The 72089-nt window shown below is 39.2% G+C and overlaps 1 protein-coding gene across 1 annotated transcript; it reads left to right on the top strand.

The window, feature by feature from the left end:
• The first annotated feature begins 16682 nt into the window (after window positions 1-16682).
• LOC149266612 (65-kDa microtubule-associated protein 1-like) lies at window positions 16683-63446 on the top strand. Its single transcript, XM_089397083.1, has 11 exons — window positions 16683-16971; window positions 17152-17355; window positions 18694-18951; window positions 19336-19551; window positions 61082-61237; window positions 61609-61768; window positions 61860-62011; window positions 62139-62226; window positions 62310-62383; window positions 62555-62629; window positions 62717-63446. The coding sequence occupies exons 1-11, from the start codon at window positions 16900-16902 to the stop codon at window positions 63029-63031; spliced, it is 1770 nt and encodes a 589-aa protein (XP_089253209.1). The 5' UTR covers window positions 16683-16899; the 3' UTR covers window positions 63032-63446.
• Window positions 63447-72089: the final 8643 nt, after the last annotated feature.

The raw sequence follows: 72089 nt of genomic DNA, 5'->3' as shown, positions 1-72089 counted from the left end.
GCGGAGTAGTTCACATGAATGTGATGGTTGTTGAGAGCATAACACAAAGATGGTCTGTTGAATATCCCGCAAAGTAGTCCACAAGGACGTCGCAACAATGATAACTAGTAAAGGTGGTCTGTCTACTATCCCACGGAGTAGTCCACAGGGATGAGACATCGGTAATAACTAGTACAACACATTCCCAATAATGTAAGTACTAAAACAACCAAAATAGTTAAACTATATTAGTACAGGTGAGACAAACATGCATTACAAATGTCGAAAGAATAGTCTTACAAACATCTACAAAACATGCATGAAAACATGTTGGCCTTAACAGGCTTCTGTATTAAGCAAAAGTCCCAAGACACATTTGTACACCATACATCACTAGTCCCAGTAATGGGACATTGGAGCCACTCCTCGCTCCTCGAAGAACTGACTGTCTACTCCCAAGGCTATGTGAGAGTAGCCAAGGTGAAAAGTCCTTGCTCATACAATGGGAGGGGTATATATAGCCAAGGGTGATGCTTGACCCTTGTGACTCTTGGACTACCCTCATGATCATTGAACTTCCTATGACTTTTCAACTGACATGACTCTTCAACTTCTTGTGTGCATCCATTGGAATTCCACTTTTACATTACATTTAGTTACAACAGATATGGCCCATGGTGGTGATGTGGCTTTGACAACTCATGACACAACTTGACACGACATTGCTGACATGTATTGGCTGGTTGTGGTGTCCATGTCAAGCTATTGCACTGCTAAGTGATGGATGTACTCTCGGGTGTACTTTTTCATCACCTCCGCATGGCTTGGTGCTGCGGGGTCTTCGATGGTCTTGGTCTTGTAAGATGGTTCCATGCATATGTTCCTTTTGCTTGCTGCTTGGTGTGCTTTGTTCGTTCGTCCAACTGCAAGTAAGTCTTCTAGCATGTGCACTCCTTCTTCATCTCGTTCATCATCTCACCATGATCTATCAATGTACCTGTTCCTGCAATTCACTCATGACGGGACGACATCAAATCCAAAACCTCCTAGTCTAGCATGATGCATTCTTTTCTGTGCTTTGGGCCCGAGACAGATGACAGGGTGGGAGAGGGCCCAACAATTTGCGTAGTGTGTAGTCCCAGGAGTCAGGGAGGGATGAATGGTCATTGAGACAGTGTAGAGCGCAGCTTAGGCTTGGACAAGGAACTCTGGGGCACAGTCTTCACTATCTGGGAAAATTGTGTAAAGGCCACTGGGAGGTAGAATTGCGTAGTCGAGGACACTAGTGGTAGCTGCAAGGTTGGACCCTGAGGGACACCTCTGTGCAATTTCTAGGAGGAAGACAAGGGAGGAAAATAGAAGGACTAGAGGATAGGTATGCATAGTTTTTAAGAGCAGTGAGTCTGGACTAAAGGAGGTCACTGGGAGGACATTTTTGCGCAAATTCTAGGAGCAGTGTAGGCTCAGGTCTCTGCACAATGCGGGGTTCCAACAAGCAAGAGGGAGGCTTGATGACTGATCTTGCGAAGTGCATAGTCCAGATAGGTAATGAGGCAGTTTCTCCGTAGTTCTGGGAAGGGAGACAGGCTGCTCACTTTTGAGATTATGTAGTGCAACTGACCCGGAGGGCAACCTCAAGAACTGCGCAGTTCCAGGAGACAGAGCAACACCACTAAGGGGCGAGACTGCGTAATGCAACCCAGTCGAGGTCCTATGAAGTGGATTTGGTTCGTCAAGAGATTTTCAGGAAAATGGCTAAGTGTGAGAAGAGTGTGAACTCATGAAGACTCGACATTGTGATCACACACTTAGCATACTTCGACAATATGACAACACTAACCATCGGGACAACATCACAAAGCATGTCCCTCTGTGGGACTGTCTAGAGCTGAAAGCGACAAGTGTGACATTTGGGATAAACCTTTGGACAACCATGATGACACTTGCGCGACAATGCTTACAACTTTGTGCAACTTTGTGTGAGAGTGTGATGGGTGTTCACATAACTAAGACAACCCAAACACACAAAGACACACCTTCGAAATGACCAGAACAAGATCACAAGCATGACAAAGCAATCAAATTTCCAAAAGATGACAGTTGGTTAAGCAAGAAAAAGGGCGAAAAGACTTTGACAGAGCTCAAGGAACAAGCTCAAGTGTTTTCAACCATCAAAGGAAAAGCCAAGGAAGGCTCTGAAATTTGAGTGCAAGCCAAAATTTTGGAGGGTGTTGCAACCGCTACAACACTTGGCGACACATTGGTTGAATACCAGCTTCTCTGTTTTGGTTATTTTGCAGTGCAAGGCCTTGGTCCTTCGGGGAGTATTGATTCATCATGCACATCATTTAGGCTTCCCCACTTACCCCATAGACATACATGGTTCACCTTGAACCAACTCAGTTAAACTAAACATAAGATTCAGCCAGATCATAGTGTTTTGAATTGGGAATGGTAGTTTAGCTCGCGAGCTTAATATTTTCAGAGTATAAGTTTTCATCTCTAGTGCTGCTACGCTGCCAGCAGGCCTAGATAGTACCTCAGCGAAGTCACGCAAGAACACAAGAATTGCTCCACTGCCAACGAGCCTTGACAGTACCTCAGTGGAGTTTCCTGCTTCACCTCTCTGCGCAAGAAACCTTTCTCTTCTTTCGCTTTTCTTATTTTTTAAAGAGAATTGTGCATAGGCACTTATTTATTTTTGGGGCGGAAGAGGGATCCCGACTTATTGAGAGCAGGAGAGGTTGTTCCTTCAGAGAAGCATGTAAAGACCTCTGATTTAGGTTTGCTTGTTTAGATTTCTCCTTCTTCATTTCTACTAGTTGGATAAGCTTGAACACACCAAAGCAGAAGATTGAGTACAAGCATGAGGTTTCCCAGGCTGGACGCAAGTTTGAGGTTTGAACAAAACTCTCCTTATAGAAGGATAGTATTTTCTGTCAAGACTTCATTAGCTAGAAGTTACAACCAAACAAAAGGAAGACAAACACAGAACTAACAAAGTGTTGCAATGTCACAAGACTCTTTGAATTTCAGCCACATACACATTCAGAAGCCAGAACGTAGTGCGACACGACACTTATTTACAAAAACAAAATAGCATATCAATAAAGCAAAGCAAACAACAAACCAAACAACTGAGCAAGCAATGAAAAGACTATGTATAGAGCGTGGGACGCGGCCCCAGATCATTGAAAATAACATTTTAAGTCTTATCCATTGACAGGGAGAGTGTCAATCCTCTCGTCAAGTGATTGAAGACGGTATGTGTGTTAGCCAAGCTTCTCGTGGATGGTGAATGGATCAATCCATAGGGATTAAAACTTCGTGTGTTTGCCTTTGTCCTCGTGGGGTTTTTCCCACTTCAAGACTAAGTCACCCACACTGAAGCTAGTACTTCCTATAGACTTTTTGTTGAACCATCTCTTGATACGGTTATCGTGGAGTGTAAATTTTTCTTTTGCTTTCATACTTTCTTCCTGTAGTTTGTGCAGTGTGTCCATCCTACGCTGAACTAATAGACACGACTTTCCTTGGGATTCTTGGGACAACTGGAGAGAAGGCAAGTAGATGTTCAGCGGGAGGATGGCTGATCTAGGTGGATATTGGTGGCCACCTGCCAAGTCCACATGGACCCCCACCATTTTCTTTCTCAACATTAAATAGGCCTTCAAGCCTCATTGTAACACAGTTCAGAGGCATGTAGCCATCACATCTCTTCTCAGAGATAAGCTACCATCGCCCTAGCTGGTTTATTTCCATTTCTGGTTGTAAGCATATTTCAGTATTTTCCATTAATGAAATGAAGTATTATTTCGCTGCATCTTTGTGTATATGGTTATCTCTGTAATTTGTTGCGTTCCTGTTTAAATCCGGATCAGTGGTATCGGAGCCGTCTGCTTTTTCTCTGTTTTTGTTTGCATGTCCCCAACAAGGTCGGGATATAAGGAGTTAGGGCTTGAACTGGTTGAACCTTTGCAAGACCAGCCTCACAAATCCCGACGGCCTCCCATGGCGGACGAGAAGAAAGACGAGGGGGCAGGAGATCCCATCAAAATCTTGCTCGAAGAAGCCCTCGAGTGACAACGGAACGCGATGATGGACAGCTTTGCCCAGATCCTTCAGCGGCTACCCAGAAGCGATGCATCGGCTTCCAGCAGCTACTCTGGAAACGCCAAACCCTTTAAGGTACAAGTTAATTTTGAAATCCCCATATTCGAGGGTCAGATAGACGCAGATGCCGTAGATAAATGGTTAAATCTGCTAGAGGGTTATTTTTCTGTTCATGAATTTTCGAGTCGGGAAAAGATTGTTTTTGCTCTTCTCAAAGCAGCCCCCCACGTCAAGGACTGGTGGGAAACCTACTGCGAGCAGAAGGATGAAAGTACTGGTTCACTATTTTCAGCTGCACCCACCTAGGATTCGTTCCGGGATGCCATCAAGGAGCAGTACTACCCTGTTGGAAGCTATGAGGATGAATACATAAAGTGGACCACGCTGCGGCAGGGAAGGGACCAAGACGTGCCGGAGTTCACCAATCTTTTCCATACCCTTCACACAAAGTTGGGTATCAAGGATTCAGAGCAACATTTGATACTCAAATACCGTGGTTGCCTGCACAAGTACATCCAGGAAGAAATACAATTCCTAAACATCCCCTCGCTCGGCGCATCATACCGATATGCCGTCAAGGTCGAGCAGAAGTTTAAACAAAAGAAGCGAGACTTTGGATCTGCGAATCCAAAGCAGGGGAAAGGTGCCCCTAAACCACAGAACAAAGGACGAAGCCAAGGCAGGACAGCCCAAGACAACCAGTCGAAGCTGCAAGCAAAGAACAGCGCCGCGAAGCTGAGAAAGGACACTGGAAAATGGTGCGAGTTCCATAAAAGCTCCACTCACAACACAAGTGAGTGTCGGGCCAAGCAGTCACTGGTGGCTGAGCTAAAGGTTTCAGAATCAGACGCATGTTCCGACTCTGAGTCAGAACCTGATAAGGGGTATGAAAAAGGGAAGCAGATCATTGATGCGGATCCCAGCGCCACTGTTGCTACCGCAAAGATCCAGAAAAATGAACCCAAAGATCCAGAGGAGGAGGAGCGTATCTTCCACTCCCAGATGTGGGTAAAGGTCTCCCCGATACAGTTCATTGTTGATAGCGGGAGTCAAAAGAACCTCATTTCGGTAGAGGTCATGAAGCGGTTGGGCTTACCGACCACAGCACATCCACAACCATACACCATTGGGTGGCTTCACCAAGGATGAGATCTTCGCGTGAGCCAGCAGTGTCGCCTTCCATACAACATCAAGCCCTTCACGGATGAGGTATTGTGTGACATTGCTCCCCTTGAAGTTTGTGATGTATTACTAGGACAACCATACTTGTGGAAGCGACATGTTGTGTATGAATCAAGGCCCCGTGCTGTTATTATTACATTGGGAAATAAGTTGTTCAGGATACCAGAGGTAGCACCACCTGCCGCCATCTCTTTGATTACTGCAAAACAATGCAGTAAGATCATTTCCAAAACCAGGAAATTTGTTTTCCTGATGATACGCCCTCAAGGAAAGAAGAAGACAGTGGCCGCGGCCTCCAGACGGGGTCCCTCTGCACGACAACTACAGATGGACAAGATTGTGGAGGAGTACGAGGACATCTTCACCTCCCCGGCAGGGGTTCCTCTGCACTGTCAAGTCAAGCACTCCATCGATCTGACCCCAGGTGCGCCGCTACCCAATGGACCAATTTATTGGCGCTCCGTTCTGGAGAACAATGAAATCAAGAGGCAGATTCAGGAGCTCCTGCAGAAAGGTCACATCCGTCCGAGTTCATCGCCCTGTGGGAGCCCGATCGTGTTGGTACAGAAGAAGGATGGGACGTGGAGACTCTGTATTGACTATCGGGCGCTAAACAAGATCACTGTCCGTAATAGGTACCCGATCCCGCGGATTGATGACCTCCTAGACCAACTAAAGGGGGCGAAATATTTCAGCAAGATCGATCTGAAGTCAGGATATCACCAGGTACCAATCGAACCCTCTGATGTGTGGAAGACTGCCTTCAAATCCAAGGAAGGCCTCTTCGAATGGTTGGTCATGCCTTTCGGATTGACGAATGCTCCTGCAACCTTTATGAGGCTAATGGATGACATCTTGTGGCCATTCACCAACTCCTTTGTAGTAGTATACTTGGATGACATTCTGATCTTCAACCAGAGTTGGGAAGAGCACCTCCACCACATCTGAAAGGTTCTCCAAACACTGCGGCAACACAAGCTATGTGCCAATTTGGAGAAATGCACTTTTGGCATGACCCAGGTTCAGTATCTGGGATACATCATTGATGAACAGGGGGTGCATGTCGATCCAGCCAAGATCCAAGTCATTCGGGATTGGCCCTCTCCAACCACTCTAACAGAGCTCCGCAGCTTTCTAGGTCTTGCCAACTTCTACCGCAGGTTTGTGTTGGGGTTTTCTCATATTTCTTGGCCCTTGAGTCAAGTCACCAAGGGAGGGGCTAAAGCAAAGTTCTTTTGGTCTGAATCTCAACAGAAGGCATTCATGGAGTTGAAGGATTGCCTCTGCACGGCACCAGTGCTCGCGTTACCAGATTTACAACAACCATTTGAGGTCGAGACAGATGCCTCTGACTATGCTATTGGGGCAGTCCTTACTCAACATGGACATCCAGTGGCATATCACAGTGAAACACTTTCAGACACAGTCCGGAAGTACCCCACTTATGATAAAGAGATGTATTCCATTGTACAGGCCTGCCGACAATGGAAGCATTACATTTTGGGGAAGGAAACGGTCATCCACACAGACCACCGACCCCTGCAGTTCATACAGACCCAAGGGAAATTGCAGAATGATCGCCATCAGAAGTGGTCTACATACCTGCAACAGTTCCATTTGAATATCAAGTATAAGAAGGGCAGCACCAATAATGTTACAGATTGCCTCAGTCGACCACCGATCATGGCGTTAACCACCGTGCTCAACTCTTGTGGGCACGAGACTTCTGATTGGCCACTTCTCTACAAAAGCGACCCAGAATTCGGCCACACATACCAGACACTCTTGGAGGGTCGGCATGTTGCAGATTTTCACCTCCAGGATGCCCTATTATGCCACCTCGGTCACCTTTGTGTTCCTTCAAGCGAGCGTGCCAAGAAGATTTGGGAAGCACACTACAGTCAGGCTGCTGGGCATTTCGGGGTCGAGAAAACAGTGGCAGTACTGCAAAATTATTTCTATTGGCCGAATCTTCGACAGGATGTTGGGAAGTACATCAGATCATGTACTGCCTGTGCCATTGCCAAACCGACCACTAAGAAGCACGGCCTCTACACCCCGTTGCCTACCCCTAGTCGACCTTGGGAATCCATCTCCATGGATTACATGTCAGGCCTCCCTACCACTAAGCATGGAAATGACTGTGTTTTTGTGGTCGTCGACAGGTTCTCGAAGATGGCCATTATGATGGCCTGCAAGAAGAACATCACAGCAGAAGCCACTGCTAAACTCTTCTTTGAACGAGTGTGGGTGCACTTTGGGATCCCACAGTATATCATCTCAGATCGGGACAGTCGGTTTCTCAGCACATTTTGGTCCAGTCTCTGGTCAATGCTGGACACCAAACTCACGAAGTCCACAGCCTTCCATCCTCAAACTGATGGCCAGATAGAGGTTGTCAATAGGATGATTGTGCACATTCTGCGCATGTATAACTCAAAGCATCCACGCACATGGGATGAGAGCCTCCCCTATGTTCGGCACAACTACAACCGAGCTCTTCACAGCTCCACTGGCCATAGCCCTTTTCAGGTGGGTTTGGGATTCCAGCCACTATGCCCCATTGATGTGGCCATGCCACTTGCAGCTACTCACATGAATTCAGCTCATGTCCAGTCTGAAACAGATAAGGCCACCAGCTTCATTGAGCGCATCCAACATATTCGCCAGCAGGTCCATGACATTCTTGAGAAATCAAATGCCAAGTACAAGCAACGACATGATCAACACCGGGTGCCACACAAGTTTCAGGTGGGCGACAAAGTCTGGTTGCATTTGCAAAAGGAACGCCTTACTGGAGCCTATCGGAAATTGAGACCACTCCGATATGGTCCTTACACCATTACTAAGGCTATGGGAGACAATGCATTTGAGCTCAGCATTCCCCCATTCCTTGGCCTGCACCCAGTGTTCAATGTGGACCGCCTTCGACCATACTTTCCACCATTGCTAGACACATCCGACATTGCAGAACAGCTCAAACCCACAGAATTAAATCCAGATTGCATGGAACAAGCTGCAACTGATCGGATCATGGACACACAGATCAAGAACACTCGCCAACAGAATATCCAACTGTATCGAGTCGTCAAAGCAGGCCAACTCCTTCAGCAGGGCAAGTGGCTCACCAGGGAACAAGTTCAGCAAAAGTTTCCTCATCTCATGGAGGAGCTCAACGCAATGGGGACCATTGCTTCCTAAGGGGGGAGGAATGATCCAAGTGGATATTGGTGGCCACCTGCCAAGTCCACATGGACCCCCACCATTGTCTTTCTCAGCATTTTCAGTTTCCTTAATTGTAGCACAACTTACTATTTTTAGCAGTTTTTCAGGTCCTGAACTTCCAGAGCCGTTTTGAGGCCCTAAACGACGTTTTTGGGGAATCCGTGGGCAACATGGGTCCATCGAATGGACCGATGTTGCCCTTTCCAACAATGGTAGTACTCGGATAGATCTTTCTAACGAGCTATTGTATGCGTCAAACGGAGATCATATGCCAAAGTTACGACCCCGGGAAATTGATGTACCAATTTACCCCAAACGGGGCCCACAGTTTGGCGTTTCATCTCCTAGGGTTAGGTTTTGGAATGTTAAGGGTTTTCCATTGTTTCTCAACTATAAATAGGCCTTCGAGCCTCATTGTAACACAGTTCAGAGGCATGTAGCCATCACATCTCTTCTCAGAGATAAGCTACCATCGCCCTAGCTGGTTTATTTCCATTTCTGGTTGTAAGCATATTTCAGTATTTTCCATTAATGAAATGAAGTATTATTTCCACTGCATCTTTGTGTATATGGTTATCTCTGTAATTTGTTGCGTTCCTGTTTAAATCTGGATCAATGGCTTCTTTTCCATATACCAGGAAGTAGGGGGAGGTATTCAAAGAAGGCTTAGGTGTGACTCGGTCATCCCATAAAGCATTCACCAGAGTGGAGTGCAAGTTTCACCGTTCAGAGTAAATGGTCTTTTCGATAATGCGGATGAGGTTGTTGTTTGTAGATTCAGCAAGACCATTTCCTTGGGGGTAGTAGTTAGCAGAATGTTTCAACACAATACCATTTTTCAATGCAAACTCATAAAGCTTCAACGAATAAAAGTACGTTGCATTGTCAAAAACAAGTGATACAGGAACGCCAAACCTGTAAATGATGTTCTATTGTAGGAAGCTAATGACTTCCTGGTCATTCACTTGTTTCAACGGAATTGCTTCTGTCCATCATGTGAAGTAATTTGTAGCAGTTAGAATATAGTGGTGTTTCTTTGATGAATGTGGGAAAATCTCCCCAATGATATCCAAGCCCCATTGTTGGAATGGTTCTTCCACTGCAACAGGCTGCAGCAGGGATGCTGACCTTCGGTTTATGTCGGTGCATCTCTAAGAGACTAGACACTTGCATGCATAAGCATGTGCATCCTTGAACAATGTAGGCCAGTAAAAACCAACCCACATGACCTTGTGCGCTATTATGTTACCCACGAAATGTCCCACAACTGGTCCGTCAAGGAGATCACATAACACCCTTTCTGAATCCTGTGCCTCCAGGCACCTAAGAAAGACACCATTGTGATGCTTTCTGTAAAGCACCCCATGTACCAACTGGTAAGATAGAGCTTTGAGTCATAGTGCCCTCTTCTGTCGCATAGAAAAATGAGAGGGCACAGTGCCATGCTCAAGGTACTAGCGCACTTTTACATTTTAAGAGTCTCCATGTGAAGAGGGTGAGGCTCGCTCAACATTGTACATTTCTATTTCTTGCTCCCAGCCTGCGAGCTCTTCTTCTTCCTCTCACGCATGTACTGCTTTCGAAGCTAGTCTGCACAAACCATGACCCTTAATGGTGTGAACTGGCTTGATGTCAAGATCATACTCTTGCATTCTTGTCATCCAATTCACCCTCCTTTCACCCAACTCTTGCTGAACAAGAAATGCTCTGACTGCTGGGTGCGACACAAAGACAATGCAATGGTTCTTTAGGAGGTAGGGTCTAAAATGCTTTATCGCCTTGTACACTACGTATGCTTGTTTTTCCATGGCGGGATAGTTGAGTTCAGGTCCTTGCAGGCTCATGCTTATGAAGGATATGGGTCGTTCATTGTTCAACTCGTCCTTCTGAGTGAGCATAACAACGAGTGAAGTGTCAGAAGAAAAAGTGTAGAGCAAGAAATATTTGTTGAAGTTTGGGTTGTACAGTGTGGGCACTTCTGCTATAGCTTGCTTGATATGGGCAAATGCATCCTTTTCCTTCTTTTCCCAATTGTAGACTGTGTCCTTCTTGATCATCTCTTGGATGGGTTTGACAATCTGTGCATAATCAAAGATGAAATTTCTGAGGAAGTTGATCTTCCCCAGGAAAGACTACATGGCTTTCTTATTCACGGGGTGATGAATCTGCGTGATGGTCTGAACTCTGTCAGGATCTACCTTGATCCCAATCTTGGCAATGATGTGTCCAAGCAAGTTTCCCTCGGACACTGCAAAGATGCTCTTCTTGGGATTCAAGGATATCCCATATTTTCGACATCGCTCAAAGATTTTCTTAAGATGGCATAGGTGGTATGACCATTGTCTTGAGAAAATTATCACGTCATCGAGGTAGACCACTACGCTTTGTCTGATGAGCCCACAGAAGGTGATGTCCACTGTGCGTTGAAAATTTGTGCCTGCGTTCACCAGCCCAAACGACATCCTTCGGAAAGCGAATGTACCCCACTTGGTACGGAAAGGTAGTTTTGAGTCTGTAAGGCTCTGCTACCAAAACCTGATTGTATCCTAAAAAACCGTAAAGCAAAGAAAACATCTCTACTCTAGATACTGTCTATAGTATATGCTCCATGGACAGCACTGGGTAGTTGTCTTTGACCGAGGCACAGTTGAGGTTATGGAAATCTACGCACAGGCAGATCTCCCCATACTTCTTTCTAACATGGACTAAATTGGAAACCCACGTGGAATGTTGAACTTTGTAAATGATCTGAGCATCCAACAACTTGGTCAATTCTTTTTGTATGAGGGGCTCAAGCGAAGGATGAACTTTCCTTAGCTTCTGTTGAAAAGGCTTGGCCCCTTCCTTGATTGGTATGACGTGCTAGATTATTCGCGTGTCATATGTCTTGAGGTCGTTGTACGTCCACACGAATACATCTCGGTACTACTTGAAGAGGCGGATGAAAGCTTTCTGCTCTTGAGGTGTGCAACACGTACTGAGATTCACAAACTTTGGATCCTTATCTGTTCCCAGATTAATTTGTTCGTGCAACAATGTAGAGCTGTGGGTTTTGGCATTGATAGGTCCCTGAAAGCGGTTCTGCAAGTCATACAACTTCTCAAGTGATACCACACCCTTGGGGATGAGGTTGCCTTTGTTTACATCGGCCGCGTCTTGCAGAGATTGTTCGTGCTCGTCCTCATCTATTGTTGCGTCCTTGAAGACATCAACATTAGCCATGAAATGTAGTATCTATTGATCATCATAAAAAACACGTAAATTAGTGATGTTGTCCAGGACAGATGGCTTATATAAAATTTCAACAGAAAATCTATCCCTTAATGGTGTCATCCTAGCAGTTGCATTTTCCAAGGCATCTGCAGCTGCATTACGCATTCTTGGTACAAAAATAATATTGAAAGCTTGGAATTGAGAGATAAGTCGCCATACCTCTTGTTGATAATTTTTAAGATGGGGTGACACACAGTGTATGGTGTTACATACCTGACGCACCACGATCTTTGAGTCACCTACCACTTTTAGCACAACAACGTTGAAGCTAATGGCTTTTTGTAAGCCCAAGATGAGTGCTTCATACTTGGTGGTGTTGTTCGTGCACTTGAACTCCAAATGGATAGAGATTAAGTGTTTCCTGTACAGCGGGTCTATTAAGACACAATTGTCTCGAGAGCCCTCCTGCGTCTTGGAACCATCAAAGTACTTGGTCCACATGTCATCTGTACAAGGGCTGCTTTGCGCACTAGCACTACTATCACTACTACTACTACTGTTACAAAGTACTATACAAGTTTCATTTTCGCCAGTTGGGCATGGAAGGAAGACCAACTGTGTGTCTAGTGGGGTCAGGGATGGTTGTGCAAGATAGCACCCCAACTATGTCTCCAGAAAACAATTGCCGAACATAAGTTTTGCGAAAGCCAACAATTCATTTTCTCTATTCAAGGGGGTCACATTGTGCTTCATGTATCTCTCTTACAACACCTGGATCTGGTTGTTTCTGCCCTGGTGCAGAAGCCATAAGTGTGATCAGTCAGTGGAAAAGTATCCTTGCAGCTTGCTTGACCAATCTCTGCTGAGCAATACACCATATGATTTCAGGATGTCCACAATTACAATGTTGATGCATTGATGAACTCATCCGTTAGACAATAACCGGATGATCACATCCTGGAGTTCACCAATTGTCGGCACACATGTTCTGTCAAGTTGGATGATCTGCACAATTGTCTTGCTCCATTGGGCATTGATCTTCTTCGCGATGGAGAGTGGCATGACATTGACTGATGTGCCAGAATCAACCAAACAATTGTGGACATTGAAATTGAAGATTTCAAATGATAACAGGAAAGGTGGGCAGAGTGATTTTGCCTCCTCCATACAAAGCGCGTTGAGCACGGATGTGAGTGTGTCAGGAGACTTACTTGTTCCCTTGCTGGAAGAGGTAGCATCACCTGTAGAGGTTTGCCCAAGTGCGTGCAAAAGAAGGTCTCACTGACTCGTGATCTTGGTTAACTCATACAGAGATATGTTTGCATGAGTCTTCTTCATGTCTTCTATGATGTTGTAATCCAAAGCAGGGAGACTCACTGAGGTGTTTGGGGGTAGACTTGTGTTTGTGGTGTCTAGTGGGCTGCTCTTTTCTTTGCTTCTCACAGATGTACTCTTTGTTGTAGTTGTCTTCCCGAACTTTCTCTGAGTTTTCTGTGTTGAGTTGACCAACAGATCTACTATCCTTAGTATGTCTTTTCTTATTTTGTCTCTCGGTATCTCAATCACAATGGAGACCCATTGACTTCTCAAGCTGTATCAATTGTTCTGCTTTGGGGTCGAACCATCACTCAAAGGATCCTTCTTGGTGGTGGTGTTTTGGGATGTGCGCGAACACTAATACATGTTTACTGTATGCCTAGTACTTAGGGCTTCATCAGATGCAACATCTTCTTCATCTTCAACGTTGGGCTCAACCTGTTCATTGACCATGACGCCTTCGGAAAAAATGTGTGGCCATTCTGCTCATCATACAGTTCCAATCCAAGCATGTTCTTTCAGAATGGCGTTCATTGTGGAATGAGCAGTATGAGTTTATTGCGAGCTTGTCAAGGTTCAACACCAGGTTGGAGCTCTGCGCAGATTTGGCTGGTTGGCTGCTGCCTGAAGCCACATTCTTCTTCGGCGGGTACCTGGGAGGCCTGTTACTCACGGTTGTCTCGCTTGTCCGTTGTTTGAGTTCAACAACTTCGGTAGTCAGGGACTTGAGGAGACGAGTAAGGCTCTCAATGTCACTTGCTTCCTTTTCCTTAGCCTTACTCACAGAGGCCTGAGACCTCTTGCCCATGTCCTTGGAGTCCTTAGTGGATTCATCATCTGCAATGACTCCAATAACGTGCAGGTCTTTCTCCACGGCTATAGCCTCTTCATAATTTTCTGTTAGAGTTGGTCTCGCAGCTCGCTTGACGAACTGCGCAATGCTGGTCGGTGTCCATTTCAAGTTGTTGCGCTACTAAGTGATGGATGTACTCTTGGGTGTACTTTGTCTTCTCCTCCACATGGCTTATTGCTGTGGGGTCTCCGATGGTATTGGTCTTGTAAGATGGTTCCATGCATGTGTTCCTTTCGCTTGCTGCTTGGTGTGCTTTGTTCGTCCATCTAGCTGCAAGTAAGTCTTCTAGCATGTGCGCTCCTTCTTCATTCCGTTCGTCATCTTTCCATGATCTATCAGTGTACATGTTCTTACAATTCACTCATGATTGGATGCCATCAAATCCAAAACCTCCTAGTCTAGCATGATGCATTGTTTTTTGTGCTTCGGGCTCGGGACAAATGACAAGTTGGGAGAGGGCCCAACAACTACACACTGAGGGAGGACTGGTCACTAAGAATGCGCAGAGCGCAGCTCAGGCTTGGACAAGGAACTCCGGGGCACAGTCTTCACTGTTCGGGAAAACTACACAGAGGCCACTAGGAGGCAGAATTGCGCAGTTAAGGACACCAGTGGTAACTGTAAGGTGGGACCATGAGGGACACCTTTGAGCATTTTCCAGGAGGAAGACAAGGCAGTACAATGGAGGGACTAGAGGAAAGGTCTGCACAGTTTTTGGGAGCAGTGAGTCCCGACTGAGGGAGGTCACTGGGAGGACATTTATACGCAATTTCTAGGAGCAGTGCAGGCTCAGCTCTCTGCACAATGTGGGGTTCCGACAGGCAAGAGGGAGGCTTGATCATTGATTTTGCGTAGTGCGTAGTTTAGATAGGTAGTGAGGCAGTTTCTGCGCAATTTTGGGAAGGGAGACATGCTGCTCACTTTTGGGATTGCGCAGTGCAACTGACCCAGAGGACAGCCTTAAGCACTGCACAGTTCCAGGAGACAGAGTAGCACCACTGAGGGCTGAGACTGCGCAGTGCAGCCCAGTCGGGGTCCGGTGAAGTGGAGTTGGTCCATCAAGAGATTTTTAGGAAAATGGCTACGTGTGAGAAGTATGTGAACTCGTGAGGACTCGACATTGTGATCACACACTTATCATACTTCGACAACATGATGACACTAACCATCGAGACAACATCGCAAAGCATGACCCTCCGTGGGACTGTCTAGAGCTAAAAGCGACAAGTGCGACATCTAGGACTGTAATGACACTTGCGCGACAATACTTACAACTTTGTGCGAGAGTGCGACGGGTGTTCACATAGCTAAGACAACCCAAACAGACAAAGATAAACTTTCGAAATGACCAGAACAAGATCACAAGCATGACAAAGCAATCAACATGCCAAAATATGACAGTTGGTTAAGCAAGCAAAAGGGTGAAAAGACTCTGACAGAGCTCGAGTGTTTGCAACCATCAAAGGAAAAACCAAGAAAGGTTCCGAAATTTGAGTGGAAGCCAAAACTTTGGAGGGCGTTGCAGCCGCTACAAGAAGTCCCAAATGATGGGTGGTGAGACCACTCGAAACATAAGACATCATTAAACCTACACAACATTAATCCATAAACTTATCAACATAATTACAAACTGTGGAAATATACATGCACAGATCCTATTATAATCAAGACTGTGGAAATATACATACACAAATCCTATTATAATCAAGTGTACGAAATATTTGATTCCTTTGAATTTAAAGACTTTAATTCTTTATACAATATCTCATATTTCTATTATTATTTATTTTTCCCTCGAAAAAACTATAATTTCATTTCTAATTATAAACAAAATTATATTTATATATACACCACCAAATATATATTCTAGAAAATTTGCCTAAATACTCTTGATAGTCAACTATTCAAAAATTACATGTCCCAACGTTATAAAACAAAAAAGCTATCTGAAATACAACCTATACAATGCTATATATATCAAAACTAACCCAATATATAAAAGTCACAAAACATATGACTAAATGTTATGTCAACATCTTAATTGAGTTAGTGTAATTTATCTATTCCCAAACAAAATGTTATTTATTGATCTTTGGGATTCAACAAAAATTAATTTAGTTTTATTATAATTTATCTATTCCCAAACAAAAAGTTATTTATTGATCTTTGGATTCAACAATAACAACTATCTGAGATACAACCTATACAATGGTATATATCAAAACTAACCCAATATATAAAAAGTCACCAAAACATATGACTAAATATTATCTCAACATCTTAATTCAGTTATTATAATTTATCTATTCCCAAACAAAATGTTATTTATTGATCTTTGGGATTCAACAATAATTAATTTAGTTTTATTATAATTTATCTATTCCCAAACAAAAAGTTATTTATTGATCTTTGGATTCAACCATAACTCTCTCACACGCTATTCCATACCTGCCACCTTTAGAAGAATAATTAAATTTAAATTATATATATGTAAACTACAAAACCTTTGAAAAAGAACAAAACGTAATTGGAGGAAATTAAAAAAAAGAAGATGATGTCATTCACAAACAAAAAGGACCTTTTACGTGTGATGATGAAAGTATGGAAACACCAAAACCCCACCCCTGCAAAACAAAACAAAATACAAAATGCTTACGGGAAAGCGATGTAACATCAAAACCCATTTAGAAAAAATCGTGATTACATCATCAATTCAAAAGGGCAGCCTGGAGGGAAAACAATGAGTGTCGAATTATTTGTGTTTGCTTCAAATGAAAGACAATTGGACATTAATAAATGAAAGCCCTGGTTAATTTGTCATAGTCAGAATTCACTTCCAATGCAAGCATACTCGAATACAATTCAAATGCAGCACATTACACAATGGTCGCCTCACCAACCTTTCAATTCTACCATCATGGATCAGATCCCGGATGGGTTTTCCAGGCTTTCCTGTAAACATTGAGCCATTGGGTATAGTTTTCCCAGTTTCCGCAGGTTAATTTTTGATCTCCTTCATGGCGACGAAGAAGTTGCAGAGCCCCATGTTCTCTGATACGAACTGTGGTTCCTTGTTGCAAGATCTAGAGGTACCTGTAACGTCAATTTGTTTCTGAGATTTCAGCTACGATTGATTTTATTCTTTGAACTGTGTTGTAATTCTGATGTCGACGGGTCATGTCCTTTTGTTTCTTGAGATTTCAGCCATGATTGATTTTATTCTTTTGAAATGCATTGTAATTCTGATGTCGATGAGAATGTGAATGCAGTTGATATGGGATGAAGTGGGTGCGAGTGATGGTGAAAGGGAGAAGATGTTGCTGCAATTAGAGCAAGAATGCTTAGAGGTCTACAGAAGGAAGGTGGATCAGGCTAATCTCTCGAGGGCTCGCTTGCATCAGTTACTTGCTGATTCTGAAGTCGAGCTAGAACATCTCATCTCTGCTCTTGGTGAAAGATCTTTCGTAGGCCGGGTGAGTTCTTTGTTTTCTGGATGATGGATGTCTTGAATTTTGTTGTTTGTTTTTCATCACGTTGTGTGATAGTGGCATCGGAATGCTATGGCTGTCAATTTGGAATCCTGACCCAATAGCTGACAATCGGTTCCCATCACGAACAATGCTAAACCCTCTTGAGCAGTATTGGACTTCTAATTGAGCTAATCCCAGAGCTCATAGGAGTTCCAGTAATCGATACGTTGGGCATCTGTGTGAGCTCGGGCTATTCATCCTCAGCTTCACAACGTGGAGATGCATATAAGACTCTGGTTTAGATGGGTTTGTGTTAGTGTCCATACTCTGCACTCAATACACCGTGTAGATTCAATGTACTGTTACACGTACAAAGATTTGATTGATGACCTCCCACCCGGGCTGTAGAACGCACCTTGCTTTTCTCACTGCAGTAATATATAAATAATGTCTGGACCAGGATTCCTAGATGTTAATATTCCATTCCAATTTTTGCATGACCATTCATTTTTGGCATAGTTGTCTGTGATTTATGTAAAAGGAAAGTTACTCTCTGGGACTTGAACTCTTGACCACTGGTTGGCAATGCCCCCACACTGATCGAAATGGGTTTCCCTAGAAATCCCAAAAGGTGACAGCATTGCAGGTTTATTATGGGTATATTTACTTTTGTCCTATTGACATATGGCCTATACCGCCTCTGTCAATGAATGACTATGCAATTGGAATAAGGATCATTTGGTGGCAATTGCCTCCCGCTAACCATTGGTCCATGACAACATGGCCATCATCATCATCAATATTACTTTCTTGATTGATCTCAGCATTCCTGGCAACAGATCTGATTGAGATCTGTTTAAATTTACCCTGATTCTAGATGGGGAGTGGAAACTTATGATGCATAGGTGTGCCTAGGTGTGGGTATGGGTACCGGTACAACAAGGGCAAAAAGCTTTCAAACAATGGGAATGGGGGTTTGTTGATTTTCCTTTACAGAGGAGGTCATCATGATGCAGGTACAACTAGTGTGGATACAGAGTGGGGGAATAGAGGTACCCATGCAACTATGATCGAAATCTATTTTCTGCTTTGTCTAATGCATCAATATATCCAGCAAGGATCTATTCATTTTGATTTTGAGTTGGTGAGGCTCAGGGTAAAGCGCATGCCCTGCAGAATGTAAGTAAGCACACACACAATCGGAATGTCCATGGTGTTTGAAATCTTGATAACCATATGGCAATTGTCGTCCACTAAGCAGTAGTTTAAACTTTCTGTTGTCATCTAAAATTTCAACGAGACATTCTAATTTGGAATCTTTTTTGTATGTTCTCTTTCCAGCCAGAGAAGCAAACAGGTACGTTGAAGGAACAACTAGCTGCGATTGCGCCAGGTTTGGGTGATCTAAGGAAGAAAAAGGAGGAGAGGGTCAAGAAGTTTATGGACGTTCAAGGGCAGATTCAGAGTATCTGTGCAGAAATTGCAGGAATTTTGAATGTGAATGATTTATGTACAACTCCAAAAGTGGATGAGCATGATCTATCTCTAAAGAAACTTGATGAATTCCATGCTCAACTTCAAGAGCTTCATAGAGAAAAGGTGGATGAACTGGATTGAATTGAATTTTTTTAATTGCCGCCAAGATTATATATATCCATGGAATTATATCACATATAAGTGCTTATAAAATAGACTGTTTATCTTCAGAGGCTTTGTTTAATATACCTTTTCAACTTTCTTGGTATTCAAACCTTTTTGTAAGTGTTTAAACCACCGTCGTATTAGCTGCAAAGTTCCTTCAATCGTTATTAGCTATTTCAAGTGGAATGAAAAGCTAGCCGTTTAAAGCTTTCTGTTTTCTGATAGTAGTATTTCTAGAAATGGTAAATCCTACTATACGTTCAATCTTCTATATGTTACATCAAATCTCCTAGGTTGCCCGTTTTATGATATTCTCTAATAAATGTATGATTTTCTTGGCAGAATGATAGACTTCAGAAAGTTTTTGACTATGTTAACACTGTGCATGCTCTTTCGGCTGTCATGGGGCTCGACTTCTCTAAGATTGTTTCTGAAGTTCATCCAAGCTTGGATGATTCTGCAGGCAATCAGTCAAAAAGCATAAGTAATGACACCCTTGTCAAGTTGGCCAAAACGGTTGAATCTCTAAAAGAAGAGAAGCAGCAGCGGTTGCAAAAGGTATTGTTAATCTCAGTTTATTTAAAAAAAAATAGAAAGAATGTCCCTTTTGTTCTTCTGCTACCGAAAGTCCATTTGAAAGTGACTTATTGCAGTTTCAATCTTGTGAGTTTTTGGGTTTACTTTTTGACATTTGTCTGGAAACAAGGAAATTTAATTTAAAATACAAATTGATTATAAAAATAGCTTCTAGTGAAATTTCGTAACAGTTTTGAATATTTGATTGTTGGCCTGTCCTTATTAATTAGTTGCTGAATCTTTGTTGTGTACTTCTGGCATTGTTACGCTCAACCCATTTTTAGAAGAGTTTTGTCCTGAAAAGTTTTACTCGTTTACGAAAATGAGTTATACAATCTGACCCACAGATTTGAAAAGAAATTAGAAATAAAAATACATATGAACATTAGCTAGCATGCTGTCTGTTATCCAATGAGTTTGAAACCAACAACCTGCTAGGAAAAATTCAAGACCATATAGCAAAGTCAACCTTGGAATATAAACAGGTAGAAATATGTTGAACTTCTTGCTTTGTTGAGAAAGTCTAAAAAGTCACCTTCATAGCATCATATTCTGCTGGAAGGTGAGAAAAACTGGACACGGACAATGGTGAAAGAGCTGAGAGCATTGTCTTCATGGTTTTTGTCTAACTTTCTTTGGTGCTCTTTCGTTTAAATTAAGAAGCTTTTGTGGCCAGTTAGGCCTTGTCTGCCTGGATCATTTCCACAAAAACTGCTTTGTTGATCTCCTTTCCTTTTCATTCTCTTATGGTTAACTGAAACTGTTATAGTGCTCACTGAACTTGTGGAATTGTGAAGTGACTTCGATGGACTTAGTGAAATGTCAAATAAAAGTGTTGGAGGTCAGAGCCAAAAATTTCCATGAACTTGCAATTTGAAAACTAAATTTTGACCTCTTGCACCTCTGAAGTTGTAGAAGTTTCTCAAACCATGATAAGCAGATTCTGCACTCAAAGAAATAACTAAACTCTAGGTAACTTTGAAAATGAAACCCTATTGAAATAGCAATCTTCAAATACGCTAATAGACAAACAAATTCTGCTGGAAACACTAACAGAAAACAAAACTCTCAAAGCTGCATCAGTGTTCTATTAAATCTGGAAAACAGTAAATTCTAATGCTATATCTCATGACATAAACTTGCCAGCAACCTCAGTTGAAGATCTTCTTGTCTTGGCACTTCCACATTGTGTTCAAACTTCATATTGGTTGTACTCTTCAGTCCCATTGACCTACTTTTGTTGGACATTAATAAAATTATCTTGTCTTATCTTGCTCCTTTATAAACTAGAAGTAGAGGTGACAATCAATGCATTCAATCTCTGAGGTGCACCTGGGCTAAGATAGGAAACCCTAATCCTAAGTCTGCCTAGTATAATGCACCCAACATGCATGAGAAACTTCCTAGAATGGAGCACCCAACTGGAGAAGAGTGACAGCATGTAAGCATTTGTCATATTCCCTGGGGAAAAACACCTTATCTAAATCTGGAGGACTCCTCTCTCTCATGTGCTCTGTCTAAAGTTAGATCATGCATTCATACTAAACCTGAAAGCTGAACTGAAGACAAACAAAAACAACACTCTGAAAATAGAATAACTCCATCTAAAACTGGAACTGAAGACACAAAAACAACACTCCGAAAATAGACTAATTCCATCTAAAACTGGAACTTCTAAATCTAGTGTGGACATAAACTGAAATGAACTGAAGGCATGCATGCATATTCTACCAAACAGCAGCCAATATATTTTCCTAACTGTGCCCCCATTAATTCTGTACATTACTGCTGTAAGGAAAGGCTGGAAGCACCCTATCTGTTGTCTTCTCTGCTGATTGTGTGTGCACTGATGCTGTGGAGAAAGCTATTGAAGCCAAACAGGTAAAAGTCTAATATAAGTCAGGATACATATGTTTTTGTATCCATAATTCTTACAATTGCTTTTGCTATGGTGGGTCTATTGCCTCCTTTTCTATTTGAGATGAAAAAAGAGCCTCAAAACATCTGACCTCTGCCGTATCTGCTCTTCTAGTCCACATACCCATGATAAAATACTAGATCCTTCAAGATTTGCAAGATTTCTGGGAATTATTCTACTAGCAGCCCCTTGCTTTTTTGTGTGAGCTGTCTCAAGATCTTGTTAAATCGCAGACCATGCTAGGCAGGTTCTGCATCCAGATAAATCAATCCAAACCTATGTAGCTTAAAAACTAAAACTTAAATTAAAACAACAATTTCTAAGAGGTTAATCTACAAACACATACTGCTTGAAATTATGAATGACAAATGCACATGTGGAACACTCAAAACTGCGTCTGAAGTAAAATTACATTGCTGTAGCTCTAAGTTGCATGAAACGTGGAAATGTTTTTCTGGAACGGAAATTCCTGGAAATGTGACCCCCGCAAAATGGAAACATTGAGGGAAACGTCATAATATATTTATGTATACAACTTTTTTCCATTGAACATATTATCTTGCAAGAAAAAAGTTGATACACATAAATGAAACTTTAGAAAGAAAACCATGTCTATATTAACACAACTTTTTTTCCATTTAACACATTATCTTGCAAGAAAAAAAGGATGATACACAAATGACATTTTAGAAGGAAAACCATGTCTATATTAACTCCCATAGATGATTACATGATGCAAAATCCAAAAGTAACTTTTATAGATGAAGCTATACATCCAAGATTCCAAAATAAGCCTCTATACATGAGGCCATACATCCTAAAGCAGCCTTCATACTTGGCTGTATGTGCTGAAAATGAAATAAAACAGGAGCAAAAGACAAGTACAATTACATATGATATATCCTAATAATCCTCATCCTCATCAACAAAAATAGAACAAGGTGCTTGTTCAACATAACCAGACCATGGATTGATTAGAGATAAATTTTAGTGGTAGATTAAATTCTTTTTGGCCATAAAAGAGCCCCCCTCCTGCCTTTCTTGGGCACTTGAGTGCAAGCAAAAACAACTGAAGAAACGTGGCAGATCTGGGCTGAAACGCCACACATGCATGCATGCACACTCCTCCTTGGGATTATGCCCTCCTCGACTCATGTAAACACCCTACTAGTCCTAATGCTTTGTGCATTACTCCAATAGTAGATAACAAACTCCAAAATAGAAAAGCTAATGGAAGTGGATCAATAATCTAAAATAGATAATGGAAGAGGTTGTCATATGCATGCAGATGCCCTCATCCTCACTCTCCTACATAACTTTTACATTGCTTCCAAGAACACTAGTGTTGTGTCCTCATACTGACTGCAAAAGTATCGAGGTTACCTTTGTTGGAGTCGCTGTGGCATGCAAAGGGAGAACCAACTATCGAGCAACAAACTAAAAATTTAACACTCCTTTGCAATTAAGGTGTTCTCCACGAAGCCTAGTCTCCCCCTTAACATCTTAAATTTCCCCTTGGTATCCAGGGGTTTTGTTAAAATAACCTCAACTCGTGAATTTGAAGGAACTTTTGGAGAACCATTGCCCCCTTTTGAACTATGTCCCTAAGGAAATGGTATCAAATATTTATGTGCTTGGAGCCATCATGAAAATTGGCTTTTTAGAGAGCCTGATACGACTATGATTGTCACAGTATACCACAATAGGCTTCAAGATTTGATTGGTGAGCTTTGCTATCAATTTGTAAACCTTGATGGCCTCACAACTAGCAAAGTTGGGTGCCATGTACTTTGTCTCTATTGAAAAAGTGCCATCACTACTTGCTTCTTATTGAACCAAGATATTATACTTGAACCAAATTGAAGCAGAGCCTTGAAGTAGTCTTCCTAAGACGTGGAGTCAAATTCCACAAAACCATGCAACATCAACTCAGCGTCTCTTACATACCCGAGACCATGATGCACTGTGCCCTTCAAGTATTAGAGCGCATGCGTTGCAACAACCTATTGAATCCGCCTCAACTCAACCATGTGTTGGCTCAAAGTGCACACTGCAAAACAAATATCAAGATTGGTATTTACCGAGCGGATACATAAGGAAACCAATCAATTACTTATACACAGATGGTTCTGAAATATCTCTTAGGGTAAAATTGCCTTTAGGGTTAGGAAAGAGCACTAGACAAATTTTTTATTCCAACAGTATACTTCAATTTGACAATAAGAGACAATATCGAAATGCAATGAAATTGAATAATCATGTATTCAATAGTTCATGCCCATGAAACCAATTCAATAGTACAATAAATAGTTTAGATCCACAATCCTCCAAATGCAATTGAAATACACAACTAGGGCTATCACATCAACCAAACCCTACTACTTTAATACCCTAACTTTGGCCTTGCCTCTATCTTCAGTCCTTTGTACCTTCTACTGCCACAAATCTACATTGTTCTAGATTTCTTGAGATTGCCTTGAGGTTGTTGCTGTACCAATTGGGCTTTCGCTGCATCTAAAAACTCTCTACAATGTACCTTGTTTTCAAGAGGAAACTTGTAGCATACCTTCTTTGTTGTCGCGGGATTAGGCCACTATCCAATAGGGCCTTAGGAAATAGGCTATGTCTTCCTCCAATGCCTTAAAATTTGTCTGCTGCTACAGGTGGACCCTTGAAACTCCCACTGCCACAGAGGGGTAACCCACTGTCCAAAATTTAGCTTCAAATCCTCGTGTTGTCCTAGGTTAATGCTTGGATAGTGTCGCTGTCTTAGATGGTGGACTTGGAGGAGATTCGTTGCTTCCTCAGGTTGGTCCGCAGCCCTAAAAGGGGCCTCAAGAACCCACACTACCACAATATTGATCTGCGACCACAATTAATCCCTAAGACCCTGCGCTAGCACAAACAAACCCTAGAGGGGTCTTCGTTTGTTAAGCCCCTATACTACTAGTGTAACCCCTTATTGTTATTAGTACAACCCCCTTATTATATTGATGTACCCATGTAGTGTCCATATTGTTACTATTGTGCCCCATAGAAGCCCACTATTGTTATTATTGTGCCCTTACATTATTATTGTTATATCGGCTCTGATTATATTATGACCCCTTAGACTCCTATATATAGAAAGGAGGTCTTTTCATTTGTATCATCGAAGAATTGTTCATTTGTGTAATGTAAAGAAGGTTGCTCCCTCAAAGAGGCTGAATTTTAAGGCGTTCAACTATCTTTTCTATTTTTTTGTGAGTTGGTTTCATAACATTTGGTATCAGAGCTTTGGATTCTAAGGTTTCGTTGCTCCAAATAGGTCGTTGTGGCATTTTTGCTATAACTTTTTTTTCTGCGACATTTCAGAAGCGAAAAAAAAACCCATTTGAGAAGAAATCGCACTGAACCTCGGGTCCGAATTTCAAAGCTTTTCGCGCTATATTTGCGGAGATATGATCTGAGGAAGTTGGTCTTTTTGCAGACTCCTGAATTACATTCCAAACAGGTGACTTGGGGAAATCGTCATAACTTTCTCTCTAAGCATCGGATTGAAATTTTGTAAGAAGGTATAGAAAGAGGATGGACTGTAGTTTCTTGTATATATTTTTCAGAGCCAGAGGTCGAAACAGTGACACGTGGCACGTCGTACAAGTTCGCTCTACTGAACTAGTCTATAATCAGGTCACTGTGGGAGATTTGGCATAACTCTTCCTTGGAGAATCTAATTTGGATCAGACTGGTGGCATTGGAAAGAGGACGCAGAGGGCTACTGCAGGTCACAATTTCAGAACTTAAAGATCCGAAAGTACAGAGTTACAATCGTTTCAAAATCGAGCTCCTAAAATCAATAAAAAGCAAGATGAGGAAGTTTGATGGCAAGGATCCGGTAAATTGGATACTTTAGATGGAGCAATATTTTGATCTACATGGTGTAGCACTGTTACAAAAGGTATGTATTGCATCTTCATATTTAGAACCGGATCAATTTTTATGGTATAAAGGGCTTTGTTCTCATAAAAAACTTGTTATGTGGTCAATTTTCACGGAGGAAATGATAGGACATTATGAGGATACAAAGAGCAACACCTTCTTTAGAGCAACACCTCAACAATTGGAAAGAGTAAAAGGGCTTTGTTACATAGTGGAAAGTAAAATTATAGCAACAAAGAAGTTTACCCCTCACAACCATAAAGATGGAAGTGTTGTTTCTCCTAGTCTTCCACAACTTACAAGGGTTACACCACAACAATTGGAAGAAAAAAGAGAAAAAGAGCTTTGTTACAATTGTGATAGCAAATGCACTAAAGGTCATAAGTGTGTTGAGAAGAAATTATTTTACATAGAGTATGAAGAGGAGGAAGAAAAGGATCAAGAAACATCAAAAGAAGAGGATATACGCTAGGACCCAACCCCAGAGAAAGAAGAAATGAACCAGACCATATCTTGTAAAACATTGGCAAGAATTACCACTCCTCAAACTCTCAAGATAGAAGGACATATCAAAAAGAAAAAGGTGCAAGAAGTGAAAGATCACATCGAGAAAGAAGAAATGAATCCAACCATATCTTGTAATTCATTGGTCAGAATTACCACTCCTCAAACTATCAAGATAGAAGGGCATATCAAGAAGAAAAATGTTGAAGAAGTGAAAGTTCACATCGAGCATCAAGAAATGAATTCGACCATATCTTGTAAAGGATTGGAAGAAATTGCCACTCCTCAAACTCTAAAGATAGAAGGACATATCAAGAAGAAAAATGTTCAACCAGTGAAAGATCAGATCGAGCATCAACAACAAGTTCTCCAACTTTTACAGGATAATGCCACTTTAGTGCAAAATTGAATGAAACAACAGGTAGATCAACATCATAGTGAAAAATGTTTTGATGTAGGTGATTGGGTATTTTTACTGCTACATCTCAAGCAAGCTATTTATGAAAAGGAAATGTTGGCAATACTATATGCACTTAAGAAATGGCGACCTTACTTAATGGGAAGACACTTCAAGGTAAAAATGGATCATGATAGTCTTAAATACTTTTTAGAACAACTATTATCTTTAGAAGAACAAAAAAATGAGTCACAAATATGTTGGGTTATGACTTTGACATCATCTATAGAAAAGGGAAGCAAAATTTTGTTGCAGATGCACTCTCAAGAAAGGATGAGGATGTGGAAGTATTGTTTTGTGCTATTTCTATTATCCAACCAGATTGGATAAACAAAGCAAGGGATGAATGGAAGAAAGACAAAGAAGTATGGCCACTTATTCAAAAGTTGCAAAAGATCCCAATTCAAACAATATTGCCAGAAATTGAAGAGGAAGGAAAAATCATATTGGAACTTAGAGCAATCACAGAAACAAGAACTTGACAACTACGAAATCGATCAATTTCAGAGTATCTCATCAAGTGGAAGAACTTACCCGCTGAAGATTCCACATGGGAGGACAAGAATCTTATACAGAAGCATCAAGAACTACTCAAGCGTTGAGGACAACACTTTTTGAAGGAGAGGGGCATGTTAGGCTTCTATACTACTAGTGTAACCCCTTATTGTTATTAGTACAACCCCCTTATTATATTGATGTACCCATGTAGTGCCCATATTGTTACTATTGTGCCCCATAGAAGCCCACTATTGTTATTATTGTGCCCTTCATTATTATTGTTATGTCGGCTCTGATTATATCATGACCCCTTAGACTCCTATATATAGAAGGGAGGTCTTTTCATTTGTATCATCGAAGAATTGTTCATTTGTGTAATGTAAAGGAGGTTGCCCCCCAGAGCCTGCGTGGGCAACTTGACGCTGAGCCTGGGAGAGCAGTTTGATGCAAAGAGGATCAAAAGGATTCTGGGGAAGAAGAAGTGCTTCACCTGGGGTAGAACTTGGTCAAGATGTGTCCATAAAATTTCTCATTCCTATTTTGTTGGCTGTAATTTGTACAAGTGAATTTGTTGAAGAATAATAAAAACCCTCATCTGCTGCATCGGTTTTCCCACATTGGGTTTTTCCAGGGAAGATTGTCCAAAAATAACTGTCATTGTGGTTGTATTAGTAGACTTATTCATCTTGAAACCAGTGTTTTAAAAACCGGCCGATTTGAATCGGTAACCGGTCAAACCGGCCGGTTAGCAAGCCCACAGGGTCAAACCGGCTTAAAACCCATCTTTACCCCTCATTTTGCCTTTTTTTTGCCCTAACCGGTCCTAATTGGCTGGTTTAGGACGAAACCGGCTGGTTTTGTCCTAAATCGGCTGATTTATTGCCAGGGCAACTATAACCCCCACAAAATGCATTTTTATGAGTTTTGAAGTTGTTTTGAGGGAAATTTGGGGTTGTTTTCCTCCAAAAATAGTCCCTCCAAGAAAAACATGCCTACCTTCTCATTTTTCTGACACATCTCAACCCTAACAATGTTGGCAATTAATGGTAATGTTAAATTCTTAAAGTAAAAGGATGAAAATGAAAATTAAAGGAAATGTCACTTTTACTTAAATTTTTAACATTACCATGAAATGACTCAGGATGTTTGAGAGTGGTTTCGACCTCATTGGATTTCATATGGAGAAACTAGAATTTTAGATTTCACTCAAAATTCAGCAGACTTAATGGTTTTCAAGATTTCATGGTTTGGGGGTTTGCAATGTTTCCATTTGATTCTATCATGTGTGAGGGTATGAGATTGGGATTTGATCAAGAGCATGAAGCCCTTTAAGAACCTTGATTGTGGTGGCATTGATTGTTGAACTTTGTTGATGTTGGTGGTACTGATTGTTGAACTCCTCTACCATGGCCTTAACAAGAATGCACCCTTCACTCAAAGGAAAACAACTGGTTAGGCATGCTAATATTTCTCTACCACATTACAAGGTTGAGGTGATGAACCCTTCACTCAAACCAAAATCATTGGTTAGGCATGTTAAACCTTTTCAATTTCTATCATGTTATAAGGTTGAGCAATCCAAGTCTGAAGACTTTGAGCTAGATGATGTTCATGTATCTCTTGTTGATGATGTTTATGTATTTCTAGTAGCGTTGAATCAATGATGAGTTTCATGAGTGACCATGTTGATCAGTGATTTGTAGTTTTGATGTCTATTTTTGCTACTACTACTAAAGTTGTAGAGGAGTTTTAGGAGTCCTCAAACTCAAAGGCATATTATTTATGTAGCTCATGTTGATGATCTCTTGTCTAGTAGTGGTGATGAGTTTGATCATGATGAGGAGTGATCATGTTGTTGATCACTGATATGTAGACTTGTAGTAGTTCAGTGACCCCATAGCTTAGAGCATTGTTTTCGGACTCTAGAGGCCATTTAGAGCCTCATTGATTATGTATTTTGTTGCGGATATGTATTGCACTCGATGCCATTTTGATATATTCACCTTTACATGGTATATAGATGAGCAAACCTTGCATATTTTGTTTCTATTGGCTTGGAATCATGGTTTTAAATCTTAAAAATAGTTTTTTTCATTAAAAATTAATTATTTAATGTATTTTTTTTAAACTGGTTCGTTTAGACCTGACCAGTTCCGGTTCGAAACCTGGTTCATTAGGTGGACCAGTCTGGTCACCGGTTCCGGTTTTTAAAACATTGATTTGCGCTAGTATATTTCCTTACATTTACTTTTTGCAATGTTTTAATTGTGAAGGTTGCAGTAGAATATATTTCAATATTTTGCCATAAGAATACTGTGGATAACTTATTTTTGAGATAATAAGTAAAAGAAATAATATTAATCACTGTAGTAGGATTTCTGTTTGGAAATTTTCACAGACTCCTAAGACCTCGAGGACCATGCATCTTCTTATCAAACTTCATGTCTTAGTTCACTACTATCTTTCGCTGTGATGTAATGTCGACTTTGTAGACCTTGGAGGAGTCACTATATCCAAAAAAAAAGCAACCTTCAAGCTGGAGGGTTCTAATTTGGTTCTTTTCTCTTCAAGAATCTGAATATATACAAGACAACTAAGAACATGAAAGTATGATACTTGTGGTTTCTCACTAGTGAAAGCTTCCTTTGGTGTTTTGTCCTTCGATACATTGTTGAGACAACAATTTAGGATGTAGACAACTATACTATATGCCTTTGCCCAAATTTGACATAGGTAGATCTAGGTCGTTAACCATAGCCTTCATTGTCTTTACAATGGACCTATTCTTCCTTTTAGCTACCCCATTCTATTGTTGGATGTAAGGCATTGTTAACTACCTCTTGATGCCCACATGTTTTCAAAAGGAATCAAACTCCTTGGAGATACGCTCTCATCCATTATTAGATCTCAACACGTTCCTCTTCTGATTTGTTTGGTGCCCTACACGAGCTTTGAACTGTTGGACCTTGCTAAAGACCTGATCCTCGATCTTCATAAGATGAATCCAGGTTTTCCTAGAAGAATCTTCAATGAAAGAAACATAATAGATATTACCTATCAAATTGTTGACGACATATGTGCACACACATCTGAATGTACTAGATCAAGAATCCCTCTCAATTTTTGTTCACTACTTGGCAAAGTAGTAATGCACATCCCTTGCATATTCTTTTCCTTTCTACCTTGAAATTAGATAGTCACACTATTATGTCATTTAGTAAAGGTTAAGTCAATAGTGTAAGTAACCAAGTCATTTGTCTCGAAGCTCATACAAATTGGCACTTCTATGCACCAAAGCTCCTTGCTTCATCAGATATGGTAGCAAGTTGTAAAGGCCACCCTTTCGCACTCCCTTGGCCAAAACTTGACCATGAGCAGGTCAATGTGTTATGATCATCACTTGATAATCATCAAACTTAGCCATACACTTTATACTTATTAGTCAAGAAATCGAAAGAAGATTCTTGGTTAAACTAGGGACATACAATACCTCATGTAGCTCTCTTGTTGGCATGAGAAATGAGACAAAACCCATTCCAATAATTGAGTACTTGGCATCATCTCCAATCTCTACATGCATGTCAAAATTTTGTTCTTCTAGTCTAAACATTGCTGATTGGTTGGTTTTCATGTGTCTTGAACCTTCAATGTCCACATGCCTCTTGACACAGGAAACGATGTTAGTGGAAAGGCACAACAGGATGGAGAAGGCTGTCTTCAATTTGGATACAATCTCATTTGCTGCTATAGAAGCTTCTACACTCCCTTCAAATTGCTTTTTTGGCTCACCCTTACCCTTCTTAGGACATTGAGAAACATAGTGGCCAAACTTGTGGCACATGAAGCACTTCACGTTGCTTAGATATTTCTTCCCATGGTTAGAAGATCTTGTCTCTTCCTTCTTATTTTGACCCTTTTAGGATCCTCCCTTCTTTCCTCCTCTACTCACCATCTTGTTTCTTTTCTGATGAAGTTTTCCTGCACTGTCACAGAAGTGGGTAACTTCTCACAAGTACAAATACATTGAACAAAGTGATGCCACAATAGACCAAAGCCATTTAGAGTGTGTAACGTTCCCTCCCAACCCCTTGTACCTTATCAGGCCGTGGGAGGTGTTAGTTTATAATTTAACTTGACCTCCAAGGTTTGTTATGGAGATAGGGTTACATAAATCCTCCTTTTCAAACTTCATCAAAACTCAACTAATACAACCATTGCATTCAACTCGTCCAAATCTTTTTGGTGATATAATGTTATCTCAATTTGACTCTCGGATTCAAAGTAATGCCCATTTGAAGTTTGACCAATTGAATTGTGGCACCTCAACAAGAAATCGCCATGTGGAAACCATGCACGATCCATGTGGCCTTGCCACGTCACCTTGAAACAGTTCCATACCACTTTTGATCCCAACATGGCACCCACATGACCATTATTAGGCATTCGTGGCATTTGCCACCTCATCCCAAGCTATTGTGTCCCGTTAGGCCAACTCTGTCGTGTTATGTGACCAATTCTAGTTATATTTGTCCTAAGGGAAATTTAGGATGCACACAAATATACTTTATTGACACACCCACAAATCCCTCAGACCGCTGGATCATATGCAAATTCCTTGGGAAATTCGGTCTTGGTCCCATTTGGGACTTTTCTTACGTGCACCTGCTTCCACCACTGGATGTCTTGGATACCGGATGCTTTGTTCACTTGTCAGCAATCTAGCATCACACAAGTGTTTCTGCTTGAGTAGGGCCCAACCCGGATATCGACCCTAACTATGGTTTCCACAAAAATCCAAGACTATCAAAATCCGATGCACTTCTATCTGTGCTCATGCATTGGCCAGTCAGGATGCCTAGATCATTGGATACATTTGTTAGTTGTTCGATATCTGTCCCCTCATACATATCTGGATTTCAAACAAACTTTGGGGAATGAAAGGGGATTCGACTTGGATACCAAAATTTGCCAAGGAGCCACATGTTGAGAATTCAATAGGGCAATGATTACAATTAATTCTCTTTACTTGATAATTGCTTGTGGTTGCTTTTTACTTATTATCTTTGTTCCTTATTATTATATGTGTGAACCATCAAACAACTACCAAAAAACAAAAGAACAATGACACAATATATAGGCTGCAAGCCACGACAAAACCTCTCCTCTTGGGAGGAAAACCCTTAAATCTCTTCTCTTCCTTATAGATTTTGTGATTGACGAATTCCACGACCTTAAGACTGAGACCAATACCCTCCAAGACCAAGACCAACTTCTTTGAATGATGTCCCAACTTCAATCTAGTCAAACCCAGTCAAATCTCTTCCAGTAGCACCTTCTTGACTTTCTGTTGCAAGATTTTCAACCTCCTACCGCAGATTTGAAATTTCGGCCCCCAACAACTATCGTTGCCACACGTGGGAACTTCAATCTTCTTTTAGAGCCCTCCTTTGACCTCCGCTTGCCTTTCCCTGATTTCTAGAGCTTGAGAGAGACCCTTGGTGACCTTCATTTGACCTCTTTGCCTCCTTTTCTCCAAGATCGAACTTGTAGAAGGATGCCATGTGAAAATTCGGTGATCCCGAATCCTACTGCAGTAACTGATAATATTTCTTCTATTTGTTAAATTACTTAAACAAATTATTTGCAGTTTTCTACGACAAATATCAAAATACATACACTGCAGCCTTCACAAATAAAATTCTGCGGAAAGTAAATACAAGGAAAATACAAGCACATATATAACCACAGTGACAGTTATTCCGAGGACAATTGTCCTCGGAAAAACCCAATGTGGGAAAACCGGTGCAGCAGATGAGGGTTTCTTTTATTAATCTTCAACAATAATTTTTGTACAAGACAAAATAGAGGAAGAGTCACTGAGAGAAATTTACTGGTGAATTTCTCACACTCCACAATGTTTCTCTGACCTCGAAGAGGACCTCCTGCCCCTTTCGCTAGCCTTTCTGCGTCACCCTCTGCGTAGTGATTGCATAGGCTTTGTGTCAACGCTTTTGCGTTGCTGATCTGCGTCTCTCCTCTGTGTTGCCCCCTCCAGATTTGTCTTGCACTCTTAGACTATGCTAATGCCCTCTCTCACACACATGCAACTCACTTTTTGATTCGATTTTCTCTTGCCGAACTTTAGCCACTAAGAAAATCGATCTGCTTGAGCAATTGAGTATTTGCTCTGGTGTATTCCCCATCTACCCATTGACTTCTTATAATCTTTTGTTGGAGCACCAATGGCCAAGATTAAAACATAATCGATGACTAAGATTAACTAGAAATCAATCCATGTCTTCTTCTAGAAGATTCACACCTAATTTAATTAACACCCTTTAATTAACTAGATTTCCTACGTTTAGACTTAGGAAACCATTTAAAAAAAGTTAATTATTTTAATTAAATCATCTCTAGGTGTAATTTTCCCAAACGATTTATGGGTTATGGAGAATACATGTATTCTAGCCTCTCCATAAAATTTCATCGCTAGAACACACTCGATGCTACAAAAATCAACACTCCCTCTTAGCGAAAAATGTGTTCTAGTAGTGCAACCCACTGAAGCATTACTCTATTTCTGCAACATCTCTTGTCACGTTGCTAATGTCTCGCTGCTGCTGCCCAACAACAACTGCGTAACTTTGATATGTGTTGCTTCTGTGCTGTTGCTAACCCTGCTGAATTGTTGCAAACTACTGCATTTGCACTGCAACTCCCTCTCAACTGCTGCTACTAAGAATCTATTGAAATGGATTCTCCACCATACCCATCTGTTCTCTGAACTGGATGAACTTAGCTCTCCCTAGAGATTTTGTGAGTATGTCTGCTACTTGATTGCTTGTGGGGACATACTGCAGTTGAACTGCCCCATGTTGAACACAATCCTTGATGAAATGACATTTGATGTCAATGTACTTCGACCTATCATGAAATACTAGATTCTCAGAGACTTTTATGCAACTTTGATTATCACAGTAAACACTGGTCGCTCCCATTTTCTTCCTGAACAAACTCACCAACAATTTCCTAAGCCATATGGCTTCGCACGTAGCTGTGCTAGCCGCCATATATTCTGCTTTTGCTGAGCTCAGTGCTATTGACTTCTGCTTCCTGCTGCACCAAGAGATCATTCCTGATCCAACACTGAAGTAGTACCCAAAGGTACTTTTCCTATCCACTGAGCTACCTGCCCAATCTACATCTGTGAATCCGCTCAACCTGACGTCATCTCCTCGAGTATATTTCAACCTGAGTCCGACTGTTCCATGCACATATTTGAGAATGTGCCTAGTTGTTGCCCAATGTACCCTTTTCGGTTCCACCATGAACTGACTAAGGGTATTGACAGCAAAGCAAATGTTTGGCCTGGTGTTGACCAGATACATGAGTGACCCAATTAGCTGTCTGTACAAGGTGGGGTCGACTTCCCTGTCCCCTGAGGCATCTATCTTTTTCCAGTTGGTAATCATGGGTGTTGCCATGGGTCTGCAATCCTGCATTTTGAATCTCTTCAAAATTTCTGTAGCATATCTCCCTTGCCCAAGGAAGATTTCCCCATTCTTCTTCCATACTTCCTATTGACTCTGCTGCTTACACCTACCTACAAGTTAGTGAGAAAAGCCTTCAACCCCACAAGGGGTGGTTGGTCGCAGAGAACTCAGAGAAGGGGCTGTCACACTAATCCCGACTCTCTCTGTTTGAGCTATTTCTTAAGTTAGCTAAGGGGGGTGGTCCCTAAAGAAAAGTTAAGTTAAAAAGGATGCGAGTTTCTAGGAGAATTTTTAGAGTTAAATAGATTATTTTTTTAAGATTTATAAGCAAAATTGATATGAGCAATAACCATAAATACATAAGATAAGCATGAGATACATAAACAACCAGTGCCTTCAAAGTATTTCTCTTTAAGAAATGAAATTGTATTTGTTTAGAATGAAGTGAAATGCTTTCAAATGGAAAGCCAAAATAATCTTGAAAAGTGAAACAATAAATTGTTAGCACAAGATATTATAAATGCTTTCAAGATGAATAAGTCTATAGATCAAAGCATGAAAACTATCTTGCTCAAAAGAATACAAAAATAACTCAAATGTTAGACCAAGATGACAACATGCAATTAAGTATGCAACCCAAAATAATAGTACTTGAAAGTGAAATCAACCATTTATGACAATAATTAAACCACAAGATGAGTCAATTTCCAAGTACAAGAAAAATTAAACTTGTTGCAAAATTAAAAGGAATTACAATGCTTGCATCCAAAGTGCCTCTTGAAATAAGATTTGCATGTGAGACTTTAAACCATCAAGATAGCAAGAAATTTAAGAACTTTGCAAACAAAGCAAATATGATAGAATGAGTTCTTGGTTTATTTTATTAATTAGTGCTAAGACAAAGTTACAATTGAATTCTAGTCCTCAGACCTCATCTTGGCCCAAATGTTTGGATCTCACAATGAGGAGTCAATAGAGGTAGAGGGTCTCTAAAAGTCTATTCAACCAACTTAAGTTGGAGGTAAGTTTTAATGAGGCTTGGGGCTTTCTTATAATAAAATGCTTAAATGAAGTGGAAATTGTGTTAATTCCCCAAATTAAACTAATGCTTTATGCAAATGCTTCAAAGAGAAATAGTTTCCAAAACTTAAGAGCGTATGCATGTGGGAATTTAAATACAAGATTATTAAAATTTGCATGTGGAGTGAAATGTGTTGATTTTAAGCATGCACAATATGAAATTAAAAGCTAGAAAGCTAAGAAAAACTAAAAACAAGATTAGGCCACCCACAAGAATTCTTCCTCTAAATGAGGAAGGGGATGCTATGGGAAAAATCCCAAGCTCCCTCCAACATTTTATTATTATTATCTTTTATTATTGCTTAAAGCAGATAAAAATGCCTCTGAGAGGGCAACCCACAATACGAGAGAGATCTTTACAAAGATGAGATTCTAACAAAGCTAGATTCTCTCCCCAAAAATATAGCAACAACAAACTTGAAGATGGAAAAAACTCTGCAAAAGAGATTCACAAGGATCAAAAGGCCCATGGCCTCGATGAGTTTGCAACTCTCTCCCAAGTGCTTATGGCCTCCCTAGAAATCAGTGTTTGGATAGCGTGAGGGGCTCCTGCATACACACGAGTGAGTAGTTTTCCAAAGCTTCTCCTCAAGCTTCTTGTTGCCCAATGCTCAAGCCTATGGGCGCAAAATACAAAAAAAATACCAATTGTCAGTGTGAAATTAGGAAAAAGAAACCAAAACTAAACTTAGAATTTAATTTTCAAAGCACTAGATCAAGTAATGGGAGTGAACCCCATACTTGTCTAGCTTTAGAAATGACTTTTGAATAAGAGATATAACTTTGAAGGAATTAGAATCAAAGAAGTATTTTTGAATTTAAATGGATGACCAAGTAGCTATAGACTAAGAAAACTCCCTTTTGCTCTTTGTTGGATGGAAAACTTGGAGTGAAAAAATGGCTGAGTCTTAGATCACTGTGACTCTAGGAGTGAGTTGATCTAATTGAGATTTTTCTCACTTTCAGATGGATTCCTGCACACAATGCAAAAGATCTTTCCTACACACTTGAATACGTATTAGTTTGCACAAGATTATAGCAATATAATGAATAATATAAACCAAGCATTCATTTTAAAATGAATTGGCAAGCTTATCCCTAGAAGACTACTCTAAATCAATGATATGTGCAAGATAGCTTGCACACATCAATCCAAGTAAGATGGTAAGCATAAAGTAATATTATTCAACATGCGAAATAAATTAAACACAATAGCAGTAGTATGAAATGACATCACTTCATAATGCCAAGAGAACACTAACCAGATAGCCCCAAAATCTTGATTTGTATTAAGAAAGTATACAAGTACAAAATGACAGAGTTTCCTCAAACCCAATAGTTTATTACATGATACAATATGAGAGCCCATGGCTCTATTATATAGAGATTGGGAGCAAATCTCAATGAAGAATGACAATGACAAATGGCATTGGAGCCAATCCCAATGTAGAAGTGATTAAACAAGTGGCATGAGATGATAATCCCAAAGAGAAATTCGAATTTGTTGAATGAAACTCCAATGCCAAGTGTAAAAATCGAATCTGGCAAGTGGACATCATTTTCTTCTTCCCTTATGTGCCAAATTCGAATTTTATGATGGAATGACAAGTGTATATGAGTAGTAACCCATGTGGGGACAATTTCCCACAAAAATCTCCACCAAATATTCTCTCAAATCCTCTCAAATGTGCATTAACTTCACAAATTCGAATTTCCAAATTAGCAGTTTTCTCATTGAATGCCAGAAATTTGATTTTATTTGTGCACATGTCATTTCCTTGATTTTAGGAGTCCACATCACCTTGAGACTTCACTTTAACTCCCCCATAATTTTCCACCTCATTTCCACAACATTTAGCATGTGTGGATATTTATTTTTCTTCATTTATTTAATTTCTCCCTTAATTAATTGCCAGATTTCCCACTAAACTTAGGAAAAATGGGTTTTGAAGGTTCAAAACACATTTTTAACCCCTCAAAGTGTGTCATAGTAGAAAGTTGACGGTGAAAGGTGCAAATTTCATTACTCATACCCGATACAACTTCTCTAGACATCACTTATTACATTACAAATACAATTTTATTAACAATTTCTGCAGTGAGGAAAATCTAAAAAATTAAAAAATGACTATCTAGACCTAACCAAATTCCATTATTTTTTTTGTGTGATATAGTATAGTAATATACATCAACTCTAGACACTAAGATGTGTTAGGGGCTCAACTTTCAAACCGTCACCTCGGCTTTGGGGTAAAAAGTGAGTGAAAAACCCAGAAAATTATTCGCCTCCGAAAAAGAAGGGATAATTAACCAGATAAAAAAAACACTCCAAGGTGTACTCGTTTGCTGATCGAGTCCCAACATCTTAAGCTTGTTACAAACTCAAAAACTCATCATTACTAGTATCACTTATTACAATTCCCTGCAGGGTGTGGAATCTGGGTACAATAAAAATGATTAGAAGATAGAAGTAGAGTTAAAAAACTCTATTGACTGATGATATCTGATGGTACAAGTGTCCTCTGGATCATCTTTGGGCATGGAGTTTTCATATAATCATCAGGTGCCACTCTAGTGGTCAACATTTGGCTCCATATGGGGATGCATGCTAGATATGAAGTGATAGTGTGCAAGAACCTGGAATCTGCATCCACTGGCAAAAGACATATATCAACAGTATCCATTCAAAATATCATTAGATGAAATCAAGTACAGAAATGAAGAAATTGAAATTTATTCTAAGAGCATAAATGATAATTTATTCATGAAATAAAACTAATTAAACAAAAATGACAAGGGATAAGGTTAGAAATATGATACAAAAAGATGCCCCATAGCATTAGATGTCCTTAATGAAGTTCATGTTGAGAACCTGCTTACTTTCAGGCAGATCCATGGGCTGCTTTTCTGATGTGCCCTGTCCAATTCTGAATATTTGAGGACTTTGATCAATCCCAACACTGTGTTGTACATGGCCATCAGATTTACCAAATCCTTTCCGCTTTTTTCTTTTCTTCTTAATAGATTGTGATGTTGATGTTGAGGTGATCAAAGTAGACCTTTCTATTCGATTTTGAAGATGCTTTGATGGAAAATTCGAAGTATCCAAGACTTCTTTGACTTGCCTTTGTCCATTTTGCTTATGCTCTGACATGGGTGATAGATCAATCTCATAAGTATAAACTTGATTCTCCTCAATTTCCTTGCTATCCATTTTTTAATGGAGTAAATGATTTCCTGATGAAGATTGCTTCAATGGATCGGGAGATTTATGATTTGTTTCTTTGTTCTTTTCCCATTCGTCATTTAACCTAAGTTGGAATTTTTGTACTTGTAATCTTTCCATTTCATCCAACCTATTATGAAAAGTGATCTGGTTAGCCTTCATAACACTTATTTCCTTGGCATGATCCGTTTCCATGGTGTTGATTAATTGCACTTGTTTTTCTTCCATGGCGAGCAACTTGTTTTGAATAGAGGTCATATGATTAGAATGATTGACTTCCATGGACTTTATTGCTTGTGCATGATTTACCTCCATGGTCTTAATGAGTTGAACTTGGTTGAGCTGCATATCCTTAATCATTCGAGTCAACCCCTTGATGAGATCCTTATCATTCCCATTAGATTTCGCTTTGATCTTTCTTTCATTTCCATATTTTTCTTCAAAGGCGTCAATGATTGATTCTAGAGAATCGAAAGTGTTGGTAGGTAAGTCTATGAACCAATCCACAACATCGCCATCTAAGGAAAAGTGAAAAGTCTCATTTTAACGTCCTCATGGTTAATATTGTGGCACCATTTGCTCACACAGAGGTGGAAATTCCTAAGGTGAATTTTAGTATTGATGGCATTGTTACCTAGAAAACTAGGCAACTCTTCAATAGCCTCAATGGCTTCATTCGGAATGAAATTCGGATAGCCTGAAATGTTAGTAAAATCACAAGGGGAGAACAACTCATTCATGATGTTATGCTCACTTGACCCTGAAAGAGAAAATGGATGCTAGAGAGAGGCTCTTGTCCAAGATTAGCAAGAAATCTACAATAAGCAAGCTTCAAGCAGAAATCCTTGCAGAAAATGAAATAAGTGGAGTTGCGACTTGAACAAGAATCTAACTCTAAAATCCAACATGCAAAAACCAAAAGTTAGTCGATTTCCTAGGTACACGAAGACTTGTCCCCGGCAACGACGCCAAAATTGTTGACCCTGCCGCCTACACCTACCTACAAGTTAGTGAGAAAAGCCTTCAACCCCACAAGGTGTGGTTGGTGGCAGGGAACTCAGAGAAGGGGCTGTCACACTAATCCCGACTCTCTCTGTTTGAGCTATCTCTTAAGTTAGCTAAGGGGGGTGGTTCGTAATGAAAAGTTAAGTTAAAAAGGATGTGAGTTTCTAGGAGAATTGTTAGAGTTAAATAGATTATTTCTTTAAGATTTATAAGCAAAACTGATATGAGCAATAACCATAAATACATAAGATAAGCATGAAATACATAAACAACTAGTGCCTTCAAAGTATTGCTCTTTAAGAAATGAAATTGTATTTGCTTAGAATGAAGTGAAATGCTTTCAATTGGAAAGCCAAAATAATCCTGAAAAGTGAAACAATAAATTGCTAGCACAAGACATCATAAATGCTTTCAAGATGAATAAGTCTACAGATCAAAGCATGGAAACTATCTTGCTCAAAAAGATACAAAAATAAGTCAAATGTTAGACCAAGATGACAACATGACAACATGCAATTAAGTATGCAACCCAAAATAATAGTACTTGAAAGTGAAATCAACCATTTATGACAATAATTAAACCACAAGATGAGTTAATTTCGAAGTATAAGAAAAATTAAACTTGTTGCAAAATTAAAAGGAATTACAGTGCTTGCATCCAAAGTGCCTCTTGAAATGCGATTTGCATGTGAGACTTTAAACCATCAAGATAACAAGAAATTTAAGAACTTTGCAAACAAAACAAATATGATGGAATGAGTTCTTGGTTTATTTTATTAATTAGTGCTAAGGCAAAGTTACAATTGAACTCTAGTCCTCATACCTCATCGTCGCCCATATGTTTGGATCTCACAATGAGTAGTCAATAGAGGTAGAGGGTCCCTAAAAGTCAATTCAACCAACTTAAGTTGGAGGTAAATTTTAATTAGGCTTGGGGCTTTCTTATATTAAAGTGCCTAGATGAAGTGCAAATTGTGTTAATTCCCCAAATTAAACTAATGCTTCATGCAAATGTTTCAAAGAGAAATAATTTGCAAAAATTGAGAGCGTATGCACGCGGAAATTTAAATACAAGATAAGTAAAATTTGCATGTGGAGTGAAATGTGTTGATTTTAAGCATTTACAATATAAAATTAAGAGTTAGAAAGCTAAGAAAAACTAAAAGCAAGATTAGGCCACCCACAAGAATCCCTCCTCTAAATGAGGAAGGGGGATGCCATGGGAAAAATCCCAAGCTCCCTCCAACAATTTTTTTAGTCTTTTTTTAGTGCTTAAAGCGGGTAAAAATGCCTCTAAGAGGGCAACCCACAGTACGAGAGAGATCTTTACAAAGATGAGACTCTAACAAAGCTAGACTCTCTCCCAAAAAATATAGCAAAAACAAACTTAAAGATGGAAAAACTCTCCGAAAGAGATTCACAAGGCTCAAAAGGCCCATGGCCTCGATGAGTTTGCAACTCTCTCCCAAGTGCTTATGGCCTCCCTAGAAATCAGTTTTTGGATAACGTGAGGGGGTCTTGCATACACACGAGTGAGTAGTTTTCCAAAGCTTCTCTTCAAGCTCCTTGCTACCCAATGCTCAAGCCTATGGGCCGCAAAACACAAAAAAATGCCACTTGTTAGTGGGAAATTAGGAAAAATAAACCAAAACTAAGCTTATAATTTAATTTACAAAGTACTAGCTCAAGTAATGGGAGTGAACCCCATACTTGCCTAGCTTTAGAAATGACTCTTGAATAGGAGATATAACTTTGAAAGAACTAGAATCAAAGAAGTATTTTTTGAATTTAAATGGATGACCAAGTAGCTATAGACTAAGAAAACTCCCTTTTGCTCTTCGTTGGATGGAAAACTTGGAGCGAAAAAATGGTTGAGTCTTGGATCGCTGTGACTCTAGGAGTGAGTTGATTTAATTGAGATTTCTCCCACTTCCAGATAGATTCTTGCACACAATAAAAAAGATCTTTCCTACACAGTTGAACACGTATTAGTTTGCACAAGATTAGAGCAATATAATGAATAAGATAAACCAAACATTCCTCCTAAAATGAATTGGCAAGTTTATCTCTAGAAGACTATTCTAAATCAATGATATGTGCAAGATAACTTGCACACATCAATCCAAGCAAGATGACAATCATAAACTAATATTAATTCAACATGCGAAAGAAATTAAACACAATAGCAGCAGTATGAAATGACATCACCTCATAACTTTAAGAGAACACCAGCGAGATAGCCCCAAAGTCTTGATTTGTATTAAGAAAGTATGCAAGTACAAAATGACAGAGTTTCCTCAAACCCAATAGCTTATTACATCATACAATATGAGAGCCCATAGCTCTATTATATAGAGAGTTGGGAGCAAATCCCAATGATGAATGGCAATAACAAATGGCATTGGAGCCAATCCCAATGTAGAAGTCATTAAACAAGTGGCATGAGGTGACAATCCCAAAGGGAAATTCAAATTTGTTGAATGGAGCTCCAATGCCAAGTGTAAAAATCGAATTCTGGCAACTAGACATCATTTTCTTCTTCCTTTATGTGCCAAATTCGAATTTTATGATAGAATGACAAGTGTATATGGGTGGTAACCCATGTGGGGACAATTTCCCACAAAAATCTCTACCAAATATTCTCCCAAATCCTCCCAAATGTGCATTAACTTCACAAATTCGAATTTCCAAGTAAGTAGTTTTCTCATTGAATGTCAAGAATTTGATTTTATTTGAGCACGTCCTTTTCTTGATTTTAGGAGTCCACATCACCTTGAGACTTCACTTTAACTCCCCCATAATTTTCCACCTCATTTCCATAACATTTAGAATGTGTGGATATTTATTTTTCTCCATTTATTTAATTTTTGGCTTAATTAATTGCTAGATTTCTCACTAAACTTAGGAAAAGTGGGTTTTGAAGGTTCAAAACACATTTTTAACCCCTCAAAGTGTGTAATAGTAGAAAGTTGAGGGTGAGAGGTGCAAATTTCATAACTCATACCCCATACAACTTCTCTAGACATCACTTATTACATTACAAATACAATTTTATTAGCAATTTCTGCAGTGGGGAAAATCTAAAAAATTAAAAAATAACTACCTAGACCTAACCAAATTCCACGATTTTTTTTGTGTGATCTAGTATGGTAATATACATCGAATTTAGACACTAAGATGTGTTAGGGGCTCAACTTTCAAACGGTCACCCCAACTTTGGGGTAAAAAGTGAATGAAAAAACCCATAAAATTATCCGCCTCTGAAAAAGAAGAGATAGTTAACTAGATAAAAAAACACTCCAAGGTGTACTCATTTGTTGATCGAGTCCCAACATCCTAGGTCTATTAAAGACTAAAAAACTCATCATTACTAGTATCACTTATTACAATTCTCTGTAGGGTGTGGAATCTGGGTACAAGAAAGATGATGAGAAGATAGAAGTAGAGTTAAAAAACTCTGTTGACTGATGATATCTGATGGTACAAGTGTCTTCTGGATCATCCTTGGGCATGGAGTTTTCATATAATCATTAGGTGCCACTCCAGTGGTCAACATTTGGCTCCATATGGGGATGCATGCTAGATATGAAGTGATAGTGTGCAAGAACCTGGAATCTGCATCCACTGACAAAAGACATATATCAGCAGTATCCATTCAAAATATCATGAAATGAAATCAAGTATAGAAATGAAGAAATTGAAATTTATTCTAAGAGCATAAATGATAATTTATTCATGAAATAAAACTAATTAAAAAAAATGACAAGGGATAAGGTTAGAAATATGATACAAAAAGATGCCCCATAGCATCAGATGTCCTTAATGAAGTTCATGCTGAGAACCTACTTACTTTCAGGCAGATCCATGGGCTGCTTTTTTGATGTGCCCTGTCCAATTCTGAATATTTGAGGACTTTGATCAATCCCAACACTGTGTTGTACATGGCCATTAGATTTACCAAATCCTTTCCGTTTTTTTTCTTTTCTTCTTAACAAATTGTGATGTTGATGTTGAGGTGATCAAAGTAGACCTTTCTGTCCGATTTTGAAGATGCTTTGATGGAAAATTCGAAGTATCCAAGACTTCTTTGACTTGCCTTTGTCCATTCTGCTTATGCTCTGACATGGGTGATGGATCAATCTCATAAGTATAAACTTGATTCTCCTCAGTTTCCTTGCTATCCAAGTCTCCATCAATTAGCCATTTTTTAATGGAGTAAATGACCTCCTCATAATGAGATGAAGATTGCTTCAGTGGATCGGGAGGCTTATGATTTGTTTCTTTGTTCTTTTCCCATTCGTCATTTAACCTAAGTTGGAATTTTTGTACTTGTAATCTTTCCATTTCATCCAACCTATTATGAAAAGTGATCTGGTTAGCTTTCATAACACTTATTTCCTTAGCACGATTTGTTTCCATGGTGTTGATTAATTGCACTTGTTTTTCTTCCATGGCGAGCAACCTATTTTGAATAGAGGTCATCTAAGTAGAATGATTGACTTCCATGGACTTTATTGCTTGTGCATGATTTACCGCCATGGTCTTAATGAGTTGAACTTGGTTGAGCTGCATATCTTTAATCATTCGAGTCAAACCCCTTGATGAGATCCTTATCATTCTCATTAGATTTCGCTTTGATCTTTCTTTCATTTCCATATTTTTCTTCAAAGGCGTCAATGACTGATTCTAGAGAATCGAAATTGTTAGCAGGTAAGTCTATGAACCAATCCACAACATCGCCATCTAATCAAAAGATGAAAAGTCTCATTTTAACGTCCTCATGGTTAATATTGTGGCACCATTTGTTCACACAGAGGTGGAAATTTGAAAGGTGAATTTCAGTATTGATGGCATTGTTACCTAGAAAACTAGGCAACTCTTCAATAGCCTCAATGGCTTCATTCGGAATGAAATTCGGATAGCCTGAAATGTTAGTAAAATCACAAGGGGTGAACAAATCATTCATGATGTTATGCTCACTTGACCCTGAAAGAGAAAATGGATACTAGAGAGAGGCTGTCCAAGATTAGCAAGAAATCTACAATAAGCAAGCTTAAAGCAGAAATCCTTGCAGAAAATGAAATAAGTGGAGTTGCGACTTGAACAGGAATCTAACTTTGAAATCCAACATGCAAAAACTGAAAGTTAGTCGATTTCCCAGGTACACGAAAACTTGTCCTCGGCAATGATGCCAAAATTGTTGACCCTGCCGCCTACACCTACCTGAAAAGCCTTCAACCCCACAAGGTGTGGTTGGTGGCAGGGAACTCAGAGAAGGGGCTATCACACTAATCCCGACTCTCTCTATTTGAGCTATCTCCTAGGTTAGCTAAGGGGGGTGGTCCCTAATGAAAAGTTATGTTAAAAAGGATGCAAATTTCTAGGAGAATTGTTAGAGTTAAATAGATTATTTCTTTGAGATTTATAAGCAAAACTGATATGAGCAATAACCATAAATACATAAGATAAGAATGAAATACATAAACAACTAGTGCCTTCAAAGTATTGCTCTTTAAGAAATGAAATTGTATTTGCTTAGAATGAAGCTAAATGCTTTCAAATGGAAAGCCAAAATAATCCTTAAAAGTGAAACAATAAATTGTTAGCACAAGATATTATAAATGCTTTCAAGATGAATAAGTCTACAAATCAAAGCATGGAAACTATCTTTCTCAAAAGAATACAAAAATAAGTCAAATGTTAGACCAAGATGACAACATGCAATTAAGTTTGCAACCCAAAATAATAGTACGTTAGGGCCAAAAGCTCTTCTCTTAAGAGGAAAATGTGTAACTAGATTCGGTCTTCATAAGTATGAAATGTATTCTTGTAAATTATAAAATGAAAATAAATTGTTATTATTGGAGCATGGGTTTCACGCTGAAGTTCTTTTATTTTATAGGTCAAGCACCCATTGAGTGCTTCTAGGGTTTTTCCTAGGTCTAAGAGTCATTGTCATATATTGAAGACCCCAATGGGCACATTGTATCTTGTAAAGAAAAAATATTTTTGTCTTTAAAGTGTCGAAATGCCCTCCAAGATCAAGTCGGCCTAAGTGAAGAGCCACGTCTACCCTTGAAGAGGCCTATATAAAGAGAGGAACTCGTCCTCCAAAGGATCTCTCACTCAACTCATTCTATGCGAAGAAGAGGACAAAGAAGAGGTCGAAGGAATTCGAAGTGTTTGGGCTAGTTCTCTCTCCCACGTGCAAGACGAAGCTAGGTTTTCTGCGCAAGGGTTATCTCTGGTTCGATCTTGGAAGGAAGAGAGGAAAGAAGTCAAGCGAAGGTCATTTAGCATATTCTCTAGCCCTAAGTCTCAAGGAAAGGTAAGCGAAGGGAAGAAGAGGTTGTATGAAGAAGATCAAAGTCTTCAAGTGTGGCAGCAGCAGTTGCCAGGTATACAAAATTTCGGATCTGCAGTAGGAGGTCGAAGTTCTTGCAGCAGGAGGCCGAGTTGGTGGTTGATCTTGATCTTGGAGGGTATTTGTCTGAGTCACAAGGTCTTGGTATTCGTCAATTGAAGGATCTATAAGAAAATGACATTTAAGGGTTTTCCCCTCAAGAGGAGGGGTTTTGGCCTTGGTTTGCATCCTATATACTGTGTCACTGTTCTTATTGTTTTGGTAGCTGTTTGATGTATCTCACATTATAATAATAAGGAACAAAGCTAATAAGGAAAAATGAAACACAAACAGTTATCAAGTTAAAGAGAATTAACATATTCATTGCCCTATTGAATTCTCAACAGAAAACCCACAAGAATTCTTCTCTTCTTATAGAATTTTCAAATGACGAATTCCAAGACCTAAGACCCTTGATAAATACCCCTCCAAGACCAAGTCAACCTCTCCTTTGATCAACTTTTCCTTCACAAAGTCAACCCAAGTCAAACTAGCTTCAATTCCTCAGATTTCGGCCTCACTTCAGATTCTCCACTTCTGCTTTAGATTTGCACTTTTTGACCCTTCTTACAATCTTTGATTTTCGCACGTGTGGGTAGACTAGTAGCTAAAATGATCTTTTCTCTCCTTTGCTTGATGTGCTTCCTTTTCCTTGATAACTCGACTTCCAAAGTAGGTCTTCTAGGTAACAAAATTCGGCTTCTTGATAACTTTGCAATTTGGTCTTACTGCAGTCACTGTGATGCCCTAATTTCGCACGTGTGAAGGATGATGGCCCAAAAAAGTCTTCAAAATACTTTGCTTTCTTCTTCCTTTAGTCTTCCTTCTCTTCAGTAGGTATTCCTTGCCTTTCTTGTGCTTCAACAAGTTACTTGGATTCTCTACAAAATGAGGTTGATGATTCCTTATATATAGTCTTCTTATGATGCTTGAACAACCCTAATGAGGTCGACTTCACTGCTTGAAGGCCGACTTGGTCTTGGAGGGAGTCTTTTGACTCCTTTTGACTTACAAAAATTCTCTTAACATGATATAATATGCCCAGTGGGGTCTTTTACATATTACAATGACTCAATTGACTTCTTGACTCTATGACAAAACCCTAGAAGCACTCAATGGGTGCTTGACGTAAAAATAAAATTGATCTTGAGCATGAAACCCATGCTGTTAAAATAATAATAATACTTTTCTTTCTTTTTACAATATACAAGAATCAAGAGTACATTTCCTATTTATGAAGACCGAACCTAGTTACATACTTCAATAGAAAGCCCATCCACTTGTAATGCCTGGTTTGCTGTAGCTTACTCTGGGCCTACAGGTACTGCAGTGGCTGGTGATTTGTGTGGATTACTGCCTCTTTTTCTATCAGATAGTGCTTCCACTTCTTCACAGCGTGCACTAGGGCATAGAGCTCCTTATTGTAGGCAGGGTAGTTAAGAACTGCCCCATGAAATACTTCAGAATGATAGCATACAAAGAGGATTTGTGCACTATAGTAGCCCATGGGACACATATCATACTTTACTCGCAACAATTTTTTATTCAAAGAACGAGAGCAGAGCGACCTCACCTTCAAGTTAGGTTTTTCTCTCAAAAGAGTTTCCTGGTCATATCTTGTGTCAAATGTGTGTGAGCTTTTATTTTGTTGTTCTCTATTTTCTGCATAATTTTATTTCACACACATATGCTATTAACAATGATCTACAGATCTATAAATCTAAAGAGAAATAAAACTGTAAAAATGTAGATTTTGGATTTTTTAGTATAATTCTATCAGACCTGTTGTGACAAATTGTCCAGTGGAATATCCACGACAATTTATGGATCATATTCGCATCAGAGCAATATGATCCATAAATTGTGATGGATATTCCGTTGTGACAGTTCGTCACAACATATTTGATAAAATTATAATAAAAGATCCAAAATCTACACTATTGCAGTTTTATTTCTCTTTAGATTTATAGATTTGTAGATTATTGCTAATAGCATATGCTTGCGAATTAAAATTATGTATAAAATAGAGAATAGTGAAATAAAAGCTCACACACACATTTGACAAGAGATATGACCCGAGAAACCCTTTCGGGAGAAAAACTTAGCTCGAAGGTGAGGCTGCTTTGCTCTCTTTCTCTAAATAGAAAATGGCTGCGAGTACAAAGAAGTATGGCCTGTGGCTTGTGGGCTACTACAGTGCACACATCTTCTCTGTGTGCTCTATCTCTTATCCCTCTAGGCTAATTTTTGCTCAGTTATGGAACAAATGCAATCGAAAGAATGGAACCCCTTTTCCTCCTAGTGGGCTGATTATAACACAACCGATAGCCTACGAGTGGTTAGGTTTGACTACCTCAACTCTTAACCAGAGTTACAATATAGACTCTTCTAGAGTTCTTTTTCATCAGAATCATTTGGCTAGCCCCTTTTCCATAAATAATGGGGGTTGATGTGGCATCCTCTTGAATTATGGTGGTGAAAATGGGAAGGTCAACTTCGCAGTGGCATAACTTCACATTCAGACTCAGATTGACACGATTCTTTGCGTTGTGGGAAAAGGTCTCTATGTGTAGAATATGAAAAAAATATGCCGCATAAAGCGGCAATGTTTAACCTCCAAAATATGTCGTTTAATGCCTCAAAACGCTCTGGAAGGTTTCAAACCCCAATTTGCCAAATTGGGCCCCTGCCGGTAAAAATGGTCTTGTGAGCTGATTCCTCTACTTTTTCTACTCTGAAAGCACTGAGATGGATGACAAACAATATAATGATCCAATCTATGGTCTTGTGAGCTGATTCCTCTACTTTTTCCACTCTGAAAGCATTGAGATGGATGACAAACAATATAATGATCCAATTTGGATAAGAGATAGAGAGATAATCTCACTTCTGATTGTAGACTTATTGAAATCAAGAGAGGATAAGACATTGGAATGGATACTATTCTAGAGTTTATAATTGTCTTTTTTGGAATTGAAACCAAAATGTCTTAAGTATTTTCAGAGCGTTTGAGATCATTAAGAAGCTAGAAGGATCAAATTATACTCAAGGCAATGAGTTGACTGCAAAAGAGGATTTTGAAGCCATGTTGGCTAAGAGTAAGGTTTCTTTGGGAGCTGAATTTGATATCCTCTCCATTTTTTTGTTGTTTAAATAAAGAAGACGGATTTCATGTTGGCAATGTGGAAAGCAACTCGCTATTATTAGAATATCTCTACTTAGTATTTAATGCTCATTCTTTTAGCTGTTGCTATTTTTATTCTTTTAGCAGTTTCTTAGATGAAACTGATTGTTTCCATATTCTACATAGAAACTTGATGTTTCTATTATTGTAAATATCTCTGTATTATTATTGAGCTTCAGCTTGCTCATGATTAATTAATTCATTGGAAATCCATATGCGTTGTTCGCACTGTTTTATGGTATCAGAGCACAGGGATTTTTTTCGAAATAATTTTTCATAGTTTGAAAAATTCAGTAGTTCATTTCGAAACTGCTCTCAGGGTCTGTTTTTTGTTTTCAAGCTGGTTAACGCTGTTCGAACTTGAGTCAACGACGGGCTCTGCTTGGGGTTTCACCATTTGGCGGCTCGGTCCTTAGTAATATTTGGACTCAATTCGCAGTCTCTGCTATATACGACCCAGTGAATATATCGCTCGATCGATCCTTATAAATCAGTGCAGGCATAGCACAGGGTTTCTTCTCTGCAGGAGCTTTCTCTGCGACGGGTTCTCTTCTCCGCGGGTTTCTTCTCTCCCGTGGGCGCCATTTCTGACTCGAATTCGAATTTCACAGCTAGCAAATAACCAGGCTTCCAGCGTTACGTACATCCGACATCACCACATACTGATACGTGGTTTCCGTTCACGCATTCGCTCCTTCAAAACCAGCTTGATCAACCAGACTCGGGCGTTATTTGACTGTTTTCATTTGCGGGCCGATAACACCAGTTTCGACTGCAACGCTTCTTATATTGACGGCTTCCGCATAGCAACAAAAATCTCTGGCCTACGAAGCCGAAGCCCGTTTGCAAGACCCCGTTTATGGGTGTGTTGGAGCCATCTCCGTTCTGCAGAGACAGGTGCAACAGCTGCAACCGTAAGTACGCAACCATTCTGAGAAATCTTTTTTTATTACGGTGAAGTTCCGTTAACAGTAAATTCTCATTTGGCCGATTTGTCCACTTCAAGGTCAAATTCATTATTGTTTTAGTGTGAAACAAAATTACGATCTTTATTTTTCGAGCAATCAAGGGATCTGTTTGTCCAGCAGAGAGAGAAAATCAAGGATTTCAGTAACAGCTCATTTGCGTTTCTTAGACGGCAAAACGCATTCACAAAGGGTATTTTTTTCTGTAGAAGAGTGATAAAATTGTAAAGCGGCATTATTTTTCTTGAATCCTTTACGCTTTCTGGCAAAATTTCATTAAATAAGCCGATATTTTCTGAGTCAAATCTGTCGTTCAAAGCACTATCTTAAGCAGCAGAGTTTGGGAAGAAGTTCATTCAAGTAAATCAGCATTGTTATTACAGTAAAACAGAGGTTTTAACTTTCCAGAAATTTCGTGCCTCTTCATATCCGTCTTGAGTTTCCTGCCTATGCCTGTGGGCCCAATTTGTTGATTCTTCCTATCTAGTGTTTGTCTAAGAAAATTGTGCTTCTTACAGTAAATCAGTTTCCTTTGGGAATCATTTCATATTTAGATCAGCATCTGTCTGGATCAGCCAGCATCCGCATTGAAATCCGTGCAGGATTTTTTTTGTATTTTTCCATATCTTGGGAAACGTGCAGATGGCTTCGTTAACCAATCTCATGTTGGAAGGCAGTCAGGAACATTCCGAGCAGACATAATCTGCTTTTTACGCCTTTATGGCTAAAAGGTCGTCAGATCATGTACCGTCTTCTGCTTGGTACATTGACTCTGGTGCATCACGCCATTTCTCTCACAGGCGTGACTGGTTTATTGACTTCTCACCTTTCAGTGATTCCGTGGTATTTGGTGGAGGTGAAAAGTACACAGTGGTTGGCAGAGGTACCGTTCAGATCCAGTCTGGTGGGCGCACACTCATCTTCTTGAATGTGTACTATGTTCCTGGTATGGAAATTAATCTGCTGTCTGTCAGCCAGATTATGAGGAATTCTCCTCAGCTTGATGTAGTGTTCAGTGCGCACAAGTGCTCCATTATTGACAGGGAGTCTAGTCTAACAATTGCTGTTGGCCTAGAGGACCATGGTCTATACAGGCTACTTGACACCGGTGACTCTCCAGAAGTGGCTCTAGCAGCACGTGTCTCTCCCATCAGTACTCTATGGCATCAGCGATATGGGCATCTAAATATGCAGTATCTCTCTCAGCTCTCTCGGGAGGGACTTGTGTCAGGATTACCTGATATTCAGACTCAACAGTTGGGGGTATGCGGCGCCTGTCAAGCGGGAAAGCAACATCGGTCCTCATTCAAGAATGGAGAATCTTGGCGCGCATCTAAGGTACTCCAGTTACTTCATGCTGATATTTGTGGTCCTATGAATACAACTTCTATCACTGCTTGCAAATATTTTTTACTTATTGTAGATGATTTCAGTAGAAAGATGTGGGTGTATTTTCTAAAAAATAAATCTGATGCACTTAGTACCTTTCAGAAGTTTAAAACCTTGGTTGAAAAAGAGTCTGGCTATAACATCATGACTCTTAGGACCGACAATGGGGGGGAATTTTGTTCTTCAGCTTTTGCCAACTTCTGTGATATTCATGGCATCAAACGCCAGTTAACCACCCCCTACACTCCTCAGCAGAACAGTGTTGTCGAGCGTCGCAACCGCACGGTTGTTGAAATGGCTCGTTCCATGTTACAACACAGGAGTGTTCCAAACAAATTCTGGGCTGAAGCAGTATTTACTGCTGTTTACCTTCTTAACCGATCACCCACTTAGGCTGTTACAGGGAAGACTCCTGAAGAGGTTTGGTCTGGCCGTAAGCCTAAGATCAGTCATCTCAAAGTATTTGGCTCAGTTGCATATGTTTGGATTCCAGCTGCTAAGCGCTCTAAGTTGGATTCCAAAAGCCAGAAACTCATGATGACAGGGTACAGTGATCATCACAAGGCCTATAGGCTGATAGATATAGCCACTGGTCGTCTTAGCTTCAATCGAGATGTAGTATTTGATGAAGATAGAGGATTCTTTCAGTCTTCTTCTTCTGAGCAGTGTTCTGAGGATCAGCCTCACAGTGTTCTTCCGGTCGGTCCACCTGATGGGAGGGATGATGTAGCATCAGTATTTGATAATACTCTATCTGAGCTTCCTCCAGAAAATAACCCTCCTCTTGCTGCCCCTATTGCTCTTGAGTCTTCTCCATCTCCTCCTGATATTGGTTCTTCTACTCTTCGGCCTAAATGGTGGGCTAAAACCATTGGTGATCTCCGGGATGATGAGCTCCTTGAAGGTAGAACTTCTAGACATAAGAACAGACAACAGTCTACAGTCAATTTTGCTCTTATGGCTAACCTACACAGTATTTTTGAGCCTCAAACCTATTCAGAGGCTAAGGGTACATCTGAGTGGGAACAAGCTATGGAAGCCGAATTCCAGAGTCTTCAGAAGAATCACACATGGACACTTTCTGATCTTCCTGCAGGGAAAAAGCCCATAGGCTGCAAATGGGTGTATAAAGTGAAATACAAAGCTGATGGAACCATAGACAAGTATAAAGCTCGTCTTGTGGCTCGAGGGTTCTCACAGAAGGAAGGCATCGACTATGAGGAGACTTTTGCTCCTACAGCCAAGATGAGTACCATAAGGCTTGTCCTTGCCCTAGCAGCTCAGTTCAATTGGAAAGTTCATCAGATGGATGTAAAGAGTGCTTTCCTAAATGGTGATCTCCAAGAAGAAGTCTACATGACGCAGCCTCCAGGATTCAAGGTTGCTGGTCAAGAACAGAAAGTGTGTCGGTTAGCTAAAGCAATCTATGGATTGAAACAAGCTCCTCAGGCTTGGTACATGAAAATTGATCAGTACCTGACAGATCAGGGTTTTCAGCGGAGCCCATCGGATGCAAACCTGTATATCAAGCATACTGGTGATGATATCTTGTTTGTGGTTGTCTATGTGGATGACCTTATCATTACTGGCAGCTCTGCACATTTGATCCATGGGATCAAACAAGATTTATGCCGAACTTTTGAGATGACAGACTTGGGACTTCTTCATTACTGTCTGGGGGTTGAAGTTTGGCAGACTGAAAATCAGATCTTTCTCTCTCAGTCCAAGTATGCCAAAAATCTTGTGGAAAGGTTCAGAATGCAGGATTGCAAACCGGCCACGACTCCTATGGAACCAGGGCTCAAACTTTCAGCACAGTCACCCTCTCCCCTTGTGGATGAAACTTTATTCAGGCAATTAGTGGGCAGTCTCATCTATCTTACTGCTACCAGACCTGACATCAGTTTTGCAGTAAGCTACATTTCCCGCTTCATGTCAGCTCCTAAAACTGATCATTGGATAGCAGCAAAGCGTGTGCTACGATATGTGCGTGGCACTTCTGATTATGGCCTCCTATACACTCGAAGTTCCAATCCTATACTCAGTGGTTACACTGATTCTGACTGGGCCGGTTCGGTTGATGACCGTAAATCTACAGCTGGGTATGTGTTTAGTCTAGGATCTGGTGCTGTTACTTGGACTAGTAAGAAGCAACAGGCAGTGGCTCTCTCCTCAACAGAAGCAGAGTATCGGGGAGCAGTTAAGGCATCCTGTGAGGCAGTTTGGCTTCGACATATGCTTGCAGATATGCATGTTTTCCAGACAGGGCCTACTTCTTTGTTTTGTGTTAATCAGGGAGTGCTCAAACTTGCCAAGAATCCATTCTTTCATGAACGAACAAAGCATGTGGAAACTCATTGCCACTACATTCGCCAGCTTGTTGAAGACGGCTCAGTTCAGTTGCAATATGTTCCCACAACAGAGCAGCCCGCCGACATTTTCACCAAGCCTCTTGGTCCTGATAAATTTGTAAAATTCCGAGGGTCTATTGGTGTTGTAAATAGATTGAGCATTAAAGGAGGGTATTAGAATATCTCTACTTAGTATTTAATGCTCATTCTTTTAGCTGTTGCTATTTTTATTCTTTTAGCAGTTTCTTAGATGAAACTGATTGTTTCCATATTCTACATAGAAACTTGATGTTTCTATTATTGTAAATATCTCTGTATTATTATTGAGCTTCAGCTTGCTCATGATTAATTAATTTCATTGGAAATCCATATGCGTTGTTCGCACTGTTTTAGCTATGCAATAATCAAGTCAACATCTTATGAAGTATCGAGGATGAGTTAATCGCCTTTTAAGATGAAAGAGGAAATTACTATGTCCCCACTTTGGGATAATATCAAATCTTTGGTAGACCAAGTGATTGTTGTTGCCACTAAAACTTCATGAAAGAAAAACAGTAAGGGTAGTTAGGTTGAGAGGATGTCTTGCTTTGAAGCGAAAACAACTTAAGAAGATTTTAAGAGAACGAAAAAGGGGTTCAATACAAAACCTAAGTTGGCCCTCAAACTTTTATAAGAGCTACCAAGATTTTCCTTCTCCATAGTCTCTTTGTTGGTTATGCCCTTTTCCATTTTGTTTTGGCATGTCGTATAGCTGTCAAAGTATGGCATTGATTAGCTGTTTTGCTTTTAGGATTTCCCTATATTCCAGGTTTGAAGGAGCCTTATCCCAACTCATGAGAGCGAATGCCTTCAATTTTTGTTTATGTATTATCATATGAATTTTGTGGAGGCTTGTATGGCCAAACATTTCTAATGTATTAAACTTTTCACATTTGGGGTTTGTTTGTTGAAAATTCCCACATAGAATTATCTCAGAAGCCCCATGGTTTTTATGGTTTTATTGATAATCTTGAGTGGAATCTTGAATCTGCGGCCTTGCTCAAACTTATTTGATTCATAATGAAATAATTCGATAAAATTCTTTGTTAGACACAGTTTCATTTTCTTTTCATCTGCCTCTAGTAAATATGGCTTGTTTCATTTGCTTATATTACATGTGAGGGCACAAAATATGTGTTTTGAGAAAATCCACTTTGTGATAAAATCTCTTCTTTTTGACATTCCATAAATGATTGAAACTACTAGGGCCTTTCTTAAGCAACAATGTGCTTCAAGAGTATATGATTATTGAGAGAGTTTTGTTTTACCTTCTTGAAGACAAGGATCATGTGGGCTTTATTGAATGGCACACTCCCACTCCACTTTGTAAGCATGGGAAAAAAGTTATCATTTGATAAAAAGGAGTAATGCCTCTAGAAAAACAAAGGAGGGCACTACTTGATTCCTCCAAAGGTTTCCCTCGGTTTTGATCCTTTCCTTCGTGAGGAAAAATTCATCAACAGGTTGCCACATTTGTATATGAGAAGGAGAAGAAAAAGAAGCCTATAGACTCAGGTGAGTTTGGACGGAAGGTGGGGGGTGACAAAATATCTATGGTGGAGAAACTAGAGAATTAGATAGGGGAATGTAGCAAAACTCAATCTCCATTCAAGGTAGAGGCAAAGATTGGCATTAAGCCATATGCAAGTGAGATAGATGTCTTCAAGTTAAATCAATGGTTGCAATAGTTAGAAGTTTATTTTAGTGTGCATGAGGTTAGTGAAACACAAAGAATCTCTTTTGCTTGTTCGAAGTTAGAAGGTCATGCTTTAATATGGTCGGAAAGTGATGTCATTGCTAGAAGACTTGGTAATGAACAATCGGTGTCAAAATGGGATGTGTCCAAGGACATTATCAAGTCATACTTCTATCTTGTTGGCTATGAGGAGGAACAAAAGATAAGCTGGCTTTACCTCAGGCAGAGACAAAGATAAACATTGTTGCAATTCACTATTCAATTTTTAAAGAGAGCAATCTAGTAAGTGATATCTCTTAAAAGCCTTGGAGTGCTTATTACATACTTGGGAGCTTTTCACAGGCACCTTTAAAGACAAGTGATGCTTTTGAAACCTAAGACTATTGATGAGACTTGTGTGTAAACACTATTTTAGTGGGCCAAAAGAGCTGCAAGAACATCCAAAAAAAGGAAAGAAATAGAGGAAAGGTGAAGGCAAGAAGATAATTGCAGTTGCAACAAAAAACCAAAACCCTAGCAATCATTGTAAGCATTGGAATGTAGATGGCCACATAGAGGAGAGTTTCTGGAAACTACTTCTTGCATTCCAACCGAAAATGTCCAAACAATAGCCGCAAAAAAAGAAAACTTTGTTGGTTGTAGATGGGGATCAAAGGGTGGACAACAACTCAGACATTGAAGGTAAGATGACTTGTGCTTCAATTCAAAGGGAGACAGATTTTAGTAGTATTAATCCAAAGGAGAAAAGAGGAATGGTTGTACTCTTTCACCTTAAGGTCCTGCTGAAGCAAACTAAGATGCATTGCTTGTTTGACCTTGGATCACAATGAAATTTGATTTGAACTCAGTGAGTTGAGAAGCTTGGATTGGATGTGCATGACCATTCGGATTAATGCCCATTGCAATGGGTGATGTAAGATATGGAATTACTAGTCACAAGTATAACTTTAGATTTGCTATTAGTGCAAACTTCATTGATGAGGTAGAAGTAGGTCTCATTCCATTGGATGTTCATGGAGTAATTTTGGAGAGTTGTTATCTCCATGTTAGGGATGCTATCCTTAAATGAAGGGCTAACCAATACAGATTTGTGAAATATGGGAAGTCTTATGTTATAAATGTACATAATAGCAAATCAAAGTTCTCATTGATAAGTGTACACTGGGCTAGGAGGTTAGTTAGTACAAACACGAAGTTTGTTGTTGTTTTTGAGAAAGAGAAGCAACAAGGAGAAGGTAAGTTGCAAATTATTGCATTCTTGGAGGGATGTGACAACAAGAAGAAGCAACCATTAGAAAAATTCATAGTCTTACAAGGAAGTGTCTCAAGAATCTAAATGTTTACCACCTAAATGGGTAATTAAACATAAGATTCAATTGTTGCCAAAAATCTTCATTGCTTAACATTGGATTGTATAGACAATCTATTTTGGAGTAAGATGAAGTGAAGAAACAATTGTAGTACTTGGAGTAGGGAGTCATAAAGCCTTGTACTTCACTTTGTGGGTCACTCATCATCATAGCATAGAAGAAGGATGAAAGTTAGAGGATGTGAATTGACTATAGAGCTTTGAACAAGCTGACCATCAAGAACAAGTATATTTTATCAAGAATTGGTGACTTGTTGGATCAGTTGCAACAAGCTATGTTCTTCACAAAATCAGACTATCACCAAGTGAGAGTAAAAGATAAGACACTTGGAAGACAACATTGAAGATAAGACAAATTTTTTATGAGTAACTAATTATTCCTTTTGGATTATGTAATGCACTTGTAACTTTCATGTGTTTAATGCATGATGCGCTTTATCTTGTTCTTTTTTTTTTTGTAATTGCTTATCTAGAGACATATGGATCTTCAGTGCTACTTAGCAAGAGCACATCTCACTTTTGAAACATGTACTGGTAATTGGTCACACTTAAGGAGCAACTGATTGTTGATCTCAAGAAGTGTGAGTTTCAAAAGGAGTCCTTGGTACATGTTGGAATTGTGATTGGTGGAGGAGAGCTGAAGGTTGTTCCAATGAAGATTTGAACCATCATTAAATGCCCTACTGCTACTAGTGTGACAAAGGTAAGAAGTTTCATGGGAGCAGTTCAATCTTTGAGGAAGTTCATTTCAACATTTTTAGTAGTTGTTACACCATTGTATGCCATAAAATAAAAAACAAACAATTTTCATCGGGGAAAACAATGACATAGGTCTTTAGAAGAACTAAAGAGAAGAATCAATTGCGCACCAATGTTGACCATGCTTAATTTGCAGTGTGAAACTGATGCAAGTGGTAATGCCATGGGGACAATCCTAGTTCAAGGAAGAAGAGTCAAGACCAATTTGTTACCATTGAAAGTTGTTTCATGTGGCAACGTTGAACTACCCTATCTATGATAAGGAGCTTTTTGCCTTAGTTCAAGTAATGAAGAAATGGAACCACTATCCCTTGGAGAAGGGAAACATAATCCACACTGATCACCAACCATTGCAATACTTGCAGAGTCAAAGCAAGTATCACAAGCTCAAGTATGTTCTTTTGAAGGTGCGGGAGTAGCTTGAGAAGAGTTGACAAAAGTGGAAGCTCAAACATGACCAACATAGGACATGGTGTGACTTTATCTTAGCAAAAATTGCTTGCAAGGGGAAACTAAGATGTTGAAGCCTTTAAGACATGGACCTTTTGAGATCATTGAGCAAGTTAGAGTTGATGGTATCAAGCTAAAACTACCTCCTTATATGAGATGAGTTCAATGACCAATGTGGAGAACTTGCCATTGATTGAATCGTTCTTGTTGCACAAGGAAGAGCAAGATTAGGTTTTGCCCATAGTGGAAGATTTTGCATCAAATGCACTTGAAGAACTGGAGGAGGGTATAATTTTGTAGAAGAAGGTCTAGGTGACTCAAATAGGAGAGGACGAGTTTTGGTTATTTGGCCTCAAGGGATAGACTCCAAGGAAAGCCAAGTAGTATGGGAGCAGTGAGTTGCAAATATGTTTCCCCATCTTTCCTTAAAAGCTTTTGGACACCAAAAGCCTTCGATTGGGAAGTTGTGATCGGATTGGATCCTTGAAATTTTGAAAACGCTAAATGGTAAATTCTTTGGTTAATATTGCCCCTAAGAACCCTTGTTAAATTTTGTGTTTGAATTATACCTGATGACATGGTGAGGTGATGTGGACATATGGTCGATGGGAAGTGATAGTGGTTGAATTGGTAGATAGTGAATGGATGAGTTATTCGGTGGGGTAGTCCCCTCACCCAACTCAGTGATTTTTGAGGCTAAACCTTAGTATTGGGAGATCTTCAAGGATAACCCCAACCTACATTTGGGGTAGTACTTCAGAATTCTTGTTAGTATTTGAGGCTAAGCCTTAGTATTCGAGGATTCATGGGGACCACCCAACCCACACTTAAGGTAACTCTTTAGAATTCTCAAGGGGAATGGAGGTTAAGCCTTAGCATCGGGGGATTTGCTTGGATCACCTTGCAATTCCCAATGGGGAGACTCCACCACATGCTCAACAACACTATCAGTCCTTTACACTGGGGATTCTATAGGGAAGATCCCAACCCATTAGTTGGGACAACTGTGCTAGGAGCTTGGATGTAGAGGAAAAGGGGACCCACAAAAATGAAGGGAGCATCTTCCTCGAATGACTACGCAAGATGTGGTCAGGACGAAGAGGGCCCAAAAGATATCAAAGGGGCCTTGAAAGATCCAAGAAACAATGAGAGGTTGCCACTTGGAAGATGGGAGAGGCCAAAAATGCCTTGTCTCTTGCATAACTTCTTGGTCATCTATGAAGGCTGGGAAGGTGTATTCTTGGTCATTTATGCCGCTCAAGAGTGGATAAGAAAGGAGTGCCTGTAATTGCTTGGGGAATGGTTCTAAAACATCTTGGAGGTCGTCGGCCTTCCATATACCATGTAGGCACACACATAAAGGAGGAAGAGATGAAGGATGAAGGGGTTTATGAATGAAAAGTGAGAGGAAGTTGGATTAGAGGTTCTATAGAGGAACTAGTGGCATAAAATTCCACAGGTCAATGTCGTTATTCATGGTTTGTAGAAGACAGAGATCAACCAGACAGATTCCGAAGTACTGGTTAGTGGAAGATTATACCATTTGTATTTTCGTTTAGCTCTTGTAGCCAAAGAACCTTGCAACTGTAAAAACACTATTGAATCTTGATAAAAGCTGAAATTTTCCCAGGTTGGGTTTCTCTAGGGTATCTCTTGTGTATCTATCTATGTGCCATGGCATTGGTTAATCCTGTTCATCGTTTTGTTAATGAAACCAGTCACTGCTTATGCATAGTGGGTTATTATTGCTTTTTGTTTACAGTTAATATTATTCTATATCAATCAGTGTTGGTGAATCATTTGGCCACAGGCCTTCAATTAGGGACCAAGCCCCATAGTTATTGAGCTTGAAAAAGTTTCTAGGGAGTTGGGTCCAAGTTTGGCTGAGGTCATTTTGGTCATTGTGTCTGCCATTTTACAGCACGGAAATAGTATCATAGATGTTGAATCCTTAAACACGTTATGAATGTTTTCTGCTTTTTAGAGGCTACGTTAACATAACAGTCTTTGCTGTCTAAGTAGAAAACCATAGTCGTGTCAGCATGAATGGAAAATTAGTCTAACCATAGCACATTGCAGTGGACTCAATGGTAATATCTTGGTGCATTATAGATTTACATATTTGTCATTGAATTCATTCAGTTTTGCATAATGTGACTGATTTCATGGATTTGCAGAGTGTAAATTGCTAATTAGTTTAAGGTTCTATAAGTAGGGATTGTATTTGAGGGAAGGCAAAGTTTTACTTTCAAGTTTCACAGTATATTTTATTGCATCAACTTAATGAGTTGTGGATGATTTTGAATGTGTTGCCAGAATTGGGAAGGAGACCCTCTATCAGATGGTTTAGAATTTAAAAGATAACAAAGTCCCTTTGAATACAACATATTCTTAATACTTCTTTTTAACCATTCCCTTCTAGAAGGTTTCCACAAATGTATTTTATTTCTTTACCAATTAACTCTCATGAATTGAAACTTGGAAGCACTGGTAAACTGGTGTGAGAATTGCCTTTGTCTTGGGCATCACATTGGATTTTCTTAAGTTTGAGATGACAATGGCACATGGATAAACTAAAAGAAAATGTACACAATACTGGCTACTTCAGTTATTGTCTGAGTTGTAATGAATAGTAAAATGAACTTTGTATTTCTGTCTTCAGATTTAGAGTAAGGTCTTCAGTGACTGAAGTGCAATCTAGATTACAGTACTAACAGGTCTGTCATGGATATTCATATCTAAAGTCACTTTGGTAGCTATAAAAGATCTAGAATTCAATACAACTTTGATCTTTTCTATCATGTACAGATCCAAGAACTGGGCACAACATTGATTGAATTGTGGAATCTAATGGATATCACTATGGAGGAACAGAAACATTTTGATCATGTAACTTGCTACATTTCAGCTTCTGTGGATGAGGTGTCAATGCCAAGAACGCTTGCTTCTAATATCATTGACCAGGTAAGAATTATTATATATAGGAAATTATTATAGTAATCAAATACACAGGTATACATGATCATTTGATATTGTTATCTTTTGGGTTTATTCAGAATAAATCTCTTAAAAGTTAATATCTTAGAAGTTATTAAGTTAATTCTTGGGAGCTGTGCTCCCCATTTATATTTGGTGTATTCAATGTTTATTAGCTGTTTTGGATAATTTGGCTAATAACAACCAACTGCTTGCATCTGCTCTTGTAAGACTTACGGACTAAAGCCAACTGCTGCAATCACATTATTTTTCCAATTTTGAACCAATATAACATTGGGGTGAAATTAAATTTTGATTATGGCAATTCCATGATGACATGAATTTTCCTTCTGGCCCAGGCTGAGGTTGAAGTGAAGAGATTGGATCGGCTAAAGGCTGGAAAAATGAAGGAGCTTCTGCATAAAAAACAAACAGAGCTTGAAGAGATATACCGGAAGGCTCATATGGAAATAGACACCAACTCTGCACAGGAAAAGATAATGGCTATGATTGATTCTGGTTCGCTTGATGCTTTTTATTCTATATTTGGTGCTTGATTTTCTCTTGCAATTTGTTTTGTCATACTGATTTCTCTGGATCTGTTTTGAAGGAACCATTAATCATTCAGATCTTCTAGCAAGCATGGATGATCAGATTTCCAAAGCAAAAGAAGAAGCACTCAGTAGAAAAGAAATAATGGAGAAGGTGGACAAATGGATGGCAGCTTGTGAAGAAGAAAGTTGGCTTGAAGATTACAACAGGGTAGTTTTGAGTTCCGCACACTTCATGAGATCATCTTTAGCTGGTTTTATGTTTTCTAATTTCTGTGGCAGTTAACAACTTCTTGGAATTATATTGCTGTTGTGAATTGTGTGTTGCTTGCATGCAGGATGAAAACAGGTACAGTGTGAGTAGAGGTGCCCATATAAACCTTAAGCGTGCAGAACGAGCCCGTGTGATTGTCAATAAAATTCCTGGTAAGTATTGAAAGCAAATGGGTATTTGAGACTGTTTATCTGTGATCTATGTATTCTTAACTGACTTGATCTCTTGGACGTAGCACTTGTGGATTCATTGATGGCAAAAACTAGGGCTTGGGAGGAAGAAAGGGGAACAACTTTCTTCTATGATGAAGTGAGACAATCGTTCAGTTCTTTTTTAATTTTATCTCTTCCCAGGGAATTTTCTTGTGATTCCAAAATCTTTGAGTTATGTCAAACTGTTTAAGAATGTTTATGGACACTTTTTCATAGCATTGTTTCCAGCTACATTCACTTCCTTTTATGTCCTTGTTGAAATACACAGGTTCCACTTTTAGCAATGCTAGATGAATACAACATGATGAGACAGGAGAGAGAAGAGGAGAAACTGAGGCTCAGGGTATGAAGTTAGACTTTGTTATGCACTCTGATATACTTCACCTTTATGTTGATGTTTCAGAATGGTAATAACTCCTTGCTTCTTCAGGATAAAAAGCGCCTTCAGGGTCAGTTGGCAAGTGAACCAGAACCATTTTTTGTTGCAAAGCCAACTCCCCACAGGCAACTTTCAACAAAGAGAAGTACAGGGCTACGTCCAAATGGAAATTCTGTGGATGGCATTCCTTTGAACCACCGATTATCTCTCGGTGTTCAGCAAAGTGCTCGGAAAGGCTTGTCTGTCCATAGAGAAGGAAAAAGGGAGCATAATAGATCAATGATCCCTCAAAATTATTTTTCTCTTTCTAAGGAAGATTCAACTTCACAAGCTTCTGCAAATGGCTCAACACTGTCCTCCTCATAGGGGAAGAATTGCATTTATTATTTAGTGCAGTTTGAGGATTATTACACCGCATACATTGAGGTAATATGTGCAATGAATACAACATAAGGTGTGGCCATTCGCTACTGAACAGAGTCAAAATTCAAACAATCAACCAATTAGGTTTCCAGGTTCTGTGTGAGGATTTTGGTGAATTGCATATATCCATGGCTTTCTTTGGATGCAGTTTGGATCAGGTTTTTGCCTATATCCACTTCATCTTGCTCCATTATAACAAATTTGTAAAGAATATTTCATTGCAGGTGTTTTCAATAATTAGGTCAGTGGGCTTGGTTCTCCTGGCTTATATGAGGTCATATTCTTAGTTCAATCATGAAAAACAAGTAATTTGCTTGTTGTACATTAAATAAATATTAAATCACTCAGTTCATCTTGATCCTGAATATCAGTTGGTGTTGGTATTGGTACCAATCCATTTGAACTCCTCCAAGGAACCTACTTGTATATGTAGATCCAGATCAATCCAGGCATTCATTCATGACAGTCCAGTTTCTAGCAGATCTTTCTATCAGTGTTACTTACCATTTTCCTTGAGGAGTTAAAGAATGCTTCTTTGCTGAATTACATGTTCCTTGGGGAGTTGAAGCATGCTTCTATCCTGAATTATGTAGTTACATGTTTTAATGCTTATATTGCAGTCAGCTTGTAGAATTAGATCACAGGTGTGTTTGATTAAAAAAAAAACTACTGGATGCTGTGCAGATTTTGCCTTTATTCTATGAATTGCATAAAATGTGAGGTTGTATACTTATAGGTGGATGGTATTTAATGGTTGGGAATTGGATTTATGGCTCGACTCTTTTAACTAGTCCCTCACGACCTGTTGGGCTTAAAATTACTGACTCAATTCCACGTTTGACTTGTCTTAGCAAGAGAGTCAAGAGTTGACTTGGAACTCAAGAAGTTATGGAAGTTGACTTGGAAAATAAAAAATATTAAAAAGTCCACTAAATTTCAGAAATCTTCACCTGGCAAAACTTGTAAGTTGACTCAGTGGACACAGGACTTGAATTGGCAGACTTAGAAGTTGACTCAACTGACTTACAAGTCAAATTTGTTGACTGAATGAGTCAGAAAGTTGGGCCAAATCATGGACTGCCTTGACCCAATTTGGGACTTGAGCTGTGTCATCCTCATGAGGCTCCATAGACTTGGTTGAGTCAGGTAACGATGGTTGGGCTTGAATAAAAATGGATGTTTTGGGCACTTGTGCAAGATGTTCACCATGAATTTTATTGAGTTGGTGAAACTCATGCCAGTGTGTTCAATTGGGCACTAATGTTCTCACCATGGTTTTGGAGGTTTGCTGTGGCTGCCTATGAATTTTCTTATCTCAATACCAAAGAACTCGTGCAATTCTATCTCACTTTTGAAAATGGTTGCATTATTTCTAGAAACTAATTGTTACAATTCAAATTAAAGTTAGAAGCTTGCTCCAAAAGATTAATAAGAGATCTTGGCCTTTAAAAATTTGGCTCTATTTTTTAGTAGGCTCTGAAGTTTATAATGTTTTGGGCATTTTCACTGAATATGCTCTCCCAATTTTGGGACAAAGATAAAAGATTATTATTGTCATTTCCTGTTTTTAGCATATTGAACATTGGTTTATAAACGTCATAATATCGATTAAGTGCTATTGAAATAGTTTACTGTGGCAAAACTAAATTTTTCTGACATATTTAAATATAGTTATCATGTATTTAAACGTAAAAAGTAATCATTATCATACGATCAAGCATATTTTGTTTCTTGATAAATAAAAATCGAGCCTTTATATTAGTGTCCAGAAAAAATGAGCTAAAACAGTCCTTGTTTGGACTTTTAATCTTGTTTGTAGATTCCAAATAAACAAAGTTATACTCGTGGTTACTCTTATCAAATATATATTTAGATAACCTATAACATATGTTTGATTCAGAAATAAACGTTCCATGATCTTTTGTTCTTCCATTGATTACATGATATTTATGATTAGCGTTCACATTGAAATACAAAACCCCATAAAAGTACATCCGTTGAAAATAAGATGTATCTATCATATAAAATGCCAAAATTTGACTAGTAGGCGGTGCTTTTGAATGATGTACATTTCTCTTGTTGTTTAGAGGCAAAACTGATTAGCTTCTTTCATGATTTTTATGTGGTGCATTTGTGGGTTGAAAAGGATTGCAGGGAATTATTGCTCGTTTGCTATGGAATTTAAGGGCAAAAATCGTTTTCAGAATTGTGATCATATTCAGTTGGAGTTTTTGAAACTTTTGGTTTGTTCATGTCATCAATGGTTCCTTTGGATCTTCATTTCTAGCTTATTGCCCCTCTTCCATGCAACTTATTGCCTCCATTCCATATCATCCTCCATATTGGCTTGTGTATTTGCTACCTTGTTTGCCACCCATCATATGCATTACAATTGTAAACTTGAGAAGGATGGTAGAAGAAGAGATATGTCATTCAGAGGATGAGTCAATCTTCAGGTTTTGGGTGTTGACTAGTTGCTCCTCTTGACCCAGGTCTCCACTTTATCGATGATTCCCTGAAAATATGCTCCTGGGTGTTGACTAGTTGCTCCTCTTGACGCAGGTATCCACTTTATCGATGATTCCCTGAAAATATGCTCCTGTTATCAAATTTGTGACCCAAGTCTTCACTTTATCGATGATTCCCTACAAATATCCTTCTGTTATCAAATTTGTCATTTCATAAATCCTCTGGCAAGTACAATTCTTTACTCAGAGCTATCGCCTCTACCAGGTTATTGATTATTTTTATGTTTAGGGAATAGAATTTGATAGGATTCTCTGAAAAATTTCGCAGGATCTCTCCAATGCAAGATCTCCTTGGATTCCCTTTCAAGCCTCCATCAAAATTAAGTTTTTGACGGGCAAGTTTGGTGCCCGCATTTGGGTTGGGACCAACTTGGTAGGTTTTTTTGGGGATAAGATGAATTATATTGGCTATTTTGGATTTCCATGTACATCAATTTTCTTTTATTGGTATTTTCGTACATACATCAGGTCTTCTTTCTTAACATTTAATTTCCATTCTTCTTTTTGATGTAATTTTGGAGATTTTCTGTTATATTTGCTTAAAGGACTTTCTTGTGGCTTGGATTTTCTGAAGTCACCATTCCACAAATAATTGCCCACATTTTCACAATTAACTCAGATTTGGAGTTACATTTTACAAAGTCCTGAGAATTTTGCTGTGTAATTTTGGATGGGGATGTTACTTTAGGTTCCTCTTTGTACCCATTTTCCAGGGAATGGACATAAAGACATTGGATGAATAAGCGGTGAAGGGTTTATGCATTGTTGCAACACAAATTGATCAACAGACAAAATTGTAAACTGTGTGAGTGCATATATTATATCCTAAACTTTTAAACCTTTTGGACTTGGGTTGGCATCTGAAATACGTGCATGGGCTCTATTCAATGATGTTATTTACCTATGACTTTCCCTTTAGAGTTTGTTAGTGTCCTTGCTTGATATATTACCTTGGGTTCTTTTCCTTTTCGCTCGTGATCACTTATGGGTCGGGGTTTGATTGCAAGGTGTTGGATGATAGGGAGCTATGACGATTAATATGGAAGGCTTGAAGTGTTATGAGGTTGACATAATGGAAGCATTAAGGTTGATATATTACATTGGGTCCTTTTTGCCTCTCGCTAATGAGCACTTACGGGTCTTGGGGTTTGATTGCAAGGTGTTGGATGAGTATGACTATGCTGATTAATGAGAATGGAGGTGGAAGGTTTGAAGTGTTATGAGGTTGACATAATGGAAGCAATAAGGTTTTAGAGTTAACATATTTTGTTTTTTTCTATACTTTAGATTATTATGGATGAAATAGTAATGCTTTGCTTTTTGTCAATTTATTTTATATGGATGAGACAATTATATTGTTTTTGCACACTTGTTTCATCAATTGATATATTGCATGTTTTTGATAATTGTGTTTTGGTGAGAAATTTGTTGCAATGTTTTTTTATTTATATAATTACTCGCGGTATTATGGTAATTGTGGTTCTTTTGCAGCAACATTAAGCACACTTAGAGATCTATAAACTATCCTAAATATTTCATTGGAATAGCTAGCCATGATAAGTTATACAAATTTTTGCAAAATCTTATTATGTAATGTTTTAATTAAGATTGAGATGTAATATTATTAGCCTATTATTCAAATATTGAACCAAGTTGACATTGAAATAAAAGAAGCTCTAAAAGGGAATTTTGAGGTCTAAAATGGACCTCTTAAGGAAAATAATAAAATAATATTTAAAATAATCAAACATGAGTTATGAATTTTTAAAGGAAAAGATTTTTGGTTTTTTCGGTTTGAGTTATATCCTAATAGGTTTACTTAAATGTCCAGTACAGGCACTCGTTGAATGCAAAATTTTAATTTCACATCCAACAAGTGCCTACACTTGACATTTGAGTAAACCGATTAGGAGATAAGTCGAAAACACAATTAAAAAACTAGTTCTTTCCTTTTCCCTCTAAAATATTTACCCTGAGGGATGACATCATCATCTTGAATTCCATCGATTCTTTTAAAGCTGACTTTTCTACACATTTTTTGTTTTGAGGCCCATTTTTGATCTCAAAATCCCCTTAATGAAAAAATTACCATATTGATCACACAATGAACACAAGCTTACCTTTAGAAACTCAATATGAAAAATCTAGATTGAAGGTGAGGATTATTCCTTACTCTTTTTTCTCATATATGAAATGCATATACAAAGAAAGGTGAACTTGCTAAGGATTTGCAATTGGCACTATGCCTTCTATGGTTGTTAAAGGGGCTTCTTCTTCCTTTCTTTTCTTTTAACATCCCATTACCTTGCTCTACTTAACCATGGAATGCCTACCTTATTGAATCAATATTTAACATGCCTTTGTAGTTGTTTAGGTTTAAGGTTATGGTTAGGGTTTTACATGCCTCAATTCTTGATTAGGGTTGGGTTTTTGACTATCTACAATTTTCTTGAAAGAACACACATGACTAGCTCCACATATGTGAGTAGTGGGAGTCGACATGGCATTATCTCAATACCATGGTGGTAAACATAGGTAAACTTGTGGGAGCATAACTCCCAAATGTGAACTTCAATTGAGGTGATATTTGCACCATTGGAAAGCTCTTAATATATAGAATAATTTCAAGAGGTTGGGAACTTCATTCACAAAGTTTTGACCCCAAAATAATTGTTTAGTGCCTCAAATGGGTTTTGGAAATTTTAGGACCCCAAAGCACCAAAATAGGATGTGTCCCTAAAATGGATCATACAAGCCTTTACCTTCAATTTTTCTACCTAGATTGTACCTAAATAAATGAGAAACTATGTAATAGTGATCCATTGTGAACCATACCTCCTTGTTTTGGGAGGTTTGTTCGCCCCAATTTTTTTTTTTACTAAAGCAAGTAAGGAATTTTTTCTTTAACTCTTCCTTGGAGTGCCATTTGGCCTTGCTTAGAAGTTGTCCTTTCGACCTAACTTTCATGTTGCCCTCATCTAGTTGTTATATATTTATTTTATAAAATGTATTCAGAAAGTTTTGACCCCAAAATAATTGTTTAGTGCCTCAAATGGGTTTTGGAAATTTTAGGACCCCAAAACACCAAAATAGGATGTGTCCCTAAAATGGATCATACAAGCCTTTACCTTCAATTTTTCTACCTAGATTGTACCTAAATAAATGAGAAACTATGTAATAGTGATCCATTGTGAACCATACTGTTGTGGGGGAAAGTATCCAACACGGAATGACCCTATCCCACTCTAAGGGTGATAGTTCCTTAGCAACAACTGAAGCAAAGCTATCTAAAGTTACTTCTTTATGACATGCAAGAGACGAAAGGAAGAGATCCACTTACCGATGTCTTGCGCAAATGGTCGATCCAATCTCCTCTATTTGCCGCTTGCTCCCAGCTCCAAGTCTTCTCACGGGCCCAGCTACACGAGATCCTGCGAACAAGACAAGAAAAGGAAACTACAAGAAGCATGCATTCATAATTGATTCAAGGATTAGCATAAATCAAATGCGCAAGTAAGACAATACACCATTGAAACACATGCGAATAGAAGAACCTCAAATGCTTTATTAATATAAGGAAGTAAGGTTCAGGCGGTGATACAACCGTGAGAGGTCCAATCCAGCATCACCTTCCCGACGGAAAGAAGTCTCCTCTTCACCTCCCTCAAGCAATCACCCAATACTCACAACGGTAAACCAACAGCAATTCTTTGCACTAAATTCCGGCCTCCAAATCCCATGGGATGAGATCCTTATATAGAGTTTTGGAGTGAAGATAAGTCAGCTTGATGTGTGACCTGTTGTCCTCTTCAACTCTAGTTGTTCTTCAGTCCTTCACTCGGAGTTTCTGCCTTCCACTTGGAGTTTTAGAAGCTCTTAACTCATCATTAGGCGAATCTTATGATCCAAGTGTCATTTTGGAAGCTTCCTGGGCACTGGCACATTGAGAAAAGATTCCTCCACATGTCAAAGTACGCCCAGCGCAGGTAGCTTGTGTTGTACCTGCTATGCAGCGCAGGTAGCCCTTGTTGCCCTTGCTATGCAACGCAGGTAGCCTTTGGAGCAGCTGCTTTGATCCAAAATTGACCTGTTTCTGAGTGTTTTTCAGTGGAGAACTGATCTGAAGTGCTGTGGTTTGCTGACCTTGTTCCTCTAAGGGTAAGAACAACATGTTTAGGGACTTTGGATCCCTTGGATTATTGACATTTCATGCTCCATGCTGTAAGGCACAAAAATGTCTATAACACATACCTCCTTGTTTTGGGAGGTTTGTTCGCCCCAATTTTTTTTTACTAAAGCAAGTGAAGAATTTTTTCCTTTAACTCTTCCTTGGAGTACAATTTGGCCTTACTTAGAAGTTGTCCTTTCAACCTAACTTTCATGTTGCCCTCATCTAGTTGTTATATATATATATATTTTATAAAAATGTATTCCCTACAAACTCTTCCTGAGCTTTCGGTGTTGAGTCCTCTAAGGTAGGTAAGACTTTCTTGTTAATTCCCAAGTTTAATATGGAAAGTTAATAGAGTTTCCAATTTCCCATCTTCGCCACTCACTAAATGTACATATATGGGAGTAGATTGAGTCTATGGGCATTATAGCCTACCTTTTACAATACTTCAAACTCTATACTACATAGCGTTGATCTTCTTATCAGGATTTTGTGGCCTTTTCTTTGTTTAGATGCAAATGTAATGTTTTCTATACTTGTAAATGGATCTTGTTCCCCCCATGGGTAACTACTTTTAGAGACACCCTCCTAAGGGGTTTTATGTTGCTAATCACATGAGATTTCTTACTCATATTCTCCAAACCTAGATTTCTCTTTTAGTTTCTACTTCATATATATGATTCTGCTAGTTTAGCCATGGTATATCAAATCACATCCCTATCACCTCAGATGATGGATGCACTTATCATGGCACATTATGCTTTCATTGCACATGATGTGGTTTACATTGTTTACTTCACTCACTATTCCATGTATTAGTTTGATACTTCGACATGGAGTTATAACTTTTGAGGTAGTCATGAATGTGGTAAACATTGAAATGAGATCTAATAACACTTGTAACATCAATAATCTTAATATTTTCTTTGTCTTACCATGGGGAACATACTTATCCTATAGAAGAGTTGTCATATCTTGAGTAACGTTGTACTACTGAGAATCTAGTTAAGATAGTGTGTTTCACATCCTAACCACACTTAAGACTTTCCATTTTTCCTCAACATGGTTCCATTCCATTCATAAAATTTATTCTTGTTCATGTTTGACTTGTCAATTGTCAACCATGAATTTCTAATTGAGAAAACCTACATTAAGTAAGCCAAAAATACAAGAGATGGAGAGCAACTAAAAAAGGTTAAACACAAAAAATGGTAAAGCTTGAGCTATGCCACCTCAATGAGGCCAATGCGCCTAGTCCCATGCTTGTACATGAATATCTAAAGAAAAATGGACTTGGTAAATGAAAGAAAAAGAACAAATAAAAGGGGTAGTAAGAAACCACACTGAGTAAATGGTAACTCAAAGCTAAAGCTCATTCTTAAAGGTTTCCATATTAAATCCTAGCTCATGAAAACTAGTTGAATAAGTTGGAAGACATATACAACATCGTACATGATTTTGAGGGTCATCCCATGCAGTTTTTCCCTTCCCCTTTCATAAATCATTCATCACATATCCTACCTTTTACTTAGTGATCAAGGAAATAATTTATGTTTTAGGGTTTGTCACATGTATAAAGGCTAAGGTTGTTCTCCCTTAAAACTTAGGCAAATTTTAAAAATGAAATTATGTTATGTTGTGCTAGAGTAAATCATTATTTGTGCATCATCTAATAACTTGCAAAGGAATTAGACCCACCATTATAATTGGATGTCTTACATTTAGATTTGTGTACCATGTCCCAGGATGTATTACAATGCATTGTGATCCATGTTACAAATTTTAGGATTTGTGTAGTGTGTTTGGCCATATCTATCGACATTGGGATGCATCCAATTTTTCTTTGTATACATGTATTTCATTGGGATATGTGTCACTTATTTGGGATCCAAGATGGTGCATTAGACAATGATAGTGATGCCACATTAACACAATTGTCACATGCATTATTCCAAGAGAGAGACCTTCCCCGGTTGGACTATTTTACTTGCATGTGTGACTTATTTCCTCTCATGGATGGCACTTGGGAGTTTGCTGAGGTAGTTGACGATTTTCATGAGTTAGTTACAAGTTATTATGAGTGGTTTAACCTAACTAACAACTTATTTGGTGGAGCACTTTGTTTGAGGATCCACACATGCCACATGCACCTTCATCTTTCTTGCTTAACACCCCACAAGTGTGAATGACATCACCCTATTTAATAGAACATTTTTGGTTGAAGAGGATTTATTCCATGATTTTGGGACTAGTTAGAGATGCACCTTGGTCTTGTGCCTCTATTTTCCCTCATTCATAGATT

The sequence above is a fragment of the Pinus tabuliformis genome, chromosome 6, assembly GCF_031772625.1.
Source record: "Pinus tabuliformis cultivar Carrire ecotype Pingquan chromosome 6, CPIR1, whole genome shotgun sequence".
Classification (NCBI taxonomy): Eukaryota; Viridiplantae; Streptophyta; class Pinopsida; order Pinales; family Pinaceae; genus Pinus; species Pinus tabuliformis.
This window is presented reverse-complemented; position numbering and strand designations above follow the sequence as displayed.

Bases quoted from the DNA above. Each gene is read 5' to 3' on its own strand.
- LOC149266612 (XM_089397083.1), top strand. From the start codon at position 16,900: ATGGCGACGAAGAAGTTGCAGAGCCCCATGTTCTCTGATACGAACTGT. The intron at 62,384-62,554 runs GTGAGACAATCG...TGAAATACACAG, and splicing joins CAACTTTCTTCTATGATGAA to GTTCCACTTTTAGCAATGCT. The intron at 62,630-62,716 runs GTATGAAGTTAG...TTGCTTCTTCAG, and splicing joins AGGAGAAACTGAGGCTCAGG to GATAAAAAGCGCCTTCAGGG.